This window comes from Hyla sarda, chromosome 8 (assembly GCF_029499605.1).
Source record: "Hyla sarda isolate aHylSar1 chromosome 8, aHylSar1.hap1, whole genome shotgun sequence".
Taxonomy (NCBI): Eukaryota; Metazoa; Chordata; class Amphibia; order Anura; family Hylidae; genus Hyla; species Hyla sarda.
In genome coordinates this window covers 230,255,942-230,316,889 of record NC_079196.1, presented here as the reverse complement: position 1 = coordinate 230,316,889, position 60,948 = coordinate 230,255,942, and the positions used below count along the sequence as shown (strand labels likewise).

At 39.1% G+C, this 60,948-nt stretch overlaps 1 protein-coding gene across 1 annotated transcript; it reads right to left on the bottom strand.

Annotated features, from left to right (window-relative positions):
- Positions 1-16,708: 16,708 nt before the first annotated feature.
- LOC130284340 (guanylate-binding protein 1-like) lies at positions 16,709-38,202 on the bottom strand. The gene is made up of 13 exons (XM_056534600.1): positions 38,079-38,202; positions 32,442-32,628; positions 29,078-29,208; positions 28,888-28,997; positions 26,631-26,827; positions 24,412-24,657; positions 23,022-23,299; positions 22,176-22,388; positions 21,259-21,346; positions 20,363-20,698; positions 18,629-18,752; positions 17,603-17,673; positions 16,709-17,287 (listed from the first exon to the last, which is right to left on the bottom strand). The coding sequence occupies exons 2-13, from the start codon at positions 32,620-32,622 to the stop codon at positions 17,007-17,009; spliced, it is 2,256 nt and encodes a 751-aa protein (XP_056390575.1). The 5' UTR covers positions 32,623-32,628; positions 38,079-38,202; the 3' UTR covers positions 16,709-17,006.
- Between the last annotated feature and the right edge of the window lie 22,746 nt (positions 38,203-60,948).

Genomic DNA, 60,948 nt, shown 5'->3' with positions numbered 1-60,948 from the left:
TATGTTTGTTTTCCAGGCAGAAAGTGCTCTAAACATTGCGGCTTGAACCCTAGTTGGTGGCGGATAAGTCACACAAGTCATCCGGCATTCAGAAGTAAAATACAGCAGTGTGTGGACCATTTTTAGCCCAAGGCAGCTCATCTGATCAGGCCTTGTTTAGTCGAATGTATGGCCCACTGTCAGTCCCTTCGGGATCATCCCTCATTCATCTTAATAAAGGTGAGGTAATCCAGACTTTTTTGACCAAGGCGACTTCTCTTCTCAGTGACAATACCTCCTGCTGCACTGAAGGTCCTTTCTGACAGGACACTTGAAGCGGGGCAGGCCAGAAGTTCTATCGCAAATTGGGATAGCTCAGGCCACAGGTCAAGCCATCACACCCAGTAGTCAAGGGGTTCATTGCTCCTCAGAGTGTCGATATCTGCAGTTAAGGGGAGGTAGTCTGCTACCTATCGGTCGAGTCGTTCTCTGGGGGTGGACCCCGAAGGGCTGTGGCGATGCGTAGGACTTAAAAAGCTCCACATGTCCTCCATCAACAACACGTCTGTAAAGCGTCCTGTCCTTGCCGGCGTGGTCATGGGAGGAGGAGGATGACTTTCACCTCTTCCCCTGTTAGATTCCCATTGTGCTGTGACATCACCCATATACGCTGTGTAAAGCATACTTTTTAATTTATTTTGGACCTGCTGAATCCTTTCCGCCTTGCTGTAATTAGGTAACATTTCAGGCACTTTCTGCTTATACTGGGGGTCTAGTAGCATGGAGATCCAGTACAGGTCGTTCTCCTTCAGCCTTTTTATACGAGGGTCCCTCAACAGGCACGACAGCATGAAAGACCCCATTTGCACAAGGTTGGATGCCGAGCTACTCATGTCCCGTTGCTCGTTCTCAGTGATCTCACGGAAAGTAAGTTCTTCCCCCCAGCCACCTGCAACACCACGGGTACCAGTTAGGTGACAACGAGCATCCTGGGATGCTTGTTGTGGTTGGTCTTCCTCCTCCTCCTCAAAGCCACATTCCTCCTCTGACTCCTCTTCCTCACAATCCTCTTCCAGCGTTGCCGCAGGTCAAGCAAGTGATGCTGATAAGACTGTTTCTGGTGGTGATGGTGTCCACAACTCTTCCTCTTCACGCTAATCTACGGCCTGATCCAGCACTCTTCGCAGGGCATGCTCCAGGAAGAAAACAAATTGTATGATGTCACTGATGGTGCCTTCGGTGCGACTGACTAGGTTTGTCACCTCCTCAAAAGGATGCATGAGTGTCACGATGCCGGCTGGCAGGTAGTGGATCCTCTGTGCCGGAGAGGGATTGGCGTGGACCGTGCTAGTGGATCGGTTCTAAGTCACTACTGGTTTTCACCAGAGCCCGCCGCAAAGCGGGATGGTCTTGCTGCGGCGGTAGTGACCAGGTCGTATCCACTAGCAACGGCTCACCTCTCTGGCTGCTGAAGATAGGCGCGGTACAAGGGAGTAGACAGAAGCAAGGTCGGACGTAGCAGAAGGTCGGGGCAGGCAGCAAGGATCGTAGTCAGGGGCAACGGCAGGAGGTCTGGAACACAGGCTAGGAACACACAAGGAAACGCTTTCACTGGCACGATGGCAACAAGATCCGGCAAGGAAGTGCAGGGGAAGTGAGGTGATATAGGGAAGTGCACAGGTGATCAGACTAATTGGAACCACTGCGCCAATCAGCGGCGCAGTGGCCCTTTAAATCGCAAAGACCCGGCGCGCGCGCGCCCTAAGGAGCGGGGCCGCGCGCGCCGGGACAGGACCGACGGAGAGCGAGTCAGGTACGGGAGCCGGGGTGCGCATCGCGAGCGGGCGCTACCCGCATCGCGAATCGCATCCCGGCTGGAGGCGGTATCGCAGCGCCCCGGGTCAGTGGATCTGACCGGAGCGCTGCAGTGAGGAGAGTGTAGCGAGCGCTCCGGGGAGGAGCGGGGACCCGGAGCGCTCGGCGTAACAGTACCCCCCCCCTTGGGTCTCCCCCTCTTCTTAGAGCCTGAGAACCTGAGGAGCAGACTTTTGTCTAGGATATTGTCCTCAGGTTCCCAGGATCTCTCTTCTGGACCACAACCCTCCCAATCCACTAAAAAAAAGGTTTTCCCTCTGACCTTTTTGGATGCTAGAATCTCTTTGACGGAGAAGATGTCCGAGGAGCCGGAAACAGGAGTGGGAGGAACAGATTTGGGAGAGAAACGGTTGATGATAAGTGGTTTAAGAAGAGAAACGTGAAAGGCATTAGGAATACAAAGAGAAGGAGGAAGAAGAAGTTTGTAAGAGACAGGATTAATCTGGCACAAAATTTTGAAAGGACCAAGATAGCGTGGTCCCAACTTGTAGCTAGGGACACGGAAGCGGACATATTTAGCGGAGAGCCATACCTTGTCTCCAGGGGAAAAAATGGGAGGAGCTCTTCTTTTCTTATCCGCGAACTTCTTCATGCGTGATGAAGCCTGTAAGAGAGAATTTTGGGTCTCTCTCCATATGATGGAAAGGTCACGAGAAATTTCATCCACAGCGGGCAGGCCCGAGGGCAAGGGGGTAGGGAGGGGGGGAAGAGGGTGACGGCCGTACACCACGAAAAATGGGGATTTGGAGGAAGATTCAGAGACTCTGAAGTTATACGAGAATTCGGCCCATGGAAGAAGATCTGCCCAGTCATCCTGGCGGGAGGAAACAAAATGTCGTAAATAATCACCCAAGACCTGGTTAATTCTTTCTACTTGTCCATTGGATTGAGGATGATATGCAGAAGAAAAATTTAATTTAATCTTGAGTTGTTTACAGAGAGCCCTCCAGAATTTAGACACGAATTGGACGCCTCTATCCGAGACGATCTGTGTAGGCAACCCGTGAAGACGAAAAATGTGTACAAAAAATTGTTTAGCCAACTGAGGCGCTGAAGGAAGACCAGGAAGAGGGATGAAATGTGCCATTTTGGAGAATCGATCAACGACCACCCAAATAACAGTGTTGCCACGGGAAGGGGGTAAATCAGTAATAAAGTCCATACCAATCAGAGACCAAGGCTGTTCGGGGACAGGCAGAGGATGAAGAAAACCAGCGGGCTTCTGGCGAGGAGTCTTATCCCGGGCACAGATAGTGCAGGCCCGCACAAAGTCCACAACATCCGTCTCCAGAGTCGGCCACCAATAGAAACGAGAGATGAGTTGCACAGATTTCTTGATGCCCGCATGACCTGCGAGATGGGAGGAGTGACCCCATTTGAGGATTCCGAGGCGTTGGCGTGGAGAAACAAAGGTCTTTCCTGGAGGAGTTTGCCTGATGGAGGCTGGAGAAGTGGAAATCAGGCAGTCAGGAGGAATGATGTGTTGCGGAGAGAGTTCAACTTCAGAAGCATCCGAGGAACGAGAGAGAGCATCGGCCCTAATGTTCTTATCGGCAGGCCGAAAGTGAATTTCAAAATTAAACCGGGCAAAGAACAGAGACCACCTGGCCTGGCGAGGATTCAGCCGTTGGGCAGACTGGAGGTAGGAGAGGTTCTTGTGATCGGTGTAAATAATAACTGGAAATCTTGATCCCTCCAGCAGATGCCTCCATTCCTCAAGTGCTAATTTAATAGCTAGAAGCTCTCGATCCCCGATGGAGTAGTTCCTCTCCGCCGGAGAGAAGGTCCTAGAAAAAAAACCACAAGTAACAGCATGCCCGGAAGAATTTTTTTGTAGAAGGACAGCTCCAGCTCCCACTGAGGAGGCATCAACCTCCAATAGGAAGGGTTTGGAAGGGTCAGGTCTGGAGAGCACGGGAGCCGAAGAAAAGGCAGACTTGAGCCGTTTAAAGGCGTCTTCCGCTTGAGGAGGCCAAGACTTGGGATCGGCATTTTTTTTGGTTAAAGCCACGATAGGAGCCACAACGGTAGAAAAATGTGGAATAAATTGCCTGTAATAATTGGCGAACCCCAAAAAGCGTTGGATAGCACGGAGTCCGGAGGGGCGTGGCCAATCTAAGACGGCAGAGAGTTTGTCTGGATCCATTTGTAGTCCCTGGCCAGAGACCAAGTATCCCAGGAAAGGAAGAGATTGGCATTCAAACAGACATTTCTCTATTTTGGCATAGAGTTGATTATCACGAAGTCTCTGAAGAACCATACGGACATGCTGGCGGTGTTCTTCTAGATTGGCAGAAAAAATCAGGATATCGTCCAGATATACAACAACACAGGAGTATAAGAGATCACGAAAAATTTCATTAACAAAGTCTTGGAAGACGGCAGGGGCGTTGCACAGGCCAAAGGGCATGACCAGATACTCAAAGTGTCCATCTCTGGTGTTAAATGCCGTTTTCCATTCATCCCCCTCTCTGATGCGGATGAGATTATAAGCACCTCTTAAGTCCAGTTTGGTAAAGATGTGGGCACCTTGGAGGCGATCAAAGAGTTCAGAGATGAGGGGTAGGGGGTAGCGGTTCTTAACCGTGATTTTATTAAGACCGCGGTAGTCAATGCAAGGACGTAGGGAGCCATCTTTTTTGGACACAAAGAAAAATCCGGCTCCGGCAGGAGAGGAGGATTTACGGATAAAGCCCTTTTTTAAATTTTCCTGGACGTATTCAGACATGGCAAGAGTCTCTGGGGCGGACAGAGGATAAATTCTGCCCCGGGGTGGAGTAGTGCCCGGGAGGAGGTCGATAGGACAATCATAAGGCCTGTGAGGAGGTAGGGTTTCAGCTTGTTTTTTGCAAAAAACATCCGCAAAGTCCATATAGGCCTTAGGGAGGCCGGTTACAGGAGGAACCACAGAGTCACGGCAAGAGTAACTGGGAACCGGTTTTAGGCAGTCCTTGGAACAAGAGGGCCCCCAACTCTTGATCTCCCCAGTGGACCAATCCAGGGTTGGGGAATGAAGTTGAAGCCAGGGAAGTCCAAGGAGAATTTCAGAAGTGCAATTGGGGAGGACCAAAAGTTCAATCCTCTCGTGATGAGATCCGATGCACATTAGAAGGGGCTCCGTGCGGAAACGTATGGTACAGTCCAATCTTTCATTGTTTACACAATTGATGTAGAGGGGTCTGGCGAGACTGGTCACTGGGATGTTGAACCTGTTGACGAGAGAGGCCAAAATAAAATTTCCTGCAGATCCGGAGTCCAAGAAGGCCATAGTAGAGAAGGAGAAGGCAGAGGCAGACACCCGCACAGGCACAGTAAGACGTGGAGAAGCAGAGTAGACATCAAGGACTGTCTCACCTTTGTGCGGAGTCAGCGTACGTCTTTCCAGGCGGGGAGGACGGATAGGACAATCCTTCAGGAAGTGTTCGGTACTAGCACAGTACAGGCAGAGGTTCTCCATGCGGCGTCGTGTCCTCTCTTGAGGTGTCAGGCGAGACCGGTCGACCTGCATAGCCTCCACGGCGGGAGGCACAGGAACGGATTGCAGGGGACCAGAGGAGAGAGGAGCCGAGGAGAAGAAACGCCTCGTGCGAACAGAGTCCATATCCTGGCGGAGCTCCTGACGCCTTTCGGAAAAACGCATGTCAATGCGAGTGGCTAGGTGAATGAGTTCATGTAGATTAGCAGGGATTTCTCGTGCGGCCAGAACATCTTTAATGTTGCTGGATAGGCCTTTTTTAAAGGTCGCGCAGAGGGCCTCATTATTCCAGGATAATTCTGAAGCAAGAGTACGGAATTGTACGGCATACTCGCCAACGGAAGAATTACCCTGGACCAGGTTCAACAGGGCAGTCTCAGCAGAAGAGGCTCGGGCAGGTTCCTCAAAGACACTTCGGATTTCCGAGAAGAAGGAGTGTACAGAGGCAGTGACGGGGTCATTGCGGTCCCAGAGCGGTGTGGCCCAAGACAGGGCTTTTCCAGACAGAAGGCTGACTACGAAAGCCACCTTAGACCTTTCAGTGGGAAACTGGTCCGACATCATCTCCAAGTGCAGGGAACATTGGGAAAGAAAGCCACGGCAAAACTTAGAGTCCCCATCAAATTTATCCGGCAAGGATAGGCGTAGACCAGAAGCGGCCACTCGCTGCGGAGGAGGTGCAGAAGCTGGCGGAGGAGATGATTGCTGAAGCTGTGGTAGTAACTGCTGTAGCATAACGGTCAGTTGAGACAGCTGTTGGCCTTGTTGCGCTATCTGTTGTGACTGCTGGGCGACCACCGTGGTGAGGTCAGCGACAACTGGCAGAGGAACTTCAGCGGGATCCATGGCCGGATCTACTGTCACGATGCCGGCTGGCAGGTAGTGGATCCTCTGTGCCGGAGAGGGATTGGCGTGGACCGTGCTAGTGGATCGGTTCTAAGTCACTACTGGTTTTCACCAGAGCCCGCCGCAAAGCGGGATGGTCTTGCTGCGGCGGTAGTGACCAGGTCGTATCCACTAGCAACGGCTCACCTCTCTGGCTGCTGAAGATAGGCGCGGTACAAGGGAGTAGACAGAAGCAAGGTCGGACGTAGCAGAAGGTCGGGGCAGGCAGCAAGGATCGTAGTCAGGGGCAACGGCAGGAGGTCTGGAACACAGGCTAGGAACACACAAGGAAACGCTTTCACTGGCACGATGGCAACAAGATCCGGCAAGGAAGTGCAGGGGAAGTGAGGTGATATAGGGAAGTGCACAGGTGATCAGACTAATTGGAACCACTGCGCCAATCAGCGGCGCAGTGGCCCTTTAAATCGCAAAGACCCGGCGCGCGCGCGCCCTAAGGAGCGGGGCCGCGCGCGCCGGGACAGGACCGACGGAGAGCGAGTCAGGTACGGGAGCCGGGGTGCGCATCGCGAGCGGGCGCTACCCGCATCGCGAATCGCATCCCGGCTGGAGGCGGTATCGCAGCGCCCCGGGTCAGTGGATCTGACCGGAGCGCTGCAGTGAGGAGAGTGTAGCGAGCGCTCCGGGGAGGAGCGGGGACCCGGAGCGCTCGGCGTAACAATGAGCCTACAGGCATTGCGCATGAGCCTCCAGTAATGTGGCAAAAAAAATTCCCAGCTCTGCAGATGATGTCCTAGCACCCCGGTCATACAAATATTTGTTAACAGCTTTTTCTTGTTGGAGCAGGCGGTCGAACATTAGGAGTGTTGAATTCCAACGTGTCGGGCTGTCACAAATCAAGCGCCTCACTGGCATGTTGTTTCGCCGCTGGATATCTGAAAAGTGCGCCATGGCCATGTAGGAACGCCTGAAATGGCCACACACCTTCCTGGCCTGCTTCAGGATGTCCTGTAAGCCTGGGTACTCATGCACAAAGCGTTGTACGATCAGATTACACACATGTGCCATGCATGCAATATGTGTCAACTTGCCCAAATTCAATGCCGCCAACAAATTTGTTCCGTTGTCACAAACCACTTTGCCGAGCTCCAGTTGGTGCGGAGTCAGCCACTGGTCCACCTGTGCGTTCAAGACGGACAGGTGTGCTGGTGCAGTGTGACTCTCTGCTTTCAGGCAAGTCAACCCCAAGACGGTGTGACACTGCCGTATCCGGGATGTGGAATAGTACCTGGGGAGCTGGGGGGTTGCCGTTGATGTGGAGCAAGACGCAGCAGTAGAAGAGGACTCAGCCGAGCAGGTTATGGAGGAGGATGGAGTAGGAGGAGTAGAGGAGGTGGCAGCAGACCTGCCTGCAAGTCGTGGCGGTGTCACCAACTCCTCTGCAGAGCCACGCATTCCATGCTTGGCAGCCGTCAGCAGGTTTACCAAATGAGCAGTGTAGGTGATATACCTGCCCTGACCATGCTTTGCAGACCGGGTATCAGTGGTCAGATGGACCCTTGCCCCAACACTGTGTGCCAGAGATGCCATTACTTCCTTTTGCACAATCGAGTACAGGTTGGGGATTGCCTTTTGTGCAAAGAAATATCTGCCGGGTACCTTCCACTGCGGTGTCCCAATAGCTACAAATTTTTTGAACACCTCAGACTCCACCATCTTGTATGGTAAAAGCTGGAGGGCTAAGAGTTCAGACAAGCCAGCTGTCAGACCCCGGGCAAGGGGGTGACTTTGTGACATTGGCTTCTTATGCTCAAACATTTCCTTGACAGACACCTGCCTGTGGGCAGATGAGCAGGAACTGCTCAAGGCGAGAGTGGCAGATGGTTGAGAGGGGGCAAGGAGGGCAACAGTGGTTGACGTGGCTGAAGATGCTGGGCCAGGAGGAGGATGGCGGCTTTGAGTTTGTGTGCTGCTTGTACTCATGTGTTGATCCCATAGGCGTTTGTGATGTGACGCATCGTCATCATCAACCGCTTCACTTGTATCTGACAACTCAAGAAAGGAAGCAGCAGCAGGTACAACATCATTATCACACCGTACGTCCATGTGTGTAATCCTGCCTGACTGAGACATATCCCTGTTAACTACATCCTCTGGCAAAAATGGTTGTGCATCACTCATTTCTTCCAACTGATGTGTAAATAACTCCTCTGATGGATCAAGTAAAGTGGCTGTGGTGCTAGTGTTGGTGATGGTGGCAGGCGGGCGAGTGGTAACTTGAGAGGTGCCCGAAGCTAAGCTAGAGGAGGAGGATGGTGCGTCAAGGTTCCGAGCGGAAGCTGTAGAAGATTGGGTGTCCTGTGTTAGCCAGTCAACTATGTCCTCAGAACTTTGCGAGTTCAGGGTATGTGGCCTCTGAACACTGGCCATTATTCTAGGGCCAAAGGGAATCACAGCACCACAACGGCCCCTGTGGGGTGGCCTGCCTCTTACTGTCATTTTTTTTTGAATTAGTGGTACTATGCGTGCAAGCTACTGTGACAACAGATATGAGTGGTACTGTGCACTGGCAGAAGTTGGCAGAGTAGATGCTGTAGGTCTGACACACACGCTTGCAGACAACTAACTGCTATTCAATTTATTACAGTAAAAATTGTATATTTTTTAAATGTACACTACTGTTACACCAGATATGAATTGCACTAGTGTGACACTGAGCCCTGGCAGGCCCAAAAAATCCCAAGTGTGAAGTAAACTGACTGATATTATTTCACAGTCAAAAAAGTTTTTTGTTTTTTTTGTTAAATGTACACTACTGTTACAGCAAATATGACTTGCACTAGTGTGACACTGAGCCCTGCAGGCCCAAAAACTCCCAAGTGTTTGTAAACTGACTGATTTTATTTCACAGCCAAAAAAGTGATTTTGTTTAAAATGTACACTACTGTTACACCGTATATGAGTAGCACTGGTGGAACACTGTGCCCTTGCACGCCCTGAAATGCACTTGTGTGATGGAAACTGACTGCTATTATTTCACAGTCAAAAAATTATTTTGTTTAAAATGTACATTACTGTGACATTTGTCCGGCCGGGCGATACATTACCCTACTCCACAACCCCTTCCTCCGTACTTATTAACCAAGTTCCTCTCCCTTTGGTTAAACCCTTTTGCATCTCCACACCTGTCTTAGTAGCCACTTATACATCTAGGCTTTTCGCCGATGTGGACAGGTTTGGGCTTCATTGTTCGATAGTTATGTGATAGTTATAGTTACATAGTTAGTATGGTTGAAAAAAGACATACGTCCATCAAGTCCAACCTGGGAATTGAAGTGAAGGGTGTGAGGGGATAAGGGAAAGGGATGGGATTTTATAATTCTTCATAAGCATTAATGTTATTTTGTTCCAGGAATGTATCCAACCCTGTTTAAAAGCTATTAATTGTTCCTGCTGTGACCAGTTCCTGAGGTAGACCGTTCCATAAATTCACAGTCCTCACGGTAAAGAAGGCGTGTTGCCCCTTTAGACTAAACCTTTTCTTCTCCAGACGGAGGGAGTGCCCCCTCGTCCTTTGGGGGGGTTTAACCTGGAACAGTTTTTCTCCATATTTTTTGTATGGGCCATTTATATACTTATATACGTTTATCATATCCCCCCCTTAAACGTCTCTTCTCAAGACTAAACAATTGTAACTCCTTTAATCGCTCCTTATAGCTAAGATGTTCCATGCCCCATATTAGTTTAGTTGCGCGTCTCTGCACCCTTTCCAACTCCGCAGTGTCCCTTTTATGAACAGGCGACCAAAACTGAACAGCATATTCCAGGTGAGGCCGTACCAATACTTTATAAAGGGGGAGTATTATGTCCCTGTCCCTTGAGTCTATCCCTCTTTTTATACATGACAATATCCTGCCGGCTTTGAAAGCAGCAGCCTGACATTGCATGCTATTCTGTAGTCTGTGATCTACAAGTCACCCAGATCCTTCTCTACCAGTGACTCTGCCAGTTTAATCCCCCCTAAGACATACGACGCTGCAGGTTATTAGTATACACAGCCCCCCTCTATATACACAGCCCCCCCTCTATATACACAGCCCCCCTCTATATACACAGCCCCCCTCTATATACACAGCCCCCCCTCTATATACACAGCCCCCCTCTATATACACAGCCCCCCTCTATATACACAGCCCCCCTAAGACATACGATGCATGCAGGTTATTAGTACCCAGATGCATAACTTTACATTTATCCACATTGAACCTCATTTGCCAAGTGGATGCCCAGACACATCTTGTAACTTATGCACATCCTCTATAGACTGTACCCCCCCTCTATATACACAGCCCCCCTCTATATACACATCCTCTATAGACTGTACCGTGCTACAAAGCTTGGTGTCATCTGCAAAGATAGAAACAGAGCTGTTAATACCATCCTCTATATCATTGATAAATAAATTAAACTACAGCGGGCCCAGTACTGAACCTTGGGGTACACCACTAATAACTGGGGACCAATCAGAGTACGAATCATTGACCACCACTCTCTGGGTACGATCCATGAGCAGTGTTCAATCCAGTTACAAACTAAAGTTTCCAAGCCCAAAGACCTTAACTTACCTGTCAGACGTCTATGAGGGACAGTATCAAACGCTTTGGCAAAATCCAGAAACACTATATCCACAGCCATTCCTCTATATACAGAGCTCCCCTCCATATACACAGCCCCCCCTCTATATACACAGCCCCCCTCTATATCCACAGCCATTCCTCTGTCATGGCTTCTACTCACCTCTTCATAAAAGCAAATTAGATTGGTGACAACTTCTATCCTTAGTAAACCCATGCTGGTTATCACTTATAATACTATTATCCCCTATGTATTACTGTATGTAATCCCTTATAAGTCCTTCAAACAATTTACCCACAATGCACGTTAGACTTACCGGTCTATAATTGCCTGGCGATGACCTAGAGCCCTTCTTGAAGATTGGTACCACACTAGCCTTGCGCCAGTCCCATGGCACAATACCAGACACCAGAGAATCTCTAAATATCATGAACAGGGGTACATATATTACTAAACTTACCTCTCTAAGAACTCTTGGGTGTAGTCCATCCGGCCCTGGAGATTTGCTTACATTTACTTTACCTAGCTTACCTTGTACCATCTCTACATTAAGCCAGTTCAGTACATTACATGATGTGTTACCAGCACTGACCTGTACATGATGTGTTACCAGCACTGACCTGTACATGATGTGTTACCAGCACTGACCTGGCCAATGTCAGCTCCTCCTTCTTCCCTAGTATATACAGAACTAAAGAACCCATTCAGTAGCTCCGCCTTCTCTTGATCGCCCATCACAACCTCCCCATTATCATTATTAAGGGGTCCTACATGCTCTGTCCTCGGTTTTTTTGCATTTATATATCTAAAAAAATATTTAGGATTAGTTTTGCTTTCTTTGGCCACCTGTCTCTCATTTAGAATTTTTGCTGTTTTTATTACATTTTTACAGATTTTATTAAGCTCCTTGTACTGTTTAAATGTTATCGCTGACCCATCAGATTTGAATTTTTTGAAGGCTATTTTTTTGTTGTTTATTGCTCTTTTAACATCATTTGTCAGCCATGTAGGATTTAGTTTTAATCGTTTATATTTGTTCCCCTTTGGTATATATTTAGCTGTATAGTTATTTAGAGTTGATTTAAAGATGTCCCATTTACCTTCTGTATCAGTATTTGAGAACCCCTCCCCCAGTCTATGTCCTGTAGTGCAGCCCTCAGCCCAGGGAAATTTGCCTTTTTAAAGTTATATGTTTTTGCCTTCCCCGTCTGTCTTTGTTTTCTACGTTTTAAGTCAAAAGTAACTATATTGTGGTCGCTATTCCCAAGGTTTTCCTGCACAGTTACATTCCCAACCAGCTCTGCGTTGTTGGAAATGATCAGATCCCACAAGGCATCACTTGGGTCCTCCACAAACTGGCCCATAAAATTATCCTGCAATAAATTTAGGAATTTTTTCCCCTTTGTAGTTTTAGCCAGCCCCCGGCCCCAATCTATATCTGGATAGTTAAAATCTCCCATTATTACCACTGTACCTGCCCGGGCGGCCCTCTCTATTTGTTTATACAGCCGACCTTCTATCTCTTCAGTGATATTAGGGGGTCTGTAGATTACACCAAATATTATTTTTTCAGTATTTCCCTCCTTTTCTAATTCTACCCACAGTGATTCCACCTCCTCAGAATCATCACACACTATGGCATCGTTCACACTGACTTTCATACCACTTCTTACATACAGACAGACTCCACCACCTTTTCTGTTCATTCTATCCTTGCAAAACAATGTAAACCCCTGCAGATTAACGGCCCAGTCATGTGAGGAGTCCAGCCATGTCTCAGTGACCCCAACTATATCACCAGCCATGTCTCAGTGACCCCAACTATATCACCAGCCATGTCTCAGTCACCCCAACTATATCCCCAGCCATGTCTCAGTGACCCCAACTATATCACCAGCCATGTCTCAGTGACCCCAACTATATCACCAGCCATGTCTCAGTGACCCCAACTATATCACCAGCCATGTCTCAGTGACCCCAACTATATCAATATGTTTCTCCAGTATCAAGGCCTCAAGCTCCCCCATTTTATTTGCTAGGCTTCTGGCATTTGTGAACACACACTTTACATTTCCATTAAGTTTTACACATATAGTCTCACTAATAGAATTTTCAGAGTTATTGGGGTTAATGTTATTATTTGAGTTATAAGGGCTAATTGTACTATTTAAGTTATTGGGGCTAATGGGATTTTTTGAGTTATTGGGTCTAACGTTATTATTTAGGTTATTGGGGCTAATGGGATTTTTCGCGTTATTGGGTCTAACGTTGTTCTTTAAGTTATTGGGGCTAACGGTATTTTTTGAGTTAATGGGGCTTATTGTAGTTATTTAGTTATTGGGGCTAATGGAATTTTTTGAGTTAATGGGGCTTATTGTAGTTATTGAGTTATTGGGGCTAATGGAATTTTTTGAATTATTGGGATTACAATTTTTCGGGCTACATTTATTTTTACAGCTGGTTTGTAACGCATGGATCTCCTTATCCACTGCTCTTAACCTCCCCCCACAGAACTCCTCTCCACCCACCATTATGTCCTGACCCCTCTCTAACCTATCCATCCCACTGTCTGCTTTCTTTGCTTTATTATCCTCCCCCCACTCACCTAATTTAAATATTCAGCCACCCCTTCCAGGATTCTCTCCCCCAGCACAGCGGACCCCCTTCCATTCAGGTGCAAATTATCCGTAGAATAGAGTTTGTACCCCAATGAAAAGTCAGCCCAGTGCTCTAAAAACCCAAACCCTTCCCCCTTACACCACGACTTAAGCCATGCATTTAACTCCCTGTCTTTCCTGCGATGCACATGGCACAGGAAGTATTCCAGAGAACACAACCTTAGAGGTCCTTCCCTTCAGCTTGGCACCTAGTTCCTTGTAATTATTCTTCAAGGACCTCCACCTACCATGTATTCTGTCGTTGGTTCCCACATGGACCACGACAGCTGGGTCATCCCCAGCCCCCCCCCTAGTAATTTGTCCACCCTTTCCACCACATGCCGAACCCTGGCACCAGGGAGACTGCAAACAATTCGGTTGAGGTGGTCTTGGCGACAAATTATTCTATCCGTCTTCCTGATTATAGAATCCCCTACCGCAACTAGCTGTCTTGGCCTACCTGCGTTACCATCCCCCACACTACTAGTTGAGCTGTTCCCCCAGCTGTTAGGGAGACCAGTATCCACTAGGGTTGCCATCTCTGATACTGAGGCCCTCGCATCATCGCCCAACTTGGCAATTTTACTTGGGAGATCCGAAGCAGAAGTGACCTTCCTTTTCCTTGCACCCTTTCCAGTCCCTCTAACTACATTAACCCAGCTCCCTACTTGGGCCTCCTGGCTAGTTTCTCCAACCTCCATTTCTACCCCACTAACTGCTCTGTAAGATTGTCAATCGCCCTAAATGTTGCATTTTGCTCCTCTAGATCTCTAATACAAGCTTCCAGGTGGGCAACATGCTCACATTTGTCACAGCGGTATTCACCCTGAAGCTGCAGAGATGTATACATGTGGCACAATGTGCACTGAAGAAAACCTCCAATCCTGCTGTCCATATCCTTGGTGACAAACAGCTGTTATTAACTATTAAGAAAAACTACTTTTATCAAGGGAGTTTAATACTTACAGTTACATACCTGCTTACAACTCCTGCTTTTTAAACTTCTGCGTATAAAACTTCTCAGATGTTAACACTTAAGAATACAACACTTTAGAATACAGACCCAGCTTCAGTTAGACTCAGTCAGAGCAGGGCTCACAGAGTTTCCCAGTTAGTTTTAAACACCTGAGAGCAGTTAATCAATTAACCCCTCCCCCAGGTGTTTCAGGCTTTTCCCAGGTTGCAGTGTGGCCCAAGACAATGCGTCAATAATCAGGTGTTGAAAGGGAGCGTGCCTGTGCTTGTATGGGTGGAGTGACCGCTGGGTGGGAGGGAGATCATTCTCTTCAGGGCTGCAGGGAATTGTAGTTTCAAGCACAACGTTAGCATAGTAGGGAGCCTAGCTGTGCTGCAATGGGTTGGGTGGCTGATATTTGGGAGGGAAATAAGTCCCCTCCCACCTAGAAATAAGTGATCCTGGGGATTGTAGATGGAGGGAGAGATCACAAACAGGAAATAGCCTGCAACATGATGGGGATACAGGACAAGACCATTTACCACCAACACAAGCACAGATCCTTGGTAATCATGTCCATCACTGGCTGACAGGTAATTATTAAAGTCACCTTATATTGTATACAATGAGTGATTCATTGGTCACATGACATGCTCCTCAGCTAGCTTCTACGCAGATTCCAGAATGTTGTGGGAAGAATCCCCAGTCCAACTTACTCTCCTGAAAGGGGTGAACCCCAAAACAGTTTAATCTGAGTCTGTTTTTTTCAGAGAAACATCTCTCCTGGCACTGCTAGTCTAGACTGTTTCTTCTAGGTCCAGAGAGAAAAGGAACCCCAAGTAAAGTGTAGCTCCCGGGGTTCATGTTGTAGCTGATTGACGTACCTGTCTCCCCTTCCTGATATTCTCACATAGTTGGTCATGAAGTGTCTATATTAACCATTGGAGCTCAGTTTTCTCTTATGATCCTGTGATGTGGAGCTCCACCAGCTGATCCATCCCTATTCACACTATCTTGTTTTTCCATCTTGTGACATTTTCGTAGAAACAAAAATAAATAAATAAATAAAAAATATAATAAAAAACAAAATATTGAAAAAGAAAGAAAGAAGACACAACCTCCTTCAGCCATTTATTGTCTGGAATGATTTGCCAATTTATTATGTATATATACAGTACAGACCAAAAGTTTGGAAACACCTTCTCATTCAGAGTTTTCTTTATTTTCATGACTATGAATATTGTAGATTCACACTGAAGGCATCAAAACTATAAATTATCACATGTGGAATTATAGACATAACAAAAAAGTGTGAAATTCTGTAATGTTCTAGGTTCTAGACACCTTTTGCTTTGATTCCTGCTTTGCACACTCTTGGCATTCTCTTGTTGAGCATCAAGAGGTAGTCACCTGAAATGGTTTTCACTTCACAGGTGTGCTGGTGAGGAGGAGGTGTGATGGTGTGGAGGAGGAGGTGTGATGGTGTGGAGGAGGAGGTGTGATGATGTGGAGGAGGAGGTGTGATGGTGTGGGGAAGGAGGTGTGATGGTGTGGGGAAGGAGGTGTGATGGTGTGGAGGAGGAGGAGGTGTGATGGTGTGGAGGAGGAGGTGTGATGGTGTGGGGGAGGAGGTGTGATGGTGTGGGGGAGGAGGTGTGATGGTGTGGAGGAGGAGGTGTGATGGTGTGGAGGAGCAGGTGTGATGGTGTGGGGGAGGAGGTGTGATGGTGTGGAGGAGGAGGTGTGATGGTGTGGAGTAGGAGGTGTGATGGTGTGGGGGAGGAGGTGTGATGGTGTGGAGGAGGAGGTGTGATGGTGTGGGGGGGCTTTGCTGGTGACACTGTTGGGGATTTATTAAAAATTGAAGTCATACTAACCCATCATGTCTACCACAGCATCTTGCAGCGGCTGCTATTCCATCCGGTTTGCATTTAGTTGGACCATCATTTATTTTTCAACAGGACAATGGCCCCAAACCCCTCCAGGCTGTGTAAGGGCTATTTGACCAAGAAGGAGAGTGATGGGGTGCTGCGCCAGATGACCTGGCCTCCACAGTCACCGGACCTGAACCCAATGAAGGCAAAAGGGCCAACAAGTGCTAAGCATCTCTGGGCACTCCTTCGAGACTGTTGGAGACCAGGTGACTACAGCTCATCAGGAGAATCCAAGAGTGTGCAAAGCAGTAATCAAAGCAAAGGGTGGCTATATCCTAGAATATGACAGATTTTCAAATTTTTTTGTTATGTCTATAATTCCACATGTGATAATTCAGAGTTTTGATGCCTTCATTGTTTTTAAGCTTAATCCTTCAGGTAGATAAATAAAAACACACAAATCCCCTATTAATAATGAAAGAATGTGATAAATGTGAGGTTATAGAAAAAAATAATGATGGGGGGGGGATGGGGACGTCATCTATATATTGTATCTGCTAGGACAGGAGTAAAAACTGCATGGTAAAGCAGCAAATCAGCACCGGATCATAAAGAGTGAACATTTATGATATATATGAGAAGGGACATTCAACTTATTCTGCCTGTGACAACCAACTAGCAGAATGGGAGAACATATGGAAGGACATCTTGGTCTATCTTTGGATTGACCCCGCTCTCTTCATAAGGAAGCTCATCCATTCTCGACGTTGGTTTTGAAGGTTAGATTTGGTCATCATATGGAAATTGACAGCATCCAGGATGTCGTAGAGAACTGTTAGGATGTTGCGATGCTTGGTCAGGAGGGAGAGATGATCAGATTGAAGGTAGTTTTCTATGCAGTAAACATTCTCCATTCCCATTTGCAAAAACTTGTCCTTCAAGGTTGATTGCTTCACCATTTTGCTCTTAGTTAGGACAATGAAAGGCAGGATCCCTGAGGGAGGGAGATATTGAGCAGAGGATTATGACTTGTACTATTCCTGCACCTTACTTACACAGAGATGTCCTCGGATATCATGACTATCACAGCAACGTTCTGCTCTGGAGATCTTCATGAAGCTAGGACTCAATTGTGAGATTTGCTTTCCTAGGAGTTTCAGCAATATTACGGCACTACTGGAGCTCAGAGTTGTCGTAATGGACATAAAATAATGAGGATAAGGAAATTAAATAGTACAAAAATAAAATAAAAATGGCAGGAACACAGTGATGTACAGCAAAAGATGGGAACGGTGGACAGACTACTTACGTGTGAGTATTTGGGCTTGCTTTAAGAATTCTCTGATGTTCTTTAGTTCTTCACCAAGGCTTTGTTGTGAACTGCAATGAAAGGAACAGTAAATTTCAATCTCAATAAATAACTTAAAGGGGTACTCTGCCCCTGGACATCTTATCCCCTATCCAAAGGATAAGGTATAAGATGTGTGATGGCGCGGAAGGGGAGGGGCGGTTGCAGGGACCCCCCGCCATCTCCAGGCGGCTCCCCGTTACTTTGATTTTTGTTCAGAACGTTGGGTTTGGGGAGCTATGGTTGTGCTGTCACACCACTCCCCCTTCATTCATGTCTATGGGAGGGGGCGTGATGGCATGAATGGAGAAGGCGTGGCATGACATCACTACCACGGCTACCCTAACCAAGAGTTCTTAATATAAATGTTCATAAAGTCATGGTGCTGACCGGAGATTCTACAACAAACTCCTTGTAAGACATCATCTCCTTTCTTTCCTTCTTTTCTCTTCTTCTGTCTTCTTCCCCTTCTAGTTCTCCTCATTGTCCCCTTTCTGTCCCTCAGTCTACTTCATTTCCTTCTTCTCCTTTCTCTTCTCTTAATCTCCCATTTTTCTCCATTTCTTTTTTTCTTCCCATATATAAGATAATGGGGGTCATTAACTAATGTGATCCCGACTCTTCTTGGGTTTTCTCATGAAATTGTATTGCACGTTTCATGTGCCAGATTTTGCAAACAAAAAAAAAAACAAAAAAACGACCAACTCATTTTACTCAGAAATCCCAAAAAGGGGCATGGGCACTAGGAAAAAGGAGCATGATCCTGACAAATGGGTCTGTCATCGAAAAATGTAAAAAATCCCAACAAATTTACTAATGTTCCCGCATAAAATGGTGGTGGATTCGGGCTCTGGAAAACCCAAGAGCTTAGAACAGGTGTAAGAAAAGCAAAATGTGAGGAAAAATCACCACATTAATTAATATCATGAACAAAAAAAAACCCACAAGAAAAGCTGCACTCCACTCAGGGCCGATGTTTGCGGGTACCTGTAAATGAGAACTGGCACAACCACATCAGAGGTCTCCTCCAAGGCTCTTTGTGTCACGAGGTCGAGACGTTCCTCTAAGCTCTTATTCCAAGACACCATTTCATTCAGAGGCACACAGTTACCTTGAAAAAATACAGTAAAAGAAAAAACACTTAAGGGGTTATTTACTAATGTGTTCCTGATGTTTTTTAAGGGGTTTTGCGGTGGGAATATAGGCCAAATTTTGCAACCAAAAAATCCAATGAACTCACCGGGGAAAGGGGCTGGAAAACCCACCGGGGAAAGGGGCTGGACCTTGACTAAAAGAGTGTAGTCTCGAAAAAAGGAGGCATGATCCAGACAAAAGAGACGTGGCACCTACATATTTACTAAGGTTTCCACATAAAATGTGGTGTATTTGTGCTCTGCAAAACCCAACAGATCAGAACAGGTGTAAAAAAAAGCAAAATGTAGGGGAAAATTAGTAAATACTGTGGAAAAATACTGTGGAAAAAGAAAAAAACAACACACAGAAAACTGCACTCTTCGTAATGAAACCCTTAGAGTACACTGCAGAAATGTATACAATTACTATGAAGGGAATATGTACAGTTCATGTCTCATCATCCAGTCCTGAAGACACCATCATCTATCTCTATGACCAGATCACATCTACCAGAAGTTATAGATGCCAAGGCCCAGGAGAGGCTGGAGTCCTGTGCCGCATCATTCCGCATGTCACAGGTAGTCTGTAAACTCCACCCACAGAGAGGAGGGTCAGAGATGATTGGTTAGGAACATCCGTACATCATTTATAGTAGAGGTCTTCAACCCAGTCCCCAAGGCCAACCAACAGTCTAGGATTTGAATATTTCTATTACGATGGAGTAACTAAAAAAAATTAGAAATCCAGAAATGATGGGTGGGCCCTAAGGACTCGGGGGGGACCACTGATCTATAGGATGTCATGTCTCCCTAACTGAAAATGGCAGAATTCACAGGGATTAGGAGATTTTTATGTTCTTATCATATTCCTGGACTATGTTACAGTCCCAAAACATTCTCCATGATACTAAAATACTCAGCAAGCTACAAAACAGCAGTAATAACAAACATCAGGACTACAAGAAAGATTTCAATGTGAGAAAATTATGTATTTTAAAGTAACAAATAATCTCACGAGGGCTATATGGTCATTTAAAGGGGCACTCCGCCCCTAGACATCTCATCCCCTATCCAAAGGATAGGGGATAGGATGTCTGATCACAGGGGTCCTGCTGCTGGGAACCCCGCAATCTCCCTACTGCACCTAGCGTTCGTTTAGAGCATTGGGTGCAGTGTCGGAGGCTCGTGACGTCACAGCACGCTCGTGATGCCATGGCCACACCCCTCAATGCAAGTCTATGGGAGGTGGCGTAATGGCCGTCATTCCCCCTCCGATAGACTTGCATTGAAAAGGTGTGGCCGTAACGTCACAAGCGGGCGTGACCGTGACGTCACGAGCCTCCTACCCACATCGCCATTCATCTGGCATGGAGCGAAGTTCGTTCCATGCACCTCATTTCTGGAGTGCTGCAGCCGAGATCGTGGGGGTCCCCAGCGGCGGGACCCCCCAATCAGACATCTTATCCCCTATCATTTAGATAGGGATGGAGTACCCCTTTAAACATATATAAATTGATGCCATCTTTACATGTTTCTGAAAACAATGTTTGCTCAAACAAAAATAAAAAAAAAAAACAGAAGAACTTACAGAGTTGAGCATAAATTTCCCATTCTTCAGTGGAGTCCAGCTTAGCAAAGCCTCGGTTGTCGACAATAGTAATATTATTTGTGAGCTGGTATCCCCTCCGGTCTAAGGTCTTCCCTCCCTGGGATGTAGCCTCCCCTGCATAGTCATTGAAGTTCCCACCGTTCACGGCATATATACAGGAATTTACAAAGGACGACTTCCCATGGCCGGCAAAACCAAAGAGCTGGATGAGAATACGTTTGAAGGGCCCTGGAGGCAACTGGTAGCTCTGTATATACTGGGTGAGTTGCGTGGGATCATTTCGATCTGTCATCTTTAGGATCTTGGGCTTGGGAGCTAAAAGGAAACAATAACAATACCAATAACCATAAGCAGGATGGACTGTGGTGGCTTCATGAGCAAAAATACTCAATGGGGGATATTTATCAAAGTTGCCTATGTCCCGCATCAATATAGGCTGGCCTATTCTGCACCTAATTTATCAAAAGGCGCACGACTCTTGATAAATTCTGTGCACGGACTTCGGGATCTATGCTTTATACTGTATTTAAACCTGCTCCAACATGGTCTGACATTTCGGCGTACTTTCAGCTGATGCGACTTGTCGCTGAAAAGTCGATTTTGATAAATTCAGCACCAATGCATTTTCCAATGCATTTCCGTCTAAAATAGACAAGAATGCTGCATCATGTTCTAAAAATCCTCTAGAACAAAAGTCGCAAAAAAGTCGCACATATTTAGACTGCGACTTTCTGTGCGACAAATTTAGACAGGGAAAACAGTCTAAATCCTTTGATAAATATCCCCCATAGTCCCAAACCCAAGATTCAGGAGAATGAGCGGACAGTAGATTTCTTCATGTCTAATAACAATATTCATACTGACACCATCCTCACCTGATATTTCTTCTTCTTTCTCAGCCTTTGAGATGATTTCTTCTATAGGTTCTAATGAACTCAAAAAGATTTGAAGGACATGTTCAGCCTTTACAAAAACAGAAGAAACCTCGGCTTAAGTGATATCATGTTTTGTAACAAATTAATTCTTCTTTAAAAAAAGAGGCTATAAAAACAAAATTATATATATATATATATATATATATATATAAATATAAGCTCCAAAGTCACCACACTACCTGGATATGTTTCCTGTAAATGATCCCACCTGATATTCATGGCCTGTGGCCCCTGTTGTCTACTCTAGCTGCTTGATATTCTTTGCCATCCTTCCTTCCACCTTTATTATGAATACTACATTTCCCGGTAGCAATTGCAGCTTTGCTGTCATTGTCGACAAGTTCCCTCTCTGAGAGCAGCCCCCACCCTCCTGTTCTATGTGATTGGCTGAGGCTGTACACACATCCTAGCTAAAGGAAGCACAACTTATCAGTGCAGGACAAAAACCACATGGTTTGTGTCTCTTAGGAGGGTGGGGGCTGCTTTCAGAGAGGGACTTGGACAGAGACATGGTTGATGGCTGGATGCCATCTTTTTCACCTTTCCTGCATGTAAGCACCAACTGAAAAGGGATAATACAGCTAATTATAATGCTCTATATAGCTAAAAATTATATTTAAACAATTAAATAGGTTGGTGTTATGAAGGGCTATGGGTTTAGTTCCCAGCAGTACCCCTTTAAGGAACAATCAGGAAAATCTAAATGAAACCTAATGGAGAGTCGAAACGGTGAAATGTGAATTATTTTTAAGAAGGGAGACAATCATATTATATGACATAAGTAGTGGAGTCTATCTCTAATATGGGAACAAACTGTGAAGAAACATAAAGACCAGCAGGAAGACCCCCACTCTTACCTTCACCCCCTTGTCTTGTTTTTGTTTATATTCCTCTATTATCACATTCTTGTCATTGATAAATGTCTTCAGTCCTCCATGGGTGTGATATTTGTTCTCCTTAATATTTTGGTCTAGTGTACTCTTCAGCTGTTCTATGATGGCGTTACATCTCTGCAGGGAAGACTCTTCACACGTTTTCCAGACTTCATCTTTTTTCTTTAGTAACTCGGCCTGGTCGCAAAAAAAATTAATTTCAATCAATTCTTCTTCTATTAATTCAAATTTTCCAACTTTATAGAAAATAGACAAGAATATGGAACATTAAAGGGGTACATTTTGTTCCGAACACTTGGAGCGGGCAGCGGGGGTCATGACGTCATCATCACGCCCCTTGTGATGTCACACCACGCCCCCTCAATGAAAGTCTATGAGAGGGGCGTGGCATCTGCCATGCCCCCTCCCATAGACTTGCATTGAGGAGGCGTGGTGTGACGTCACAAGGAGACGTGGCCATGACATCACAACCTCCGCCGTTGGCACCCAGCATCCTAAACGAACGTCAGGTGCTGCACAGAGATCGTGGGGGGTCCCCGCAATCAGACATCTTATGTCTAGGGGGAGTACCCCTTTAACACATAGCCAATGCCATACTACTGGAGGATCTGACATGGGACCCCCAAGCCCAGTGATTCTTGACTCCCCCCTCCCCCTGGTTTCCCAGCACTCACTCTGGCCTTGTCTTCACCATTGGGTACAAGCTTAATGAAGAATGGGACCAAATTGCAGCTGTAAGGGACATTTTCCTAGTTGCTTATTTAATGAGTAACTAAAAGCCCATTTTAGACTACAAGGTGCCGTCTATACCTTCAGCTCAGCCTGATATTCATCTTGACTCTTTTCATGTTTCACATACAACTTGTTAAATTCTAGCTTGGCCTCCTCTTCTGTGGCCTTATGGATCTGCTCGAATTCTTCACGGCTCTTCACATTTTGGGACGACATCTTGGCTTCATAAACCTCAATACTTTTGTCCATCATTTTCCCATTTTCAGTGATGAACATGTTAGAGAAAGAACTTGTGAGTATAGCGAAATCCTTTTCTTTAACAACATCGAGGTAGGACTGGAGAAGGTGCGCAAATCCTGGATGGGAAAAAAAGTAGAGTTTGATGTAGAGACTTATAACCTTCCATGGCCATTTTAGTCATGTTAAAGTTAATGGGTTCAAACTACTAGCAACTCCGTAGCCACTGATGAAGCAAGAGGTCAACAGATTCATTTGAAGTACCGAAGACTTTTATGGAACTTCTGGCAATGCCATAGTCCCAATTCCATTCTCTTTAACTGCATACAGAGCTGCCAGGATTTTGTGTAACCTGCGGATGCAACTAAATTATAGCTATCCTTTAGAACAGTGGTCCCCCCCCAGTCCTAAAGACCCACCACCAACATTCAGATACTTCACTGGAAATATTTTAATGCTAGACTTTTGGTGGCCCAAACTTCTGAACATCTGGTTCAGAAGGCTTGGAGCAGCGGCCACGGTCGCGACGTCACGGCCATGCATCCTCCAATGATGTCTATGGGAGGGGGCATAGACACCAATGGAGGGGGCGTGGCATGAAGTCACGAGGAGTGTGGCCGTGATGTTGCGACCGTGGCCGCTGCTCCAAGCCTTCTGAACCAGATGTTCAGACGGCTGGGGCACGGGAGTACCCCTTTAAAGGGGTATTCCGCTGCCCCAGTGTTTGGAACATTTTGTTCCACATGCTTGGAGATGGCGACGGGTTGTGACGTCATGGCCACGCCCCTCATGATGTCATACCATGCCCCCCCAATGCATGTCTATGGAAGGGAGCCACCACGCCTTCTCCCATAGACTTGCATTGAGGGGATGTGGTGTGATGTCATGACCCCCGCCACCCGCACCGAGCCTTCTAAACGAACATCAGGTGCTGCACAGAGATTGCAGGGGTCCCCAGCTGCGGATAAGATGTCTAGGGGAAGAGTACCCCTTTAAGGAATGGGTAGGAGACCTCTTCTTTAGAAGGATTTTGATCCAGATTGCTAAAGTTTCTATATCACGATAAAATTAGGAGAACCATCTCCTCGACATTGTACCCACTATGGTCAAAATATTTCAAGACAGAAACATGACACATGGAAGGGCTTTAAGGAAACGGAAGAAGAACAAATGATTAGACTATAACCAGTAAAGATAATTCTCACACAACACGAGCCAATGTCAGACTCACTGGATCCAGTGGCGGTCATTCCTCCTCTCAGTCTTTTTGGTGGAACCTCCTGTAGAATGAACTCACAGAAGTCTTTGGTCTGTTCTACGAATCTTGGCTGAAGTTTAGTTTCAGACACTTGGTCCAACGTGCTCATGTCAAGGTCCGACAATGGGAAGTCAAAAACAAAGCATTTCCTCTTAGGAAAACATTTCCGGATTGTCTTTCGGACTTTATTTTGTTCCTGAGTCCTTGGGGTTTTCACAGCTACAAGAACAGAAAATCAGTAGAACACAGTGAGAACAAAAAAATTCCGATGTAAAGCCAATATACTCCCAGGTCTGATCTGAACAGGGACAGCGATCAACTTACATTGGCCTCAGGTTACAATATTTCAGGACTTTTCTGGATCATTGTAACTTGAAACCAGACTCCACATACCAATCTAAGGACAGTCCAGACCTGACTAATCAGAATGGACATTTCACTGTTAAAACCCCCTATACTACTGAAGTGCATGAATTTACTGGTGTCTAGTAGCTCCCCCTATAGTACAGGGAGGTATTACATGTTCTGTACTCTTTACCTGTATTACTGAAGTGTATGCACTGACTGGTGTCTGGCAGCGCCCCCTATAGTACAGGGAGGTATTACATGTTCTGTACTCATTGCCTGTATTACAGAAGTGTATGCACTGACTGGTGTCTGGTAGCGCCCCCTACAGTACAGGGAGGTATTACATGTTCTGTATTATTTACCTGTATTACTGAAATGCATGCACTGACTGGTGTCTGGTAGCGCCCCCTACAGTACAGGGAGGTATTACATGTTCTGTACTCTTTACCTGTGTTACTGAAGTGTATGCACTGACTGGTGTCTGGTAGCGCCTCCTACAGTACAGGGAGGTATTACATGTTCTAGACTCATTACCTGTATTACTGAAGTGTATGCACTGACTGGTGTCTGGTAGCGCCTCCTACAGTACAGGGAGGTATTACATGTTCTGTACTCTTTACCTGTATTACTGAAGTGTATGCACTGACTGGTGTCTGGTAGTGCCCCCTACAGTACAGAGAGGTATTACATGTTCTGTACTCTTTACCTGTGTTACTGAAGTGCATGCACTGACTGGTGTCTGGTAGCGCCTCCTACAGTACAGGGAGGTATTACATGTTCTAGACTCATTACCTGTATTACTGAAGTGTATGCACTGACTGGTGTCTGGTAGTGCCCCCTACAGTACAGGGAGGTATTACATGCTCTGTACTCTTTACCTGTGTTACTGAAGTGTATGCACTGACTGGTGCCTGGTAGCACCCTCTACAGTACAAGGAGGTATTACATGCTCTGTACTCTTTACATGTATTACTGAAGTGTATGCACTGACTGGTGTCTGATAGCGCCCCTACAGTACAGGGAGGTATTACATGTTCTGTTCTTTTTACCTGTATTATTGAAGTGTATGCACTGACTGGTGTCTGGTAGTGCCCCCTACAGTACAGGGAGGTATTACATGTTCTCTACTCTTTACCTGTATTACTGAAGTGTATGCACTGACTGGTGTCTGGTAGCGCCCTCTACAGTACAGGGAGGTATTACATGTTCTGTACTCTTTACCTGTATTACTGGAGTGTATGTACTGACTGGTGTCTGGTAGCGCCCCCTACAGTACAGGGAGGTATTAGATGTTCTGTGCTCTTTACCTGTATTACGGAAGTGTAGGCACTGACTGGTAGCGCCCCCTACAGTACAGGGAGGTATTACATGTTCTGTACCAGGGTTAGCTGCTCCTTTGGACAGCAGGTGAGGGCGGCTCCATTACTTTTTTAGGACACTGTGTACTGTACAGACCCTGAAGAAGCTCCTGTCCTCTGCATAGACAGTGATTACAGCTCCCAGCAGATTTCTATTACTTTTATATATAAGGACTTGATTTATCTATATTAATTATCTACGTATTTTTCTTTAATCCTCACTATTTCTTATTTTTAGATAACATTTTGGGGCTTCAGAACCAATTACCAGGTCATAGAATTATGGTCTCAACATACAATGGTTTCACCATACAACGGTCGTCCTGGATCCAATAATATTGTAATTTGAGGGACCACTATATTAGTAATACCGTATGTACGATGCCGGCACTGCTCTACCAAACCATGAAATCTTTGAGCATAAGGTGAATCTTGAAATGTTGTTACTTGTAGTGGGTGGGGTGACATGTCGGTGGTCATACGTACGAGTTATATCCTGTAGGGAGTTTTCCAGGTACTCATCGGCAGTGACCGGTCGGCCATTTATTTCTAGTTTCAGTGTGAAATCTCGTACGGCCCAAACTAGAAGTGATGACATGTGATCATCATCGCCCGCCTGTACATCCTGTCCATTCTGTTTGGAAGCCTTCTCTGAGATGAACTGGTAGGTTCCAGTCATGGTGCTGAGTATTATGTTAAGGAGAACTGGGAAGTACAGAACAGAGACATTTTAACCTGTGATTTCAAGAGTCAGGAAGAGGTTTTGGGTTACGTTTGAATTATACCGAGAAGGTATGATTCCAGTCTCCAAAGCCACCATATGCAAATAGATCATTTAGGGAAAATATTTCCATTTTTGACTATTCATTGAAGAAAAAAAATACTTACCTGACTTTGTTGCAGTTCCCTCATCTACTTGTTATCTGTAACACTGTGCGCATCACTACTGCTAGCAGGCTGTTTAGCCAATCAGAGCAGGGAAGGCGGACCAAGCATGCTGCGCCCCAACATTCCATGCCCCCTCATCTAGGCCTATTTGAACAGACACCTATTGTCCACAGCTGCCTGTGATTGTTAGTTTCTGGCATCAGTAGTATTCCTGGATCACTTTGCTCTTATGTTACCTATTGGCTAAGATCAAGTGTAGTATCTGTTCTTATCAGGTAGTCCACTGGTAGGAATGGATGGCTGTATGGAGGAGCAGGTTTACTGGGGTTTTCCGGGACTGGTGCCCACCCAGCTCTACAGCTGCCCTGATGGCACCTGTTTCCTCCAGGTCTCGCCATGAGGCTGAGAGGATCTAGAGCCGAGGTACTTTAGTGCCTCCGGGAATGGTGACCCCGAGGTGCCAAAACTCACTGGGTTTATCGGCTCACTGAGTTGAAGCACTGGTGCCATCTCTTCACCTTGGTGGCACTCACCTCTTGATTCCCGCACCTCCCTGCAAAAAACCCTGGGTATACCTGCATGGGCAGGGTATCGACCATTAATGGGTCTGCGGGTAGATACCTTGGCTAATGCCATGGGGGATGCCGGGAGCATTTGTGGTCTCTTAGTAGCTTCAGTAAAAAGGGACCTCGAACCTGGAACCTCACAGGTACCTTTTGGTCCGGAAGCGAAGGGTAAGGTTTTTTGGGGGACTCTTTCATGACGGAGAAGGGCTTGCGATAGACCGCATCCTTTAGTGTAACACGTTTGCACTTTTTCTTGCACTGTGGGTGTTTTGAGAGCACGTTCCTCGGCACTTTGCTGTTATGTTACCTGGACCCTCTGCTTAGTATCTTGTTTACTCCCTCTGCATGCTGATTTGGGTCCTGGCGTACCTTTCTAGATTCTCAACCTTGAATTGAACACTGATGACCCCTGCTTTTCTATTACATGACCTTCTGGCTATGGACCCTTTAACTGTACCTGACTATAACAAGGGGGCATCCTCTACGTCTAGAGGAAAGAAGGTTTCTACACCAGCACAGACGGGGGTTCTTTACTGTAAGAGCAGTGAGACTGTGGAATTCTCTGCCTGAGGAGATGTCATGGTGAACTCAGTAAAAGAGTTTAAAAGGGGTCTGGGTGCATTTTTGGAGAATAATAACATTGTTGGTTATGGATACTAGATTCATAGGGACAGAACATTGATCAAGGGATTTATTTTGATGCCATATTGGAGTCGGGAAGGAAATTTTACCTCTAAGATGAGGGCTTTTTGGCTTCCTCTGGATCAACTCAGTGGGGCCTCATTGGGGTGTAGGTTGAATTTGTTGAACTCTGATCTTTTTTCAACCTTATGAACTATGTTACTATGTGTTGTGTGCTGATCCTGCTACTGTTCCCCCATCCAGGTATTGGACATGGCTAGTTTGACCATTTTACCCTCCTAATACCAGAGTGTCCCAGTGTACTTGATTAGGAAGGGAACATCAACCAGTTGAGGGTCACCCCTATCAGGGCAAGTGCTCCAAGTCGGTAAGGACAGAGCTAAACATCCCCGACCCATTACAGAAACCATCCAGTCCATCTAAAAATAAACTCTAGAACCCCATTATGTACCGTGCCACGTCGTGTCAGGTTTTAAACCATCCAAGGTGAGTGTGATAAGTTCTCCAGTGTCTGTAAATCATTATATTTCCGCTTCTTACATATATATTATATATCATTGACCTCTTTCACTAACCAAGATCTTATCTGTGGACTACATTGTAATATCACTGTTAACACTAATCTCATTCTCTACCACAAAGGATACTGGAGTTTCTTCACAGCGTCTTGGTTTATGGCAGCCTTACTGTTATAGATGACAGCACTACTCATGAGCACGGCCAGTGACAGGATCATATCATCATTCTGCAGGTTGCCCTGAAAGACATTGTGCATGTAAATGAGGATAGTAAAGCTTCTATGAATATGTTCCCAGGTAGAACATTTCCGGAACTTACCTTTTCCACATCCCCAACACCTTCTGTGTCCAGGAGGATGAGGGTGTGATCACTTTTCTTAGGGTGGGGGATGCACTTCATCCAGATGCCTTTTGTATTCGCATTGAGGGTATGTCCCAAAGAGAAGCCACCTATATATAGAGAAAACTCAACGTCCATCATGATGTCTATCATACACAAGACGTGATGAAGCCTAAACTCGTATACTCATCGGCATAGCTACCATGTGACATAGATAGTACACATATTGGGACAACATCAAGGTGTAAACATCATTATAACCCAGTGAATACATCGAAACTTTTTTCTCTAAACGCCATTTAAGTCCAGTAAGATACAAGACTAATGTGCAAGTAACATATTCGAAAAGTGTTCAAGGGCCAATTTCATGAAGGGGTACTCCACTGCCCCAGCGTTTGGAACATTTTGTTCCGAATGCTGGGTGCGGGCTGCGGTGGTGTGGTGTTATTACGGCCTAGCTGCTTATGATGTCACACCACACCCCCTCAATGCAAGTCTATGGGAGGGGGCTTGGTGACTGTCACGCCTCCTCCTATAGACTTGCATCGAGGGGGCGTGGCATGAAATAACAAGGGGTGAGGCTGTGACATCACAACCCCACTCAGCCCTCACCCAGCATTCAGAATAAAATGTTCCAAACGCTGGGGCGAGTAGAGTACCCCTTTAAGAAATGTTGATACATTTTAGATAATTTAATGATTTAGACTGATCTCACAAATTGATCTGGTTTTTATTTATTTCATATTAGACGTAAAGAATTCAATGGTTGAAACAGATGAGAAAATCCCAAACCCATCATCCATGGTGACCATATATATCAAACAGAACCCCCTGACCACTGATACCCATCATCTATGATCACCACATATATCAAACAGAACCCCCTGACCACTGATACCCATCATCCATGATCACCACATATATCAAACATAACCCCCTGACCACTGATACCCATCATCTATGATCACCACATATATCAAACAGAACCCCCTGACCACTGATACCCATCATCCATGATCATCACATATATCAAACAGAACCCCCTGACCACTGATACCCATCATTCATGATCACCACATATATCAAACATAACCCCCTGACCACTGATACCCATCATCTATGATCACCACATATATCAAACAGAACCCCCTGACCACTGATACCCATCATCCATGATCACCACATATATCAAACAGAACCCCCTGACCACTGATACCCATCATCCATGATCACCACATATATCAAACAGAACCCCCTGACCACTGATACCCATCATCCATGATCACCACATATATCAAACAGAACCCCCTAACCACTGATACCCATCATCTATGATCACCACATATATCAAACATGACCCCCTGACCACTGATACCCATCATCCATGGTGACCACATATATCAAACAGAACCCCCTGACCACTGATACCCATCATCCATGGTGACCACATATATCAAACAGAACTCCCTGACCACTGATACCCATTATCCATGATGACCACATATATCAAACATAACCCCCTGACCACTGATACCCATCATCTATGATCACCACATATATCAAACAGAACCCCCTGACCACTGATACCCATAATCCATGGTGACCACATATATCAAACAGAACCCCCTGACCACTGATACCCATCATCCATGATCAGCACATATATCAAACAGAACCCCCTGACCACTGATACCCATCATCTATGATCACCACATATATCAAACAGAACCCCCTGACCCCTGATACCCATCATCCATGATCAACACATATATCAAACATAACCCCCTGACCACTGATACCCATCATCCATGGTTACCACATATATCAAACAGAACCCCCTGACCACTGATACCCAACATCCATAATGACCACATATATCAAACATAACCCCCTGACCACTGATACCCATCATCCATGGTGTCCACATATATCAAACAGAACCCCCTGACCACTGATACCCATCATCCATGGTGACCACATATATCAAACATAACCCCCTGACCACTGATACCCATCATCCATGATCACCACATATATCAAACATAACCCCCTGACCACTGATACCCATCATCCATGATCAACACATATATAAAACATGACCCCCTGACCACTGATACCCATCATCTATGATCACCACATATATCAAACAGAACCCCCTGACCACTGATACCCATCATCCATGATCACCACATATATCAAACATAACCCCCTGACCACTGATACCCATCATCTATGATCACCACATATATCAAACAGAACCCCCTGACCACTGATACCCATCATCCATGATCACCACATATATCAAACAGAACCCCCTGACCACTGATACCCATCATCCATGATCACCACATATATCAAACAGAACCCCCTGACCACTGATACCCATCATCCATGATCACCACATATATCAAACAGAACCCCCTAACCACTGATACCCATCATCTATGATCACCACATATATCAAACATGACCCCCTGACCACTGATACCCATCATCCATGGTGACCACATATATCAAACAGAACCCCCTGACCACTGATACCCATCATCCATGGTGACCACATATATCAAACAGAACTCCCTGACCACTGATACCCATCATCCATGATGACCACATATATCAAACATAACCCCCTGACCACTGATACCCATCATCTATGATCACCACATATATCAAACAGAACCCCCTGACCACTGATACCCATAATCCATGGTGACCACATATATCAAACAGAACCCCCTGACCACTGATACCCATCATCCATGATCAGCACATATATCAAACAGAACCCCCTGACCACTGATACCCATCATCTATGATCACCACATATATCAAACAGAACCCCCTGACCCCTGATACCCATCATCCATGATCAACACATATATCAAACATAACCCCCTGACCACTGATACCCATCATCCATGGTTACCACATATATCAAACAGAACCCCCTGACCACTGATACCCAACATCCATAATGACCACATATATCAAACATAACCCCCTGACCACTGATACCCATCATCCATGGTGTCCACATATATCAAACAGAACCCCCTGACCACTGATACCCATCATCCATGGTGACCACATATATCAAACATAACCCCCTGACCACTGATACCCATCATCCATGATCACCACATATATCAAACATAACCCCCTGACCACTGATACCCATCATCCATGATCAACACATATATAAAACATGACCCCCTGACCACTGATACCCATCATCCATGATCACCATATATATCAAACAGAACCCCCTGACCACTGATACCCATCATCCATGATTACAACATGTATCAAACATGACCACTGATATCCCTCGGCCTCTTACCTTTGGAGAGTTTGTTCAGCAGATAGGATTTCCCAGATCGGTATTGCCCGACTATGGACACCACAACCAGTGGCTGCAAAATGTTCTCCAGAACCTTCTTGGCTTCTTCATTCACACATGGCTTACCTCCAGAGTTCTCAATCAGACAAATGGGTTTGGACATTGTTGGGATTGGAGCCATGATGATCTGCAAATGCCAAGATCATTCATTGTTAAACAATATATTCCAGATCAAACTCGATTGGTCCCAGGGATCATAGTGAAGCTAAGGAACATTTCTTTTTTTTTAAAATAACTGTTTATTTTCAGTATTTCAAGATGTTTTACAGGAACAGAGAATGTAAGAACATAGGCTAGGGTAATAACTAAATTACTCTCTTAACAAAATTGCCAGAGGTCGTCTGCAAATAATTAAAGAATTATAACTATGAAGTGATAGCTTTATCTAGTCACTAAGTTGTTATCATAAGGTTACAGTGACGATAAATAATTGTGGTACTGTGGTAAGGAGAACAAGGAAAATTAAGCATAAAACATTAAGAGTCGTAAAAGGTTAGACAAGACAGAAGACAAAAGAAGAAAGCAAGGGGAAAAAGGAGAACAGGGTTAGAACTAGTTCAAAGAGAAATGTAGTTTGTGACTCTCATTCTCATGGCTCCTCCTGGTTTGAAGCTTAGTGTTGGAGTTGATCAGTCTCAAGTGTAGCCCACGGAGACCAAGTCTCATAGAAAGCAGGCAGTCTATTTTCTATGGTGGCAGAAAGATATTCCAATCCCCTTATTACATGTAACCTTTCCAAAAGCAGGTTTACAGATGGGATCTCTAAGAGGCTGTTAGGGTCAATGGCATTATTTTAAGTTTGCTTTTAGGGAATTTGTCGGGGGGAAGGTTAAGCAAGCACGTTTCGGGAGATAAAGGCATCTCCACTCCTGTCAGTTGCTTTAGAAGTGATTTAACTTCCAGCCAAAAATGGTGAAGTCTACTGCAGTCCCAAAATACATGAGTGAGTGTACCTGTGTCATTTCCACATCTCCAACATAAGGGAGATACACTGGGGAAAAACTTATTTAATCTGTCTGATGTATGGTACCAATGCATTAATAGTTTATATTGGCACTCTCTGTGGGCAATACAGGACGAAGACTTAGAAGCATTCCCCCATATAGAACGCCATTAGTTTAAGTCAAGAGGTCTGCCTAAATAAGTCTCCCATTTTGTCATGTATGGATGGAACTTAGAGTTCTCGTCTCCAGGTGTCATCAATAGGTTATATATATCTGAGATTAAACCTCTAGTAGAGGTGTTGTTCTTGTAAATGCGTTCAAATGTAGTCGTGGGGGAAAAGTTCCGTCACCAGAGTGTAGCTGTAGGCTATTTAACACGTTTTGGTAAAAGGGAAAATTTTTGCAGCAATCCATGGAGTGATAGTCGTTGTGTCATTGCTATATGGAATTCGAGGGTTAAATAGCAAAGGAGTAAGTAGTGAGGTATGTGATCTAAAGGGTAATTGGGTGCCCACTCTATCCCAAATAGACAGAGTAAGTTTTATGGGACCCAATGGATTATTGGGAATTATAGGTGGTAAATTATTACAAATTAAGGAGGAAGGGTGTACTGGTTTAAGCCACATTTTCTCGATTTCTACCCATTTGTTGAAGGCTAGGAACGATGTCCATGAGGGGAGTCTGCGGAGATTAGCTGCCAGGTAGTAATTGTATATGTCTGGAAAAGCCAGACCCCCAAATTTTTTAAGGGAAGTTAAGACTGGCACTGAAATTCTATGGCCCCTGCCACCCCATATATATTTTAACATGTATGTTTGGATTTTTTTCAATGACCCCTTGGGGATGGGAATAGGGAGGGTTTCAAAAAGGTAGATCAGCTTCGGCAAGATAGCCATTTTTATTGCATTAATCCGACCCATAAAGGAAATCGGGAGTGAAGACCATTTATCAAGTAGAAGCTTAATTTCTTGCGTAATACAGGGGATATTATGTTTAAATAATAGGCCATATGTGGGAGTAATCTTAACTCCTAAATATTTCAAAGTCACATCTTGCCATTTATACGGATAATTCGTTTTCAGGTTTTGTAAAAGTGGTTCCGGGATGTTGACTTACCAGCATTTATTTTATAACTGGAAATATTACTATATAAGTCCAGAGTAGAATGTAAATTTGGTAGGAATGTATTTGGGTTTGTAATGGTTAAAAGAACATCATCTGCGAATAATGAGACTTTAAATTCCCTATCTTCTATTTTTATGCCCTGAATGTCAGGGTAGGAGCGAATAGACCTAGCCAATGGTTCGATACTGAGGATAAATAAGAGGGGTGACAAAGGGCATCCCTGCCTAGTACCATTAGAGATCTTTAATCTAGGAGATGTGGCATGAGTTAACCTTATCTGAGCTGACGGTGATGTATATAGGGCGGAGACAGCCGCTAGGAAAGGCCCGATTATACCACTTGCCTTCAAGACAGATAAAAGGAATGACCAGTCGATTCTATTGAAGGCCTTCTCTGCGTCAAGGCCTAATAGTAGGCCAGAGGATCTTATTTTATTAAGAACATCTATCAGGTCAATATTTCTCCGCGTGCTGTCCCCGGCCTGTCTGAACCTAACAAATCCCACCTGATCTTTGTGTACAAGACCAGGGAGAACATCGCTTAGCCTGTTTGCCAAAATCTTGGTGAAGATCTTTAAGTCCGCATTTAATAAAGAGATAGGCCTATAACTGGCGCAGTCTGTAGGATCCTTTTCAGGTTTGGGCAATACAGTTACAGTTCCTACCACCTACCACTACCTACTGATAGGGGGAGACTTCAACTTGCCATTCTCCACATCAGCAGACAGAGCTTCGGTTATGCACCCTAACCCCTCCCCCTCTGCTCAACGCCTTTCATCCCAATTCAGACAACTGATTAGAAAATACCAACTGTTTGACTTGTGGAGAATCTCAAACCAAAATAGCAGGGAATATACATTCTATTCCAACCCACATACGACCCATTCTAAAATAGATATGTTCTTTGGCAATCTCCCTGGTCTTAGGTGGACTAAAACATCCACGATACACCCTATTACGTGGTCAGACCACGCACCTGTAACTTTAGAGCTTTTGGATTCATGTACTCCGCGGAAGCAATGTCACTGGAGACTGAACGAATCACTCCTAAAAAGAGATATCTATAGGGAGGACCTGGGAGCATGCCTTAAAGAATGTTTTGATTATAATTTAGGCTCAGTGTCATCATTCTCCACTCTTTGGGAAACCCACAAAGCGGTTTTCAGGGGTCACTGTATAAAACCAGCATCTCAAATAAAAAATAATAATTTTCAACGCTCCAATGACCTTAAGCTTAAACTTAAAACTTTAGAATCTAAAATGGTCTCACATCCTAATTTACATACATTAAAACGCATTACTTCTATTCGCACTCAATTAAAAGATCTTGCCATAGGTCATGCGGAAAAACTAATCTCCTATTCAAGACATAGGTATTATGCAGACGCAAACAAACCTCTTTCTTTATTGGCCTCTCAACTTAAAGGGGTACTCCCACCCTAGACATCTTATCCCCTATCCAAAGGATAGGGGATAAGATGTCTGATCGCGGGGGTCCTGCCGCTGGGGACCCCCGCATTATTGCACGTGGCACCCACCTCTTTTTACAACGGGACTGCTGGAGGCTCTGAGTCGCGAGTACGGGACGGAAGTCGGTGACGTCAGGACTCCGCCCCCGTATGACGTCCCGCCCGTCCCCTCAATGCAAGTCTATGGGAGGGGGCGGCCTGTCATATATATACTACAAGACATTCACCGACTTACTTAATCCCCACCTTCTTACTTTGTTCAACTCATTTCTATCAGGCTCCCCCATCCCACCCACAATGCTAAATTCATATATAACTGTATTGCTAAGGAACATTTCATGTACAGGTGGGGTGTTTTCAATATTTAGATGGCCCAACGGGTCATAAAATCCATAGCTTCATTCCTGTTACTGTAGAGAATCCCTCTATAGGCACCTTGTAATTTCAAATTACTGCCTTGGAGTTATTAATTACTAAGTATACCCCTTTTAAATACCCTGAAATACCCTGTTTGTGAGCACTAGCTATCTGGCTCGATTGATTTCAGGGGGACTGTCTGTGTGCCCCTATTTTTTGGAGAGCAGGACGGGGAGTTTGTATAGGTTCATAAAAGGCAGAGAAGATGCGGAAAAAGTTATGAATTAAAGCGGTACTCCGCCTCTAGGCATCTTATCCCCTATCCAGAGGATGTTCCTTCCTCCAGAGTGATGTCACAAGCCTCCATCCCACATCGCCAGTCATCCGCCATGGAACGAAGTTCGCTCCGTTTACCGGATGTCTGGGGTGCCACAGACGAGTTCCTTTGGATCGGGGATAAGATTTCTAGGGGTGGAGTACCCCTTTAAAGATGTCTGGGCAGCAAACCTGCAGACAAGTCATGGCCGGGAGTCATCTTCATGGTTGTCTGAGCAGGATGAAAAAGGCAGGAACAGAAAAGAGATAAAAGAAGAGGCCCCCTTAGGTCAAAGGATGCAACTGCACTATAATCCCTTATGAGGTGTGTGGAGGATCTGTAGAGCCTTTATTTAACACTTTAATGTCATCGTTCTGGGGGAATGTTGGTCTGTGTAAAGAGGTTTTTTCCAATTCAATAACATAATGGCGGAATTTAGACCCAATAGGTATGGCGCTAATGTGTAGGTTTAGTATAGCGGTATTATTAGTAATAGATGTCTTTGCATTGTGATAGACTATAGGATATAATATGTGACTGTGCTATTAGTAATAGATTTTTCCTATTAAGGACCCAACTTAACATTTTTCCTATGATCACATTTTGTCCATGACTGGTCCTGGGGCATTTCCTCCAGATGTATAATAATCTGCGCATAATTTAGAATTCGGCAAAAGGGGTAAACTGCTTCTACCATACACAAATAATGATACATGTCCCCCTTTGTGTCTACTGGAGGTTCTGGGGGATTATGCTATATTCCTGTCTGTTCCTGGAGTCTGTTCATACTCATCTGTTTTCCTATCTGGTGTTGAACTCTATGTTTGTTAGTTCTTTAATCAGATTGTTGGAGTTTTGTACATGCACTGATCATAGAGTACATGATCACTTAGCTTGTGTTTTCCTCTGTGCTTTACCATTGGTCTATAGTGTCTTCTGTGCTGCTCACTGATCTGTGTCCTCTGAACTTAATTCTATAGGGTCCTATGTTCCTGTTTTGTTTCTTGCTAGTGACCGACTGTTTATTAATATGTGTTTTTAGGGCCCCTTCACTTTAGTTCAGGGAGGGACCAGCACCCAGTTGTCGATCCACCGTTTTAGGGTGGATGGGCAAGTAGGCAGGGAAAGTGTTTTTTGGGTTAGTTTAGGGCTCACTCTCCCTGTCCCCTGGTTGGTCCCTGATATAGTTATAGTAAATTGTGGGGGCCTTGTATTCCTTTATATATATATATATATATATATATATATATATATAATAAGTTATAGGCGGCTAATACTCATAGTCCTATCACCCGGAGCAGCAGAGACAAGACCGCCATCCTGTTCTATTGTCTAAGTCTTTACAGAAAAGATGGGAGATTTCTTACCTTTGTGTCTCCAGGCCGTGTACGTCTTCAGGGGCACCAGATTCCTTCTGTCAGAGACCACAGAATGTTCTAAGAAAGGTTTACAGTGAAGGGTTAAGATGTTTCCACCCGAACTTCAAGAAAAGTGAAAGTGAAAGAGAAGAGCGATGTCTTATACTATTAGAGGAACGTGATAGGAAAATGTAACGTGAGACAAAAGAGGGGGTGGATTATACACTGAACTCTGTACTATACGCTATACTAATACTATATATATTATTACTATGTACTATACTCTATACTAATACTATATATATTATTACTATGTACTATACTCTATATTAATACTATATATTTTATTACTATGTACTATACGCTATACTAATACTCTATATATTATTACTATGCACTATACACTATATATTATTACTATGTACTATACTCTATACTAATACTCTATATATTATTACTATGTACTATACGCTATACTAATACTCTATATATTATTACTATGTACTATACTCTATAAATAATTGCTGTGTACTATACTCTATACTAATACGCTATATATTATTACTCTGTACTATACTCTATACTAATACTCTATATATTATTACACTGTACTATACTATATATATTATTACTATGTACTATACTCTATACTAATACTATATATATTATTACTCTGTACTATACTCTATACTAAGACTCTATATATTATTAATCTGTACTATACTATATATATTATTACTATGTACTATACTCTATAAATAATTGCTGTGTACTATACTATATACTAATACTCTATATATTATTGCTCTGTACTATACCCTATATATTATTACTCTGTACTATACTCTATACTTAATACTCTATATATTATTACTCTGTACTATACTCTATACTAATACTCTATATATTATTACTCTGTACTATACTATATATATTATTACTATGTACTATGTACTATACTAATACTATATATATTATTACTCTGTACTATACTCTATACTAATACTCTATATATTATTACTCTGTACTATACTATATATATTATTACTATGTACTATACTCTATAAATAATTGCTGTGTACTATACTATATACTAATACTCTATATATTATTGCTCTGTACTATACCCTATATATTATTACTCTCTACTATACTGTATACTTAATACTCTATATATTATTACTCTGTACTATACCCTATATATTATTACTCTGTACTATACTCTATACTAATACTCTATATATTATGACTATGTACTATACTCTATATTAATACTCTATATATTATTACTCTGTACTATACTATATATATATTATTACTATGTACTATACTCTATAAATAATTGCTGTGTACTATACTATATACTAATACTCTATGTATTATTACTCTGTACTATACCCTATATATTATTACTCTGTACTATACTCTATACTAATACTCTATATATTATTACTCTGTACTATACCCTATATATTATTATTCTGTACTATACTCTATACAAATACTCTATATATTATGACTATGTACTATACTCTATACTAATACTCTATATATTATTACTCTGTACTATACTTTATCTATTATTACTCTGTACTATACTCTATACTAATACTCTATATATTATTACTATGTACTATACTCTATATATTATTTCTCTGTACTATACTCTATACTAATACTCTATATATTATTACTTTGTACTATACTCTATACTAATACTATATATAATATTACTCTGTACTATACTCTATATATTATTACTCTGTACTATACTCTATACTAATACTCTATATATTATTACTATGTACTATACTCTATACTAATACTCTATATATTATTACTATGTACTATACTCTATACTAATATTCTATATATTATTACTATGTACTATACTCTATATATTATTACTCTGTACTATACTCTATACTAATACTATATATATTATTACTATGTACTATACTCTATACTAATACTCTATATATTTTTACTATGTACATTACTCTATATATTATTACTCTGTACTATACTCTATATTAATACTATATATATTATCACTATATACTATACTCTATACTAATACTCTATATATTATTACACTGTACTATACTCTATACTAATACTATATATGTTATTACTATGTACTATACTCTATACTTATACTCTATATATTATTACTCTGTACTATACTCTATATATTATTACTCTGTACTATACTCTATACTAATACTCTATATATTATTACTATGTACTATACTCTATACTAATACTCTATATATTATTACTGTACACTATACTCTATACTAATAATCTATATATTATTTCTCTGTACTATACTCTATACTAATACTATATATATTATTACTATGTACTATACTCTACTAATACTCTATATATTATTACTATGCACTATACTCTATACTAATACTTTTTATATTATTACTCTGTACTATACTATATATATTATTACTATGTACTATACTCTATAAATAATTGCTGTGTACTATACTATATACTAATACTCTATATATTATTGCTCTGTACTATACCCTATATATTATTACTCTGTACTATACTCTATACTTAATACTCTATATATTATTACTCTGTACTATACCCTATATATTATTACTATGTACAATACTCTATAAATAATTGCTGTGTACTATACTATATACTAATACTCTATATATTATTACTCTGTACTATATCCTATATATTATTACTCTGTACTATACTCTATACTAATATTCTATATATAATTACTCTGTACTATACCCTATATATTATTACTCTGTACTATACTCTATACTAATACTCTATATATTATTACTATGTACTATACTCCATACTAATACTCTATATATTATTACTCTGTACTATACTCTATCTATTATTACTCTGTACTATACTCTATACTAATACTCTATATATTATTACTATGCACTATACTCTATACTAATACTCTAGATACTTTTACTATGTACTATACTCTATACTAATACTCTATATATTATTACTCTGTACTATACTCTATACTTAATACTCTATATATTATTACTCTGTACTATACCCTATATATTATTACTATGTACTATACTCTATAAATAATTGCTGTGTACTATACTATATACTAATACTCTATATATTATTACTCTGTACTATATCCTATATATTATTACTCTGTACTATACTCTATACTAATATTCAATATATAATTACTCTCTACTATACCCTATATATTATTACTCTGTACTATACTCTATACTAATACTCTATATATTATTACTATGTACTATACTCCATACTAATACTCTAAATATTATTACTCTGTACTATACTCTATATATTATTACTCTGTACTATACTCTATACTAATACTCTATATATTATTACTATGCACTATACTCTATACTAATACTCTAGATATTATTACTATGTACTATACTCTATACTAATACTCTATATATTATTACTCTGTACTATACTCTATACTTAATACTCTATATATTATTACTCTGTACTATACCCTATATATTATTACTATGTACTATACTCTATAAATAATTGCTGTGTACTATACTATATACTAATACTCTATATATTATTACTCTGTACTATATCCTATATATTATTACTCTGTACTATACTCTATACTAATATTCTATATATAATTACTCTGTACTATACCCTATATATTATTACTCTGTACTATACTCTATACTAATACTCTATATATTATTACTATGTACTATACTCCATACTAGTACTCTATATATTATTACTCTGTACTATACTCTATCTATAATTACTCTGTACTATACTCTATACTAATACTCTATATATTATTACTATGCACTATACTCTATACTAATACTCTAGATATTATTACTATGTACTATACTCTATACTAATACTCTATATATTATTACTCTGTACTATACTCTATACTAATACTCTATATATTAATACTATGTACTATACTCTATACTAATACTCTATATATTATTACTATGTACTATACTCTATATATTATTACTTTGTACCATACTCTATACTAATACTATATATAGTATTACTATGTACTATACTCTATACTAATACTCTATATATTATAACTACGTACATTACTCTATTATTACTCTGTACTATACTCTATACTAATACTATATATATTATTACTATATACTATACTCTAAACTAATACTCTATATATTATTACTCTGTACTATAATCTATACTAATACTATATATATTATTACTATGTACTATACTCTATACTAATACTCTATATATTATTACTATGTACTATACTCTATACTAATACTCTATATATATTTACTCTGTACTATACTCTATACTAATACTATATATATTATTACTATGTACTATACTCTACTAATACTCTATTATTACTATGCACTATACTCTATACTAATACTCTATATATTATTACTTTGTACTATACTCTATACTAATACTATATATATTATTACTCTGTACTATACTCTATATATTATTACTCTGTACTATACTCTATACTAATACTCTATATATTATTACTATGTACTATACTCTATACTAATACTCTATATATTATTACTCTGTACTATATTCTATACTAATACTCTATATATTATTACTATATACTATACTCTATACTAATACTCTATATATTATTACTCTGTACTATACTCTATAATAATACTACATATATTATTACTCTGTACTATACTCTATATATTATTACTCTGTACTATACTCTATACTAATACTCTATATATTATTACTATGTACTATACTCTATACTAATACTCTATATATTATTACTCTGTACTATACTCTATACTAATACTCTATATATTATTACTATATACTATACTCTATACTAATACTCTATATATTATTACTCTGTACTGTACTCTATAATAATACTACATATATTATTACTATGTACTATACTCTACTAATACTCTATATATTATTACTATGCACTATACTCTATACTAATACTCTATATATTATTACTTTGTACTATACTCAATACTAATACTATATATATTATTAGTCTGTACTATACTCCATACTAATACTCTATATATTATTACTATGTACTATACTCTATACTAATACTCTTTATATTATTACTATGTACTATACTCTATAAATAATTGTTGTTTACTATACTATATACTAATACTCTATATATTATTACTCTGTACTATACTCTTTATATTATTACTCTGTACTATACTCTATACTAAAACTCTATATATTATAACTATGTACTATACTCTATACAAATACTCTATATATTATTACTATATACTATACTCTATACTAAAACTCTATATATTATTACTCTGTACTATACTCTATATTAATACTCTATATATTATTACTATGTACTATACTCTATACTAATACTCTATATATTATTACTCTGTACTATACTCTGTCTATTATTACTCTGTACTATACTCTATACTAATACTCTATATATTATTACTATGCACTATACTCTATACTAATACTCTAGATATTATTACTATGTACTATACTCTATACTAATACTCTATATATTATTACTCTGTACTATACTCTATACTAATACTCTATATATTAATACTATGTACTATACTCTATACTAATACTCTATATATTATTACTATGTACTATACTCTATATATTATTACTTTGTACCATACTCTATACTAATACTATATATAGTATTACTATGTACTATACTCTATACTAATACTCTATATATTATAACTACGTACATTACTCTATATATTATTACTCTGTACTATACTCTATACTAATACTATATATATTATTACTATATACTATACTCTATACTAATACTCTATATATTATTACTCTGTACTATAATCTATACTAATACTATATATATTATTACTATGTACTATACTCTATACTAATACTCTATATATTATTACTATGTACTATACTCTATACTAATACTCTATATATATTTACTCTGTACTATACTCTATACTAATACTATATATATTATTACTATGTACTATACTCTACTAATACTCTATTATTACTATGCACTATACTCTATACTAATACTCTATATATTATTACTTTGTACTATACTCTATACTAATACTATATATATTATTGCTCTGTACTATACTCTATATATTATTACTCTGTACTATACTCTATACTAATACTCTATATATTATTACTATGTACTATACTCTATACTAATACTCTATATATTATTACTCTGTACTATATTCTATACTAATACTCTATATATTATTACTATATACTATACTCTATACTAATACTCTATATATTATTACTCTGTACTATACTCTATAATAATACTACATATATTATTACTCTGTACTATACTCTATATATTATTACTCTGTACTATACTCTATACTAATACTCTATATATTATTACTATGTACTATACTCTATACTAATACTCTATATATTATTACTCTGTACTATACTCTATACTAATACTCTATATATTATTACTATATACTATACTCTATACTAATACTCTATATATTATTACTCTGTACTGTACTCTATAATAATACTACATATATTATTACTATGTACTATACTCTACTAATACTCTATATATTATTACTATGCACTATACTCTATACTAATACTCTATATATTATTACTTTGTACTATACTCAATACTAATACTATATATATTATTAGTCTGTACTATACTCCATACTAATACTCTATATATTATTACTATGTACTATACTCTATACTAATACTCTTTATATTATTACTATGTACTATACTCTATAAATAATTGTTGTTTACTATACTATATACTAATACTCTATATATTATTACTCTGTACTATACTCTTTATATTATTACTCTGTACTATACTCTATACTAAAACTCTATATATTATAACTATGTACTATACTCTATACAAATACTCTATATATTATTACTATATACTATACTCTATACTAAAACTCTATATATTATTACTCTGTACTATACTCTATATTAATACTCTATATATTATTACTATGTACTATACTCTATACTAATACTCTATATATTATTACTCTGTACTATACTCTGTCTATTATTACTCTGTACTATACTCTATACTAATACTCTATATATTATTACTATGTACTATACTCTATATATTATTACTCTGTACTATACTCTATACTAATACTCTATATATGCTTACTATGTACTATACTCTATACTAATACTCTATATATTATTACTCTGTACTATACTCTATACTAATACTCTATATATTATTACTATGTACTATACTCTATACTAATACTCTATATATTATTACTATGTACTATACTCTATATATTATTACTCTGTACTATACTCTATACTAATACTATATATATTATTACTATGCACTATACTTTATTCTAATACTCTATATATTATTACTATATACATTTCTCTATATATTATTACTTTGTACTATACTCTATACTAATACTATATATATTATTACTTTATACTATACTCTATACTAATACTCTATATATTATGACTCTGTACTAAACTCTATACTAATACTATATATATTATTACTATGTACTATACTCTATACTAATACTCTATAAATTATTACTCTGTACTATACTCTATATATTATTACTCTGTACTATACTCTATACTAATACTCTATATATTATTACTATGTACTATACTCTATATTAATACTCTATATATTATTACTCTGTACTATACTCTATACTAATACTCTATATATTATTACTATATACTATACTCTATACTAATACTCTATATATTATTACTCTGTACTATACTCTACTAATACTCTATATATTATTACTATGCACTATACTCTATACTAATCCTTTATATATTATTACTTTGTACTATACTCTATACTAATACTATATATATTATTACTCTGTACTATACTCTATATATTATTACTCTGTACTATACTCTATACTAATACTCTATATATTATTACTATATACTATACTCTATACTAATACTCTATATATTATTACTCTGTACTATACTCTATACTAATACTATATATATTATTACTATGTACTATACTCTACTAATACTCTATATATTATTACTATGCACTATACTCTATACTATTACTCTATGTATTATTACTTTGTACTATACTCTATACTAATACTCTATATATTAATACTCTGTACTATACTATATATATTATTACTATGTACTATACTCTATACTAATACTATATATATATTATTACTCTGTACTATACTCTAAACTAATACTCTATATATTATTACTCTGTACTATACTATATATATATATATATATATATATATATATATATTATTACTATGTACTATACTCTATTCTAATACTCTATATATTATTACTATGTACTATACTCTATACTAATACTCTATATATAATTACTCTGTATTATACTCTATACTAATACTATATATATTTTTACTATGTACTATACTCTACTAATACTCTATATATTATTACTATGCACTATATTCTATACTTATACTCTATATATTATTACTTTGTACTATACTCTATACTAATACTATATATATTATTACTCTGTACTATAGTCTATATATTATTACTCTCTACTAGACTCTATACTAATACTATATATGTTATTACTATAAACTATACTCTATACCAATACTCTATATATTATTACTCTGTACTATACTCTATACTAATACTCTATATATTATTACTATGCACTATACTCTATACTAATACTCTATATATTATTACTTTTTACTATACTCTATACTAATACTCTATATATTATTACTCTGTACTATACTATATATATTATTACTATGTACTATACTCTATACTAATGCTATATATATATATTATTACTCTGTACTATACTCTATACTAATACTCTATATATTATTACTATGTACTATACTATATATATATTATTACTATGTACTATACTCTATTCTAATACTCTATATTATTACTATGTACTATACTCTATACTATTACTCTATATATTATTACTCTGTACAATACTCTATTCTAATACTCTATATATTATTACTATGTACTTTACTCTATATATTATTACTCTGTACTATACTCTATACTAATAATCTATGTATGCTTACTATGTACTATACTCTATACTAATACTCTATATATTATTACTCTGTACTATACTCTATACTAATACTCTATATATTATTACTATGTACTATACTCTATACTAATTCTCTATATATTATTACTATGTACTATACTCTATATATTATTACTCTGTACTATACTCTATACTAATACTATATATATTATTACTATGCACTATACTTTATACTAATACTCTATATATTATTACTATGTACATTACTCTATATATTATTACTCTGTACTATACGCTATACTAATACTATATATATTATTACTCTGTACTATACTCAATACTAATACTATATATATATATATTATCACTATGTACTATACTCTATACTAATACTCTATATATTATTACTCTGTACTATACTCTATATATTATTACTCTGTACTATACTCTATACTAATACTCTATATATTATTACTATGTACTATACTCTATACAAATACTCTATATATTATTACTATATACTATACTCTATACTAATACTCTATATATTATTACTCTGTACTCTACTCTATACTAATACTATATATATTATTACTATGTACTATACTCTACTAATACTCTATATATTATTACTATGCACTATACTCTATACTAATACTATATATATTATTACTCTGTACTATACTATATATATTATTACTATGTACTATACACTATAAATAATTGCTGTGTACTGTACTATATACTAATACTCTATATATTATTGCTCTGTACTATACCCTATATATTATTACTCTGTACTATACTCTATACTTAATACTCTATATATTATTACTCTGTACTATACCCTATATATTATTACTCTGTACTATACTCTATACTAATACTCTATATATTATTACTCTGTACTATACTATATATATTATTACTATGTACTATACTCTATACTTATACTCTATATATTATTACTCTGTACTATACTATATATAAATTATTACTATGTACTATACTCTATAAATAATTGCTGTGTACTATACTATATACTAATACTCTATATATTATTACTATGTACTATACTCTATACTAATACTCTATATATTATTACTCTGTACTATACTCTATCTATTATTACTCTGTACTATACTCTATACTAATACTCTATATATTATTACTCTGTACTATACTCTATACTAATACTATATATATTATTACTCTGTACTATACTCTATATATTATTACTCTGTACTATACTCTATACTAATACTATATATATTATTACTATATACTATACTCTATACTAATACTCTATATATTATTACTCTGTACTATACTCTATACTAATACTATATATATTATTACTCTGTACTATACTCTATATATTATTACTCTGTACTATACTTTATACTAATACTCTATATATTATTACTCTGTACTATACTCTATACTAATACTCTATATATTATTACTCTGTACTATACTCTATACTAATACTATATATATTATTACTATGTACTATACTCTATACTAATACTCTATATATTATTACTACGTACATTACTCTATATATTATTACTCTGTACTATACTCTATACTAATACTATATATATTATTACTCTGTACTATACTCTATATATTATTACTCTGTACTGTACTCTATACTAATACTCTATATATTATTACTATGTACTATACTTTATACTAATACTCTATATATTATTACTCTGTACTATACTCTATACTAATACTCTATTTATGCTTACTATGTACTATATTCTATACTAATACTCTATATATTATTACTCTGTACTATACTCTATACTAATACTCTATATATTATTACTATGTACTATACTCTAAACTAATACTCTATATATTTTTACTATGTACTATACTCTATATATTATTACTCTGTACTATACTCTATACTAATACTATATATATTATTACTATGTACTATACTCTATACTAATACTCTATATATTATTACTACGTACATTACTCTATATATTATTACTCTGTACTATACTCTATACTAATACTATATATATTATTACTATATACTATACTCTATACTAATACTCTATATATTATTACTCTGTACTATAATCTATACTAATACTCTATATATTATTACTATGTACTATACTCTATACTAATACTCTATATATTATTACTATGTACTATACTCTATACTAATATTCTATATATTATTACTCTGTACTATACCCTATACTAATACTATATATATTATTACTCTGTACTATACTCTATATATTATTACTCTGTACTATACTAATACTATATATATTATTACTATATACTATACTCTATACTAATACTCTATATATTATTACTCTGTACTATACTCTATACTAATACTATATATATTATTACTCTGTACTATACTCTATATATTATTACTCTGTACTATACTTTATATTAATACTCTTTATATTATTACTATGTACTATACTCTATACTAATACTCTATATATTATTACTCTGTACTATACTCTATACTAATACTCTATATAATATTACTCTGTACTATACTCTATACTAATACTCTATATATTATTACTCTGTACTATACTCTATACTAATACTCTATATATGCTTACTATGTACTATATTCTATACTAATACTCTATATATTATTACTATGTACTGTACTCTATACTAATACTCTATATATTTTTACTATGTACTATACTCTATATATTATTACTCTGTACTATACTCTATACTAATACTATATATATTATTACTATGTACTATACTCTATACTAATACTCTATATATTATTACTACGTACATTACTCTATATATTATTACTCTGTACTATACTCTATACTAATACTATATATATTATTACTCTGTACTATACTCTATATATTATTACTATGCACTATACTCTATACTAATAATCTATATATTATTACTTTGTACTATACTCTATACTAATACTATATATATTATTAGTCAGTACTATACTCCAAACTAATACTCTATATATTATTACTGTGTACTATACTCTATACTAATACTCTTTATATTACTACTCTGTACTATACTCTATAAATATTTGCTGTGTACTATACTATATATTAATACTCTATATATTATTACTCTGTACTATACTCTTTATATTATTACTCTGTACTATACTCTATACTAATACTCTATATATTATTACTATGTACTATACTCTATATATTATTAGTCTGTACTATACTCTATACTAATACTCTATATATTATTACTATGTACTATACTCTATACTAATACTCTTTATATTATTACTATGTACTATACTCTAGAAATAATTGCTGTGTACTATACTATATACTAATACTCTATATATTATTACTCTGTACTATACTCTATATATTATTACTCTGTACTATACTCTATACTAATACTCTATATATTATTACTATGTACTATACTCTATATATTATTACTCTGTACTATACCCTATATATTATTACTCTTTACTATACTCTATACTTATACTCTATATATTATTACTATGTACTTTACTCTATACTAATACTCTATATATTATTACTTTGTACTATACTCTATACTAATACTATATATATTATTAGTCTGTACTATACTCTATACTAATACTCTATATATTATTACTATGTACTATACTCTATACTAATACTCTATATATTATTACTATGTACTATACTCTATACTAATACTCTTTATATTATTACTATGTACTATACTCTATAAATAATTGCTGTGTACTATACTATATACTAATACTCTATATTTTATTACTCTGTACTATACTCAATATAATATTACTCTGTACTATACTCTATACTAATACTCTATTTATAATTACTATGTACTATACTCTATATATTATTACTCTGTACTATACTCTATACTAATACTCTATAAATAATTGCTGTGTACTATACTATATACTAATACTCTATATATTATTACTCTGTACTATACTCTATATATTATTACTCTGTACTATACTCTATACTAATACTCTATATATTATTACTATGTACTATACTCTATATATTATTACTCTGTACTATAACCTATATATTATTACTCTGTACTATACTGTATACTAATACTCTATATATTATTACTATGTACTATACTCTATACTAATACTCTATATATTATTACTATGCACTATACTCTATACTAATACTCTATATATTCTTACTATGTACTATACTCTATACTAATACTCTATATATTATTATTATGTACTATACTCCATACTAATACTCTTTATATTATTACTATGTACTATACTCTATACCATACTCTATATATTATTACTATGCACTATACTCTATACTAATACTCTATATATTATTACTGTGTACTATACGCTATATTAATACTCTATATAATATTGCTATGTACCATACTCTATAAATAATTACTGTGTACTATACTCTATACTAATATTCTATATATTATTACTCTGTACTATACTCTATACTAATACTATATATATTATTACTCTGTACTATACTCTATACTAATACTATATATATTATTAGTCTGTACTATACTCTATACTAATACTCTATATATTATTACTATGTACTATACTCTATACTAATACTCTATATATTATTACTATGCACTATACTCTATACTAATACTCTATATATTATTACTGTGTACTATACGCTATATTAATACTCTATATAATATTGCTATGTACCATACTCTATAAATAATTACTGTGTACTATACTCTATACTAATATTCTATATATTATTACTCTGTACTATACTCTATACTAATACTATATATATTATCAGTCTGTACTATACTCTATACTAATACTCTATATATTATTACTATGTACTATATTCTATTCTAATACTCTATATATTATTACTATGTACTATACTCTATACTAATACTCTATATATTATTACTATGCACTATACTCTATACTAATACTCTATATATTATTACTATGTAATATACTCTATACTATTACTCTATATATTATTACTATGCACTATACTCTATACTAATACTCTATATATTATTATTATGTACTAAACTCTATACTAATACTCTATATATTATTGCTATGTACTATACTCTATACTAATACTCTATATATTATTACTATGCACTATACTCTATACTAATACTCTATATATTATTACTATGTACTATACTCTATACTAATACTCTATACATTATTACTATGTACTATACTCTATACTAATACTCTATATATTATTACTATGCACTATACTCTATACTAACACTCTATATATTATTACTATGTACTATACTCCATACTAATACTCTATATATTATTACTATGCACTATACTCTATACTAATACTCTATATATTATTACTATGCACTATACTCTATACTAACACTCTATATATTATTACTATGTACTATACTCTATCCTAATACACTATATATTATTGCTATGTACTATACTCTATACTAATACTCTATATATTATTACTATGTACTATACTCTATACTAATACTCTATATATTATTACTATGTACTATACTCTATACTAATACTACATATATATTATCACTCTGTACTATACTCTATCCTAATACACTATATATTATTACTATGTACTATACTCTATCCTAATACACTATATATTATTGCTATGTATTATACTCTATACTAATACTCTATATATTATTACTATGTACTATACTCTATACTAATACTCTATATATTATTACTATGTACTATACTCTATACTAATACTCTATATATTATTACTATGTACTATACTCTATACTAATACTATATATATTATCACTCTGTACTATACTCTATCCTAATACACTCTATATATGTAAGGAGCAGGAAAGCAGCACTCCAGAGTAAAAAGGTGCACGGGTGCCTACTGCGCCAGGTCCAGGTTGGGGACCCCTCCAAGATAGAAAACTGAAATGAACAGTGGCACAACAAGTGTCAAAAAAAGAAAGGTGGTTTATTCAAAAAAACGTGTTAGGCAACGTTTCAGCTGGCTCACCCAGCCATTTTCAAGCAATAAATGACTCTCAGTGTTGAGTATATATAGGGTATACAAACATTAAAATCCAATACATTAATTAGTGTACAAAAATGTGAAAAAATGCATGAATTACAATACATATAATAATAATAATGTGTTCAGGATGCACATACACATAGGATACATAATGCGAAAAACGGATCTTGTTTCCATGTGTACCTGCGTTAACAATATGAAGGGTACATTATTAATTACATAATAGTCGTGCACAGGTGAAGATTAAAATCATCATTAACTGGGCGGAGAGATGAGTCCACTCACCAAAGAGGGTTTATTGCTCCTGAAGATGAAACCTTTTTTTCTCCAGGCGGAATGGCTTCCAAATGGATAAAGATATTTCAATGAAACTTGGTAGACATGTTACTTATATGTCACCTAAAAAATCTAGCAGAGTTAAATCAACCCTGACCTACCTGCACTTGCAAGGGTCGGGCTTTTGTCTGAAATCCCATGCAAATCTATGAGAATTCAGGTACATCTCCTGATTGGTTTACTCTCCGGCTGCAGAGATTGCCCAGGACTTTTGAACATCTTGCCGGCTGACAGGAAGGCAGGTACAGAGAAAAATGTAGATTTACAATAAAGTTTAGTGCCCAATCACCACACTAAATGTGAGATACTAACCTCCAATCTGTAACTAGCAGTGACTGATTCACGAAGCAACAAGAAAGAGGAAATATAAGGTGTACAGATGAGCAGTAAATAGATGACCCCAGAAGATGCACAGGACAAAATTTGACTTTAATGAGAATAGTAATGCGACAATGCATTTGGACAAAAACCTTTTGCCTTCCTCAGGGCCAACAATATAGCTGATATTGAGTCCTGACCTATGTGCCTGTACATCTGGAAGCACTTCTAGCAAGCCAGCCAGAAGCACATGCTTAAAGGGGTAGTCCAGTGGTGAAAAACGTATCCCCTATCCTAAGGATAGGGGATAAGTTTGAGATCGCGGGGGGTCCGACTGCTGGGACCCCCTGCGATCTCTCTGTACGGGGGCCAGGCTCTCCGGCCAGATAGCGGGTGTCGACCACCGCACGAAGCGGCGGCCAACACGCCCCCTCAATACATCTCTATGGCAGAGCCGGAGATTGCCGAAGGCAGCGCTTCGGCTCTGCCATAGAGTTGTATTGAGGGGGCGTGTCGGCCGCCACTTCGTGCCACCGAGACGGAACCACCGCGCCAGAGTTTGAGGACCCTCCATACCATCAGTAACCGGTAATCAATGCTACAACTATGGATTATTAACGCTACGCATGAACTCAGGTATAATTTCTCTACTTGAGACACGAAAGCTCCGCTAGACAGTGGAGGATTGCTAGCAGATTGCCAAGCGCACTTGTAAAAACCACTTATGGTCCTCCAACTTTGTTGCTTATAGCTCTCTAATTTTGCTGTTTTTTTAGAAACACGCGCAGTAGGCAATAATCTATTTATCTGAACGGGCATCACCCATAGCAACCAGGCACACGGACGGCGTTAACACACACAACTGCTGCTGAGCTGCGTAAGGTACGGGACCAACACACCGGCAGTACATCTATAAGTATATACAGTAAGAATTATAGACCATCCATTAACAACCATCCACTTTCTTGTACGTTTAATTCAGCTCAATCCAGCCTTCAGTCTGACCTCCAGCACTACTCTGCACACCTGTTTCCTAGTAAAGTGTCAGTACTAGTGTTGAGCGGCATAGGCCATATTCGAATTTGCGATATTTCGCCAATATATGGACGAATATTCGTCATATATTCGCTAAATTCACATATTCGTAATATTCGCGTTTTATTTTCGCATATGCGAAAATTCCCGTATGCGAAAATTAGTATTTGGGGAAATTAGCATATACAAAAATTAGCATAGGCGAAAGTTCGCATATGCAACAATTAGCATATGCAAATTTTCGCATATGCGCAAATTCGCACGCCAGTCTCACACAGTAGTATTAGAGCCTTCTTTACAACACAAGTTGGAAGCAGAGAGGGTTGATCACTGGGATGTGTACTGTGAAGAATAAAAAAACGAATATTTGTAATTACGAATATATAATGCTATATTTGCGAATATTCACGAATTCGCGAATATGCGATATTCGCCAATAAAATTTGCATTGCGAATATTCGCGAGCAACACTAGTCAGTATTGAAACATCCCTCTGTCCTACTCTCTCTGTATTAAAGGGTTATCCAGGCAAAAACTTTATATATCAACTGGCTCCAGAAAGTTAAACAGATTTGTAAATTACTTCTATTAAAAAATCTTAATCCTTTCAGTACTTATGAGCTTCTGAAGTTAAGGTTGTTCTTTTCTGTTAAGTGCTCTCTGATGACACGTGTCTCGGGAAATTTCCAGTTTAGAAGCAAATCCCCATAGCAAACCTCTTCTAAACTGGTCGTTTCCCGAGACAGGTGTCATCAGAGAGGATTTAGACAGAAAAGAACAACCTAAACTTCAGAAGCTCATAAGTACTGAAAGGATTAAGATTTTTCAATAGAAGTAATATACAAATCTGTTTATCTTTCTGGAGCCAGTTGATATATATAAAAAAAGTTTTTGCCTGGAATACCCCTTTAACAACAATCCCTCTCCAGCAGCGCATACCACTAATATATATAAAATGATAATGTTATTTATCGCCTAAAAAAAAAATTTTAAAAGTGCAAAACGTGGAATTAAAATTTTCCAAAGGTAACATGTACCGTAAAAATGGTACTGATAAAAAGTACAGCTCATCCCGCAAAAATAAAGCCCTCACACAATTCAGTTGGACGAAAAAATAAACTAGTTATTACTCTCAGAACACGACAACACGAAAAAGGGGAAAAAAGGATTTCGTTGTGAAAAGAAAAAAGAACATAAAAAGCTTTATAAATCAAGTATTGCTGTAATTGTACTGACCCGCAGAATAAACCGCACAGTGAATGCATGGGTCAACAAAAATATACCACTAATATAAAGTGCAATATGTCACAAATAAACAGGCTCTGAATTGCGTCACTCAGTAAAAGTATTTCAAAGTTATTACCACTTAAAGAAACACAGGTCAGGTTCGAAAAATGGGGCCCGGTTATTAAAGGGGTTCTCCACTACCCTGTCTTCCGGAGCTCCTCTCGCAGCGTCCGGAAGTTTATTACTCCGGACCCTGTGTGCGGGCTTCCGTGTTCGAGGCCGCCCCCTCGTGCGTCACGCCCGCCCCCTCGTGACGTCACGCCCACCCCCTCGTGACGTCACGCCCGCCCCCTCGTGACATCACTCCCGTCCCCTCAACAAAAGTCTATGGGAAGGGGGCGTGACCGCCGTCACGCCCCCTTCCCATAGACTTTCGTTGAGGGGATGGGTGTGACATCACGAGGGGGCGGCCTCGAACACGGAAGCCCGCACACAGCGTCCGGAGTAATAAACTTCCGGACGCTGTGAGTGGAGCTCCGGAAGACAGGGCAGTGGAGAACCCCTTTAAGGTAAAAACAGGCAGTGTTCTTAAGGGGTTAAGAAGTATTTTTGACAACAATGACTATAAATAATAAAATATATCTAGGACATAATTAACCCAGTGATAGTCGCCTGTAGCTGCAGCTGGGGCTTTTATTACACAAGTGCTGTAAAAACAGGAAACTGTGACAACCCCCCCTCCCCCAGGGATAACGCAGTTTTATATTTCTGCTCTGCTCTTTCTTCTTAAAGGAGTACTCCGGCGCGCACTTTTTTCATTTAATCCCGTCCGGGCTGCAAAATTAAAGAAAACACACTTTCTCTTACCTGCCAACGAGCCCCCGTAGCTCCGGTACACTCCGGTACAGGTGTTCGGTCCCCGGGTTGTATTCTTCTTACTTCCTGTTAGCCCGGCACATCACACGGAGCTTCAGCCTGCCTATCGGCGGCCGCAGCGATGTCCCACCTCGGCCAGTGATAGGCTCAAGCTCCGTTTGACGTGCCGGGCTAACAGGAAGTAAGAAGAATACAGCCCGAGGACCGAACACCTGTACCGGAGTGTACCGGAGCTCCGGGGGCTTGTTGGCAGGTAAGAGAAAGTTTGTTTTCTTTTAATTTGCAGCCCGGACGGGATAAAATTAAAAAAGTGCGTGCCGGAGTACTCCTTTAAAGGGGTTATCCAACATGAGGTGACTTTAATTATTAAGTGTCATACAGTAATGGACTTGGCTTACCAAGGATCTGTGCTTGTGTTGGTGGTAAATGGTCGTGTCCTGTGTCCCCCATCACGCTGCTGGCTTGTTTTTGGGAACTGGTTACTTCCTGTTTCTGAGGCCTTTCTCAGACTACAATCCCCAGTATCCTTTGTTTCAAGGTGGGAGGTACCTTATTTCCCTCCCACATACCGGTCGCCCCACCCTTTGCAGCACAGCACAACTGATACACAAGCTGTGGATCTGTGTGATGATGATTGCACGCACAAGTGTGCTGGTAACAACAACAGATGAAGCAGCCAAGCCCCCTTTCAGCACCTGATGTGTGATGTAATGTCTCGGGCCGCACAGCAAGCTGGGAAAGGTCTGAGACAACACTCATTTTATAGGCTGAAAAAAAATGTACTTCCGGGGAAAAGGAAGGCAAAGAAATTCAATACCAGTCACCGAACACAGGTAAGTGAAGTATATTAGAAACTAGAATAATTTTGCTTCACTTGTTCTATATTCAGAGAACCAGAAATTTCAGAATACCCCTAAATTCTGTTTAAGAATCTTTTACAGTGATGGATGACTTCTGAAACTGTAGGGAGGGATTATTGTGACCATCATTGTCGGGGATTGCAGTCAGTTCTGGACCAGGTTGCCAAATCCCAAGAAGGTCGGCACTGCAACCAATAGTTGGTGCCCGAGGACCAATGTAACAAGAATCCAGTAGAAAGAAGGGTCCCGGCACTCAGAAGCTTTTTGAAATCTCAAAGGTTTTTATTTATGCAACATGCATAGCATACAGGGTAGGTACGCGTTACGGCTCAATAGCCTTTGTCAACCAGTACAGGTAACTGTTAGAATGCACCTTATATAATTACATCCGGTTCACAGGTACCACGTCATTAAGTACTATCATTCAAAGCACATGATGTACTGTGAAGATGTATACATATTGAAAACAATATAAAATGAAAAATAAAAAGACAAATCATTAATAGAAAATTTTCATAGCGGAGATTTCCGTAGAGTGCAGATTCATTTCCCGCTCTGTAAAGAAATTAGCAAATATATACATTAACTAATGCCATTCAGGTCAACATATATCTATAATAATCGTGAAAGTTCATAATCGCGGTTCATACCGCGCGGCTCCAGAGTCCCTAAACGGTGTATCCAAAACGCTTCCTTCTGGATGAGTAATTTTTTAATATCACCACCTCTCCGTGGTTGCACGACCTCATCAATCACCTGATACTGTAATTGTGATATGGAATGGTTTTTATTGCTGAAATGTGCAGGGATGGGGAGAAGAAGATTTTGGCATCTGATACTCGATTTATGGCGATTAATGCGGTCTCCCACACGCTGGGTGGTCTCCCCCACGTATAGGAGACCACACGGGCATTTTATTATGTATATGACATTGCGAGATTGGCATGTGAAAAATTTGGTAATGGGGATTTTTTTTCCGGAATATGGATGTGTAATTTGATTGCCTTTGATCACATTGCTACATTGAGCGCAGTTCAAACACGGATAAGTACCGGTGCGTTGTGTTCCTAAAAAACTTTGGCGATTTTTTTGTTTACCCCCGATGTCTGCTCTTATTAAAGTATCTTTAATATTTTTAGATCGTTTATTGCAGATCAATGGTGGGGTTTTAAATTCTTCTATTTGGGGGTAAGATTTCTGAAGTATGTTCCAATAATTTTTTACAATCTTGTCTATTTTGAATGTAAGGGGATGGTATGTTCGAATAAATGGAATAATTTTGGTTTGCTTGTTACGTTTTTCTACATTATGAGGGTAGGAGGTAACGGTGGATTGGAAAACTTTACTGGGGTAGCCCCTTCTGCTAAATTTGTCCTCCAATTCTTTACATCTCACAGCACGTAATTCGGGGTCCGTCACTATCCTTTCTATTCTTTTTTTCTGGGAAATGGGAATAGATTTTTTCATGGAAGGGGGGTGGGCACTGGTGTAATGAAGTAAACTATTTTTATCAGTGGGCTTACGGTATAGGTCTGTACAAAGGCCTCCTTTTCCATCTTTCTGAATAAGTGTATCCAAAAAACTGACCTGTCGTTGGTCAGCCATCATGGTAAATTTTAATTCTGCTCTTATGTTGTTAATAAAAGAAAAAAACTCATCCAGTGTCGCACGTGGCCCCTCCCAAATGCATACAATGTCGTCAATAAATCGTCGCCAAATAATGGCATGTTTTTTAAAAAAGTCATGTGAGTACACATATTGATATTCAAAATGCGACATGTATGCATTTGCATATGGAGGGGCCACGTTCGCTCCCATCGCCGAACCCCTACATTGCAAATAGTATGTATCTTCAAACAAAAAGTAATTCTCTCTCAGAACAATATTCAACAGGTCAAGAAAAAAGTTTTTTTGTAACTCATCATAATCACTTTGATCAAGAATCCACTTAGTGGCCTCACAACCCCTATCATGTTCAATTGCAGTGTACAAACCAACTACATCAATGGTAACTAGCCATGTTTCACCTGTTATGTTTGTTACCCCTGACAACACATTCAAAAAATCACCGGTGTCCAATAAAAATGCAGGAGTTTTCTGGATCAAAGGAGTTAACATATTCTCCAATAAAACAGAAAGTGGGGAGAATATAGAATCCATGGAGGAGACAATGGGGCGTCCCGGGGGATCGACCAAACTTTTATGAACCTTGGGCAAGATATAAAATACAGGTGTTATTGGATTCTGTATTTGTAAATAAGTGCACATCTTTTCATCGATCACCCCAAGGTCCCTATGTCTCTCTACCATGGACCTGATCTTTTTCTGAGTTTTACCCAGAGGGTTATTTTCAAGTGGTAAATAAGTACCTGTGTCTGACAGCTGCCGCATCACCTCTTTTTTATATGAAGTGGTATCCATAATGACAATGGAACCTCCCTTGTCACCGGGTTTTATAGTAATGCTGCGGTCAGCTGCCAGATCAGATAAAGCTCGCCTCTCTAACACAGAAATGTTACCGTGGACTCTGTAGTCCCCTCTTTTTATTTCTTTTACCAAATTATCAATGTCAGTTTTCACCAACTTACAATAGGTCTCCACAGGATGTGTCACGATGCCGGCTGGCAGGAGGTGGATCCTCTGTGCCAGAGAGGGATTGGCGTGGACCGGTTCTAAGTCACTACTGGTGTTCACCAGAGCCCGCCGCAAAGCGGGATGGTCTTGCTGCGGCGGTAGTGACCAGGTCGTATCCACTAGCAACGGCTCAACCTCTCTGACTGCTGAAGATAGGCGCGGTACAAGGGAGTAGACAGAAGCAAGGTCGGACGTAGCAGAAGGTCGGGGCAGGCAGCAAGGATCGTAGTCAGGGGCAACGGCAGGAGGTCTGGAACACAGGCTAGGAACACACAAGGAACGCTTTCACTGGCACAATGGCAACAAGATCCGGCGAGGGAGTGCAGGGGAAGTGAGGTATACATAGGGAGTGCACAGGTGAACACACTAATTAGAACCACTGCGCCAAT

Coding starts and splice junctions, on each gene's coding strand:
- LOC130284340 (XM_056534600.1), bottom strand. CDS start 32,622: ATGGCTCCAATCCCAACAATGTCCAAACCCATTTGTCTGATTGAGAAC. Junction 26,828..28,887: donor GACGCTGTGAAGAAACTCCA/GTATCCTTTGTG, acceptor CATAATACTCAG/CACCATGACTGGAACCTACC. Junction 17,288..17,602: donor GCAAGCCCAAATACTCACAC/GTAAGTAGTCTG, acceptor TCCCTCCCTCAG/GGATCCTGCCTTTCATTGTC.